General features: G+C 40.3%; 3 protein-coding genes across 20 annotated transcripts; all 3 read right to left on the bottom strand.

The window, feature by feature from the left end:
* Positions 1 to 4,817: 4,817 nt before the first annotated feature.
* SNRPE (small nuclear ribonucleoprotein polypeptide E) lies at positions 4,818 to 11,397 on the bottom strand. Its single transcript, XM_047753711.1, has 5 exons — positions 11,276 to 11,397; positions 10,745 to 10,771; positions 9,619 to 9,681; positions 7,985 to 8,063; positions 4,818 to 5,043 (listed from the first exon to the last, which is right to left on the bottom strand). Exons 1-5 carry the CDS (start codon positions 11,327 to 11,329, stop codon positions 4,988 to 4,990), a joined length of 279 nt encoding a protein of 92 aa, XP_047609667.1. The 5' UTR covers positions 11,330 to 11,397; the 3' UTR covers positions 4,818 to 4,987.
* Positions 11,398 to 17,247: 5,850 nt separating this feature from the next.
* ZC3H11A (zinc finger CCCH-type containing 11A) lies at positions 17,248 to 52,350 on the bottom strand. Of its 18 annotated transcripts, none has more exons than XM_047751791.1 (20): positions 52,211 to 52,336; positions 51,660 to 51,721; positions 46,367 to 46,420; positions 44,946 to 45,005; positions 42,091 to 42,294; positions 40,056 to 40,175; positions 36,279 to 36,402; positions 34,395 to 34,598; positions 34,141 to 34,257; positions 33,791 to 33,871; positions 32,853 to 32,963; positions 31,713 to 31,775; positions 29,486 to 29,584; positions 28,054 to 28,122; positions 23,364 to 23,867; positions 22,957 to 23,036; positions 21,057 to 21,387; positions 20,117 to 20,283; positions 19,657 to 19,724; positions 17,248 to 19,263 (listed from the first exon to the last, which is right to left on the bottom strand). In XM_047751791.1, the coding sequence occupies exons 5-20, from the start codon at positions 42,142 to 42,144 to the stop codon at positions 19,005 to 19,007; spliced, it is 2,451 nt and encodes an 816-aa protein (XP_047607747.1). In that variant the 5' UTR covers positions 42,145 to 42,294; positions 44,946 to 45,005; positions 46,367 to 46,420; positions 51,660 to 51,721; positions 52,211 to 52,336; the 3' UTR covers positions 17,248 to 19,004. The 18 variants fall into 18 exon arrangements, with proteins under 18 accessions (XP_047607747.1, XP_047607746.1, XP_047607748.1 ...); XM_047751790.1 differs by having other exon boundaries at positions 44,946 to 45,422; positions 52,230 to 52,331; XM_047751792.1 differs by having other exon boundaries at positions 52,230 to 52,331.
* On the bottom strand, positions 46,427 to 51,523 carry ZBED6 (zinc finger BED-type containing 6). Its single transcript, XM_047751774.1, has one exon. The coding sequence runs from the start codon at positions 50,484 to 50,486 to the stop codon at positions 47,544 to 47,546; it is 2,943 nt and encodes a 980-aa protein (XP_047607730.1). The 5' UTR covers positions 50,487 to 51,523; the 3' UTR covers positions 46,427 to 47,543.
* Positions 52,351 to 71,764: the final 19,414 nt, after the last annotated feature.

The following is a 71,764-nucleotide window of genomic DNA, read 5'->3' as shown; positions in this document are numbered from 1 at the left end:
CTGTAAAGAGCCCAGAAAGATAAGCACTTAACTCAGTGTTTATATGACATAAATAACAGTGGTTATTTATGGAGAATACTGATGGAGAAAGGAGGGTCTTATTTTCTGTAAACTTTTGGTTTACATTTTGATCATAAACATGTATTAATCTAACACTTTTTATTTATTTTTATTTAAAAAAAATTTTTTTTGGTCTTTTTGCCTTTTCTAGGGCCGTTCCCCGCGGCATGTGTAGATTCCCAGGCTAGGGGTCTAATTGGAGCTGTAGCCACCGGCCTATGCCACAGCCACAGCCACGTGGGACCCGAGCCGTGTCTGCGATCTACAACACAGCTCATGGCAATGCCGGATCCTTAACCCACTGAGTGAGGCCAGGGATGGAACCCACTTCATGGTTCCTAGTTGGATTCGCTAACCACTGGGCCACGATGGGAACTCCAAGCTAATACTTTTTTTTTAATTCAATTAAAAATAAATTCCATTGGATATAACTTTTTATCCTTTTTTGGCCACATCTTTGGCATGCAGCAGTTCCTGGGCCAGGGATCAAACTCAAGCTACAGTAGTGACAAGGCTGAATCCTTAATCCTTGACAAATGAGATACAATAATTGCTGGTGCCTACAAAATACAAAATTCTAGTATTTTTAAACTATTCTTATCCTTCTTTCTCCCTACTAATAGAACACCAGGGGCTGCATCAGCGCTTAATTTTTTCAGAGCCTGAGTGCCCCCCCCACCCCCGGACTTCAAGAATGCTACAAGGAAAAAAAAAAAAAAAAAGGAGTTCCCGTCGTGGCGCAGTGGTTAACGAATCCAACTAGGAACCATGAGGTTTCGGGTTCGGTCCCTGCCCTTGCTCAGCGGGTTAACGATCCGGCGTTGCCGTGAGCTGTGGTGTAGATTGCAGACACGGCTCGGATCCCTCGTTGCTGTGGCTCTGGCGTAGGCCCGTGGCTACAGCTCCGATTCGACCCCTAGCCTGGGAACCTCCATATGCTGCGGGAGCTGCCCAAAGAAAGAGCAAAAAGACAAAAAAAAAAAATTAAAGTAAAATTAAAAAAAAAAAAAAAAGAATGTTATAAGAGTGTTAGTGGGTAGTTAGCAAGACCCCCTTCTGAAACCAAGAACCAATTCCATAAGTATAACCGCTCACATACCAAGGGCTGCCAACAAGAGCGGCTTCCCAGCAGCATGTTTTTGTAACGTTAATGAAGCCAGGAGTAATGCCTCTTATAATACAAACTTTAGTTGGAAGAAAAGATAGATTGTAGAAAAGCAGAACTTAAAAAAGCAAACACACAGGCTCCAGTAGAGCAGGAAAGTAAGCAAAGATTTCAGAGCTCGACTGTAGAGTTCCCTGTACCTTAATTCTCACTACCATCATTTGCTCTGTCAAAAATAGAGCCTTCCATGTCTTGATCCATTCAGAATGAGCCGCAGCAGGCACAGCTTTGCTTACACAGGGCAGCTAGGTTAGAAAGGTTGCACGGGAAATGGAAAAAGCAGCCAGCAGGTTTTCTCAGGGATTATACTGCTCCAGCTTTTATCCTTCTTCCCAGCTATTTTGGTGCCAAGAAAGCTGCAGGGAGGTCTTTGCGCTCAAAAAGCTTCTCACCAGAAAGCCTGAAGCAGTCTCAGGGCTGCAACTCCCTCTGCTGCCTGATGCTGATGTTTACTTTGCATGTCATAGCAGGTTCAACAGAGTTTCAATTGAAAACCAGCCCTCTATTTCAAAATATGACCCCAAAGCACAAGTTCAAATAGAGTAGAAGAGCTAGCATACCAGGTTCCAAGCTGGACTGGTTTCTACACTCACCTTACAAATCTCCTCTCTCACAAAGGATATCTTTCCCTAGGTTTCAAGATCTCAATCTCCCTCACAGGCACTTCAAAAAGCAGGAACTGGACTTCTTGGTTCTTCCTTACCTACCCTGAGTAATACTGCTTATTAGCAGAATTTATGGTAGGCCTCATTCATCTTTCAAGAGCCAATTTATTTTTTTCAATATCCAATTTTAGTAACACTTACCTACAACCAGTATGTTGTATGGACAACAGTAAGAAAGTTTCTCAGAAAACTAAATATAAAACTACCACATGACATACCAATCCCACTCCTGGGCATATACCCAGACAAAAATACAATTCAAAAAGCTACATGCCTTTGCTGTACAGCAGAACATTGTAAATCAACTATAATTAAAAAAAATTAATGGTATATGCACCCTTATGATCATAGCAGCACCGTTCACAATAGCAGAGATGAGGAAAACAACCTAAATGTCTAAAGACAGATGAATGGATTAAGATGTACACATATATAATGGAATACTACTCAGCCATAAAAAGGACAAAATAATGCCATTTGCTGCAACATGGTTGCAACAGAGATTCTCATACTAAGTGAAGTCAAGTCAGAAAGGAAAAGATAAATACCATGTTTCATCTATATACATGGAATCTAAAATATGGCACAAATGATCCTATCTACAAAACAGAAACACCTTATGGACATGGAAAGCAGACTTATAGTTGCTGGGGGGGAAGGAGGAAGGAGTGGGATGGACAGGGAGTTTGGGGTCAGTAGATGCAAACTATTTAGAAAGGATAAGCAATAGGGTCCCACCATACAGCACAGGGAAGAACATGATAGAAAAAGAATGTATATGCATATGAATTACTGAGTCATTATGTTGTACATCACAAATTGACACGACACAGTAAATCAACTATACTCTAATAAAAAAATACTTAGCATGTGGTACTGAAGCTTCGTCTGTCAGTCACTGTGAATATTCAACTAACCGTAGATACTCAATAACGATTTAACAGGTTTTTGTTTTTTTTGTTTTTGTTTTTTTTTTTTTTTTGCTTTTTAGGGCCACACCCATGGCACATAGAAGCTCCCAGGCTAGGGGCTAAATCGGAGCTGTAGCTGCCAGCCTACACCACAGCCGCAACACAGGATCCGAGCCAAGTCTGTGACCTACACCACAGCTCACTGCAATGCTGGATCCTTAACCCACTGAGCAAGGCCAGGGATCAAACCTGAGTCCTTGCGATTACTAGTCAGATTTGTTTGCGCTGTGCCACAATGGTAACTCTTCCATTTAAGAGAATTTTAACTAGAACCCTGAGATATTGGCAGAGGAAAGATCTGTCCATATAATTCAATTAGGAAATAAGCAACTACTGCGGGAGAAACCAAAATCCTTAGAGATAAGAATAAGAGAAGTGTCTCTCCAACTAACATAAAATTATTCTGCCTTAACAAAACTTACCAGCACTGCTTGTGGGTCTTTTTCAGCTTACCAATCGCAGTCTTCCTATTAACTCTTAACAGAGCTCTTTTTAAATAAACTTCAGGCATTTCATTCTCTGCCTATGTCCAAATACTTTTCACATTCTGATCTTAGCAATTAAAGAATTTTTTTTTAGGGCTACACTCATGGCATATGGAAGTTTCCAGGCTAGGGGTTAGACCAGAGCTCTAGCTGCAGGCCACAGCCACAGCCACAGCCACTAGGGATCCAAACCACATCTGTGACCTACACCACAGCTCATAGCAACACTGGATCCCTGACCCACTGAGCGAGGCCAGGGATTAAACCCACATCTTCATGGATATTAGTCAGATTCATTTCCACTGCACCATGATGGAAACTTGAGTGATTAAAGAATTAACAAAGAATTGGAGTTGCCGTCGTGGCTCAGTGGTTAACGAATCTAACTAGGAAGCATGAGGTTGCGGGTTTGATCTCTGGCCTTGCTCAATGGGTTAAGGATCCGGTGTTGCCGTGAGCTGTGGTGTAGGTTGCAGATGAGGCTCCAATCTCATGTTGCTGTGGCTCTGGTGGAAGTTGGCAGCTACAGCTCCAATTGGACTCCTAGCCTAGGAACCTCCATATGCTGTGGGATTGGCCCTAGAAAAGGCAAAAAGACCAAAAAAAAAAAAAAAGAATTAACAAAGAACTCACACAGTAACTTTAAGGGAGTGCTAAGCAAATACTGAAGCTATTATAATGTCCCCAACTTACTGCGGTTGGGAACCCTCGTGTCCCAGCAACCAGAATTAGAATTAATGATGAAGACATATTAGCACCTAACCCTTACTTCTGTGAACATTCCCCTTCACCACTACCCACTATCAGAAGCTCATCTGTCAGGTAGAATTCCTACTCTAAGAACCTACAGATCGGAGTTCCCGTCATGGAGCAGTGGCTAGCGAATTCAACTAGGAACCATGAGGTTGCAGGTTTGATCTCTGGCCTTGCTCAGTGGGTTAAGGATCCGGCGTTGCTGTGAGCTGTGGTGTAGGTTGCAGATACGGCTCAGATCCCGCATGGCTGTGGGTGTGGCGTAGGCCGGCAGTTACCGCTCTGATTCGACCCCTAGCCCAACCTCCATATGCCGCGAGTGCGGCCCTAGGAAAGGCAAAAAAACGAGGAAAAAAACCCAAAAAAACAAAAAACCCTACAGATCATGGCTCTGTGAAAAGTAAATATCCAGGGTGAGTGAAATCCTTCAAAAAACTTTAAATAGCAATGGAGTTCCCGTTGTGGCTCAACAGAAATGAATCTGACTAGTATCCATGTGGACGCAGGTTTGATTCCTGGCCTCGATCAGTGGGTTAAGGATCTGGCGTTGCTGTGAGCTGCTGTGTAGGTTGGCAGCTGTAGCTCCGATTTGACCCCTAGCTTGGGAACCTCCATATACTGTTGGTGCGGCCCTAAAAGACAAATAAATAAATAAATACCCACAGCTAATGGTGCCAGTGTATAAGCTCTACGGCTGGGCAGAAGAAAACAATGTAAATTTTTTAATAAAAACACCACGAAAGCATTTATTTTTATCTCATAATAACAAAGGACCATCAAAACAATATGAATATGTTTCAGAACTGCACTCTCAACAAAGGACACCTGTTGAGCAAAGGACACCTTTTGAGCAAAAACCCCATACTGCCTTCTCAACAACTTCTCACTTCAGTTGGAGACACTTTGGAGCAGAGTAATGTTATCTCCTTTTAGCATGATCCGACCTGTAATATTAAAAAAAAAAAAAAAAAAAAACTATTAACCACCCAGACAACTGTGTAACCAATCACATTTTAACCTCAGAATTTCAGATGTTCTTGAGTGACTGAAAATGCTTTCTTTCTCTCTTGGGAAGGTGTTCGACATTTTCCAATATCCACATAATCCACATATTGAAAGGCTGTGCATATAAGAGCATGTATACTTTTTCAACAATAACCTAATGAAGGTAGAGAGATGTTACTTTATGAAGAGTACAGTTTCTGTAGACTAAGTCAACTGAATAGGTCGAGCCCAACATTTCCTAATGCTCTGAGTTTGCAGAAGTTAAGAAATGAGTTTTAGGAAATGTAACATACTATACCCCCACTCTAAACTCTTAATAATAAAGATTTCATCCTGTAATTAAAAAGGTATATAAGTTTAACCTAACATTTTCTAAACTTATTTTGAGTAGAGAATACTTTTTTCCTGAGAAATTTCTATAAAATATTCAGAAACACTGGTGTTCAGGAAAACAGTTTGAGAAATGCTAATCAACAACAATAGCAATTGTTTCACTTTCCTAGGCTTCTACAACAGATAATATTAATCTGTTCTTACCAAGGAAAATCAACACTTTGCAAACAATTTATAAAAATGTCAATAAGGGTAGCTTGCCCTTCCTGGTAAGACATATTTAAATTTGAAAAATTCAGGCTTACCAAAAATAGCCCAAGCAGGAAAAAGTATAGCAAAACATTTACAACTTCTCAGAATCTACTTTCTTTTTTTCTTTTTAGGGTTACACCTGAGGAATATAGGTGTTCCTGGGCTAGGGGTTAAATAGGAGCTGTAGCTGCTGGCCCATACCAGATCCGAGCTGCATCTGCAACCTATGCCAAAATTTGCAGCAACCCCAGATCCTTAACCCACTGAGTGGGGCCAGGGATCGAACCCACACCTTCATGGAGCTACACTGGGTTCTTAACCGGCTGAGCCACAATAGGAACTCCCAGAATCTATTTTCCACATAGCCAGTATAGGCTCAAGAAAATCTTCAGGGTCTGGAAAAGAAAGACATCTGAAATCCACCATTGATAAAAATACCAGGAGCTGTGAATTAGGGCACTGGACAATTAAAGATAAAATGCCTAAATAAAGCTCAAGTTAATGGAATTTTAACAGAAATGATTTGGTTTGTCTTGATGAAGGCATGCATGAACCCTAAAGAACCACTGTTAACTGGGTTGAGAAACTGCCTTCACTGTTTCAAATATTTAAAAAAATTTCTACTATGTGGCGAGACACTGAGTATATTAGAGCGAAAAAAAGGGCAGGACCCAGGCACTTATGGAGCATGTAGTTCTGTGGGAGAGACATTAATAATCCCACCAATGAGTGTTTTACTACAGATTCAGCATGGCACACACTCCCTCAATCCCCAACTCAAAGCAAAGCAAAATCAAATCCTGGCAGGAAGGGATATTTGATCTGAGTCTTAAAGACATAAGGAACAACATACACAAAGATTTATGGTGGGACAAATGCACAGATTTCAAGAATTGAAAGAACTGTGGATAAGGCTCAGAAAATGAAGCAGAGAGTGATACGAAACTAGGAGAGGGAGATAAGGTCAGATCATGAAAGACCTTGAAAACTACATTAAAGATTTTTTTAGCCTATGAGCAACAGGAAGCCACTGAAGGATTTCAAGCAAATGAATGACAAGTTCAGACTGATGTTTTAAGTAGAGTTTCCATTGTGGCTCAGTGGAAACAAATCTAACTAGTATCCATAAGGACACAGGTTCAATCCCTGGCCTTGCTTAGCAGGTTAAGGATCCCATGTTGCCATGAACTGTGGTGTAGGTAGCAAAAGCACCTTGGATCCCGTGTTGCTGTGGCTGCGGTATAGGCCAGCAGCTGTAGCTGCGATTCAACCCCTAGCCTGGGAACCTCCATATGCAGCAGGTGTGGCCCTAAAAAGACAAAAAAATTAAAAAATAAATAAGTAAAAAGATGACTAGAGTCTGCACAGCAAACTGGAGATGACTGAGGAAGCTGTGATGAGTTAATCAGTAAGCTGAATAGAAACTGGTGCCATTCAGTACGGCAGGGAACACTAAAATAGAATTGAGTCTGATTTCTGATATGCTAACTTTGAGGAGCGCGTAAGACATCCAAGTAGAAATGCTGAGTAGTCTCAGAGAGGCCTAGAAGTATACAGATAAATTTGGAAGTCAACATATAATTGAAGGTGTGGTCTTGAGTGCTTAGGAAAATAATGAGTGACAGAGGAACCTAGAACCAAGCCTAGAGCAACTCAAACATTTAATGGCTGAGTCCCAAAGAATGAGTATACAAAAGTCTGAAAAAGGAATAACTAGCAAGAAAAAATGAAAACCTGACTAGTATCACAGAGCCAAATACTATGTGGAGCTCCATAAAATGAGGACCATTATATTTAATACCATTAGTCTTTGGTGACCTTGGTGAGAGCTGAGTGGAGAGACAGAAGCAGAAATGGAGTGGGGTAAGGAACAAGTGACAAAGGATGATTTCAAGAGTGTACTAATCCTGGGAGTTTCTGTCATGGCTCAAGAGTTAACGAATCTGACTAGCAGCCATGAGGACGCAGCTTCGTTCCCTGGCCTCGCTCAGTCGGCTGGGGATCCAGTGTTGTCTTGAGCTGTGGTGCGGGTTGCAGACTGGCTCGGATCCTGCGTTGCTGTGGCTGGAGAGTAGGCCAGCAGTCACAGCTCCAATTCGACCCCTAGCCTGGGAATCTCCATAGGCTGTGGGTGAGGCCCTAAAAAAAAAAAAGGAAGAAAAGAGTGTACTAATCTCACAAATAATAACGTCTCAAATGCCAACTATATCTAAACATGAAATGGGTCAAAACCTACTCAATTCTGCAAGTAAATACAAACTTCTACAATTCTTTTACGGCCATCTATATTCTTACCCAGTTGTTTTCTTGACTTTGTTTTAGAATGAATCTCTTCTGCATCATCTAATACGAGGTTCATATACTCATCAAAACCCTGGAAAAATAAGCCAATTGTCATCTCATGAGATCGTAACCAAACCATTCTAAATGAATATGCCAATATACGATCAGAAATGAAACTTCAGGAGTTCCCATCGTGGCTCAGTGGTTAACAAACCCAACTAAGAACCATGAGGTTGCGGGTTCGATCCCTGGCCTTGCTCAGTGGGTTAGGGATCCGGCGTTGCCGTGGGCTGTGGTGTGGGTCGCAGACGCAGCTAGGATCCCAAGTTGCTGGGGCTCTGGCGTAGGCCGGCGGCTACAGCTCTGATTTGACCCCTAGCCTGGGACCCTCCATATGCTGCGGAAGCGGTCCAAAAAATGGCAAAAAAAAAAAAAAGAAAAAAAAAGAAATGAAACTTCAGAAATTCACCTTTCCACTGATCTTTCAGTTGAAACACCACCTCCTCATCCTAAGCCTCTTTTTAGATAACAACGAAAGACAAAATGTACTTCAAGTTTAGTAACCTTTTGGACTTAAGATTTCATGAATTATGCCAAAGAGCCATTTTATCTATCTTTTATAACCTGATCAAGAGTGTGTGTACATGTATGAATTACCTTCTACTGCCACCACTCTTCCCATGTTCCCTCAGGACGCCATCACCACTAACCACCATGCTTGTTTCTCAACTAATAAACATGGAAGGGAGAGATTACTGATGGATCTACACTGTCTAAAGGAAAGACCAGAGTCCTCATGTAATACCTACAACCATATTTTATCTTTCTTTAAAACACCATTTAGGGAAAACAAAACAAAATGTTATTTAGATCGTTATACCATCCTGAATGTCTTACTTAACAAACCCCATCTAACTTGATTCAGGTAACACCTAACCCAGTACTAATACTCCATTAATCCTCACCCCCTCAAATTTTATTTCTCTTGAGCACTCCTTTAAAGACTATTATTGTTGTTTAAATAACTTTTAAAAGTTAATTTTCCCTGTTTTACGAATTACTCAATCCCTATCAAGCAGAAAAATGAGGCAAGGATGGTGGGCCCTGAAGAACTTTCCTTGGGTTGGGTCTTTGACTTTTTGTACATTGCTCTGCAGGCCATCTTTTGTAAAATCTTTTTCTAAGAGATACCGCTCTGAGATAAAAAAATCCTGGGTACTTATACATATATGTGTAACTGGGTCACCATGCTGTACAGTAGGAAAAAAATATGTATTAGGGAAATAACAATTGATTACAATTAAAATTAATAATAAAATGAACTAAGATAAAAAAAACACTAGGGGTTCCAGTCCTGGCGCAGTGGTTAATGAATCCGACTAGGAACCATGAGTTGCAGGTTCAATCCCTGGCCTCGCTTAGTGGGTTAAGGATCTGGCATTGCTGTGAGCTGTGGTGTAGGTCGCAGATGTGGCTCGGATCTGGCATTGCTGTGGTTCTGGCGTAGGCCAACGGCTACAGCTCCAATTAGACCCATAGCTGCCTGGGAACCTCCATATGCCTCGGGTGCGGCCTTAGAAAAGACAAAAATAAATAAATAAATAAATAAAGTTAAATTAAAAAATTAAAATATCCTGGATACTCACAATGATACAGCCCTCTATCCGCATATTCACTTGCTCATAAAGCCACACCTGAATCCGTGATCTCTGAAATAATCATAAAAATCCTAATGTTAAGAAACAAGTAAACAAAATCCACCACTTTGGACAAACAATAGACAAATACAGCTCCCAGAAAAACGGTAACATAGCGAAGCCAAGACTAGTTACTTAACAAGAAACATTCTTACTTAATAAATGCTATATTGGGACAGAGTTGTTAATAACTGTCCTGTTTTGGTACTCAATCATATTTCTACTGCCTCTGGGCTCTACACATTTAGAGTGAAAACTTGCGGTAGGACTGCAAAAAGATGTTTCTTATCTGCTATAGCAAAATCCAGTTCCAAGGCAGCTTTCTGTAAGTTCTTGGTTTTCCACCTCTCATACCTAATCACCAGGAGAGGGACCCTTGATTCTGGTGATTAAAAATTACAATGGCTTGAAAGTAATCTATTTTTCCATTGTGTTGCCACACGAAAATTTGTCAACAGCAACCACATTTCTTTGAGATAATTTAAACACTCTGCAGTGCCAAGTCAAATTCCAAGTACTAAAAATAACCCCAAACGAAAAGAGGTTTCCACTGAATCCTCTGAACTTATCCCTCCCATCTTTCTTTTTTAGTGTCTTTTCAATATATAAGGGTGTGTCCCTCCATCCCCCTTCCCCACCCCTCACCCAGTACAAAACACACCATTTGGTTTAAAGCTGACTCAATTTTCTTCCAGTGTTTCATCCTAGTGGGAAGGGTTAAAGGTCCCAATGTTCTGGCCATGATCACTAAAAACAAAAGTAGTAATACCAGGATACCACTGTCATCCGAGCCAATAATTACTGGCTGTGCCTACAACTTTTTGAAATAAGTAATTCTGGTCTTGCAAAGTAAAGACAACACAACTCTTTGCATGCTTGGACTTGGCATGGCTACACACAATTTTATCACATTAGAGCTTTCCCTGCACTCCTTCCCCTCAAATACCCTTCCAATCTCCAGTTTCATCTACTTTTAACTTTAGAACAGTGAACAGACAAGATAACACAAAGAGCCAAATAAATTCACCCTTAACTTAAAAAGTAATTATGAAACAATTAACAATAAACAACTTACATTTTGCAAGTATCTGAAGATGAGGTTCTGCACCAGTGGTTAAGGAAAAATTTCATACACTCAGACTCTACCCCCTGAAACTGGTCAATTCTACCCCCGCCCCACTTTTGTTTTCTGAACTCGAAGTCTGTGCCTATGCAACGAAAAGTGCCCAATTAGGCACACACTTAGAGCTCCCAGATATTGTAAACGACCCCTTCCACCCCATACTCTCCTGCAGTCTCTTCAGCACCAACATCTTCCTTTTGCCAGACGCCGCTAACTCCCGCCGTCACTCAGTACGTAATTAAGATTGTCTTCCATCCGCACAACCCCACCATTTCTGTCTTTCCCACCGCAGGGGCTCCGCCCAAGCCCACCTCCCACTCATCACCGACTCTTCAACTACCCGCGCTTTCTACCAGTCTCGAGCGCCCCGGAGGCTCATGGGATGAGGTGCTGCACTCCGCTGCCTCTGGCCTGCTCTTTCTGTTCCTTCGCCCCCCATTTCCTGGTCCGAACCTCCTAGTTTTCACATCCCGAGTAGGATACGATGGGCTGTACCATCACCTTCTGCACTTTCTGGCCCTGGCCACGGTACGCCATGGTGGAAGCTCACAAAGGCCACACTACTTCGAAATGCAACTTCCGGAATAAGGAGCCGGAAGCGGAAATGCTCGGTGCTCGCGCGGTGACCTGGGAGGCTCCAGGCAAATACCTCTCTAGCCACGCGGTTCCCACTTATCTCTGTGCTCTATAGCATCCGGGGGAGGCCAAACTGAGTCGATGGCGTTTTGGAACATGGGTTGGTCCAACAGCGCCACCTGGAGTGTGGTGGGAGGAGGCGCAGAGCGGCTTCGGTTGCGCGTTGGCGGCTTCGGGGAGGGGCGGCTGATAAAGTGGCGGCACCGCGTCTTCATTTTCTGACTCTGCTTTAAGAGCCCAAACGTCCTGTTTGGCACCTTTGTCTGTGAAGTGAGTTAATTTAGTGCCTTTTTCTAAGGCCTATTTCCCTGGAAATTAGGCTTGATGGCACTGTTATGGTGGACAGGGTAGGGCAGCAAGAAGCCCAAACTCAGAGCTCTCATATCTGACACTTTGAGCCACGATCTGAATTCAAAAGCCAGATGCTATGGGGAGTTCCCATTGTAATAAACCGGACTAGTATCCATGAGGACGCAGGTTTGATTCCTGGCCTTGCTCAGTGGGTTAAGGATCCCGCGTTGTGGTAATCTGCCGTGTAGGCCCCCATTTTTTTTTTTTTTTTTTGCTTTTTTAGGGCCACGCCCGCGGCATATGGAAATTCCCAGACTAGGGGTGGAATCAGAGCCACAGCTGCCGGCGTACACCACAGCTGCTGGATCAGAGCCTTGTCTGTGACCTACACCACAGTTCCTGGTAACGCTCGATCCTTAACCCACTGAGTGAGGCCAGGGATCGAACCTGTGTCCTCATGGATACCAGTAGGATTTGTTTCCGCTGAGCCATGAGGGGAACTCCCATGCAGCCACTTTTATTTATTTATTTATTTATTTTTGCAGCCACTTTTAATCTAACACAAAGACCCAAGTAAAAATTGGCAATGGATGGATGTGAACAATCAGTATAGCAAAGGAAATGTAAATGATCTTCAAACAGATGAAAACATGTTCGACTTCACTTGTTATAAGAGAAATGGAAACTAAATTACAATAAGAAATTGTTTTCCCTCATTGGGTTGGCAAAGATCAAAAAGGGTTGGTAATGTGGATTATTAAACTCCACTTCTAGGTATTTAATCCTACAGATGAAGGTAATCATTACAGCACTGTTTAAAATACCAAGATGGTAAAAACAACCTAAATATCTATCAACAGAAACCAGCTCAATTATGGCATGTTCACATAGTGTAATACTATGCAACTAGAATAAAAGTTGAAGAAGTTCATTGTGTCTTGATATGAAATGATATCCAATATACAGTAAGAGAAAAATCAAGCTATGATATCCCTGAGATTTACTTCAAAATAATTTAGTGGAGCCAGCAGAGCTGGATCTCAGGGCAAGTCTAAGGAGCAAAATCTAACGAGTCACACTCAAATATGCAACTATAACCCCAAGAGTGAGGACTTCCTTAAATTATGCCCAGGCACTTTGCTTGCCTCACCCTAGCTCCAGTCCTGGGCCAGAATAGGGGATGGATTGTTGGTATGGGTATAGGTGAAACAGGATTTGTTACAAAATTTTAATTCATAATTTAAAATTGTGATAATAAATATAATAAAAAAGCAAGGTGCAGGATATCATATGTATTACACCTGATAGCATATAAAAGTGTATTTGTGCTTATATATGCCTAAAATATCACTAGAATACCTGAGAAACTGATAAGATTGGCTTTGGAGGAGAGCTGGGACAGGAGTATGAAGGAGGATTTTTTTACTGTATACCCTTATATACATTTTGAATTTTGAAACTTGTGAATGAATGTATCACCAATTCAATGAATTTATTAGATAGTGGAAAGTCCTGACACACTTGTTTTCCCTTTTCTTGTTCCAACTAACCATAATGTTCTTGTAAAATTTGAGATTTTCATGATATTTCCAAGGTACCTGCAATCTCTGGTTCAAAGAAACACACACTGAGAAAAGGGAGTCGGCTCCAGGCCTTCTGAATATTGAAGAACATCCTTCCTCTCAGCTTTTAAGTTTCTTCCATCTCAACCAGAAGCCTCATGACTTTTTGGATGGCTGTGATTATTTAGAAGCACACCAGGAGTTCCCACTGTGGTGCAACAGGATTGGCAACATCTCTGGAGTGCTGGGACACAGGTTTGATCCCTGACCTGGCACAGTGGGTTAAGGACCCACTGTAACTGTGGCAATTGCATCACTGCATCTTGGATCTGATCCCTGGCCTAGGAGCTCCATATATCACAAGAGGGCCAAAAAAGAAAAGAAAGAAGCAGCATGCCAAAGAATGGGGCGAGGGGTGGAGCGAGGGAGAATAGCGTTAGGAAGAGACAGGGGCAGTCTAGGAAAGATTAAACTTTTTTTTTTTTGTCTTTTTTAGAGCCGTGGCATATGGAGGTTCCCAGGCTAGGAGTCTAATCGGAGCTACAGCTGCCGGCCTACACCACAGCCACAGCAATGTCAGATTGGAGCCGAATCTGTGACCTACACCACAGCTCACGGCAACGTGGGATCCTTATCCCACTGCGTGAGGCCAGGGATCAAACCCGCAACTTCATGGTTCCTAGTCGGATTCGTTTCCACTGCGCCATGATGGGAACTCCCCAGGTAAACAACTTTATAACAATGAGGGTAAACAAAGAGTATTTGTCTAGCAGACAGGCACTGAGCCCCAGTTTGGGAAGAGGGTATTAGGAGAGGTAACCTGGAAGTCATAGAACATGTAGGAGTTAGCCAAAGAAAAGAGGAGAAAAGAGACCTAGGTAGAAGACAGCATTAACAAAGGCAAAGGGATTAATTAAAGAGAGATTAATGATAAAATTATGTCGCTAGTAGTTTTGCTAGTGTAGAGCATGAAGGGTCAGTGGTGGAAGAGGCAGATACAACTGATTGATGGTCAAAGCTCACTAAGAACAAAACTTACCTGCTCATTTTGGCTGTTTGCAAGCTCCCAGGCTAAGGTTTGAATCTGAGCCACAGCTGTGACCTATGCCACAGCTGTGGAAACCCCAGATTCTTTTAACCCACCGCACTGGGCCAGGGATTGAACCCTAGTCTCCACAGCAACCCATGCCACTGTAGTTGGATTAAGCCACTGCGCCAGAGCAGGAACTCCTTGAATCATCTCTTTTGCTAAGCTACACAAAATTCCAGATCAAATACCTCAAGGAAATCTTCCCTGACCAGTCTTGAATTTATTGATTTCTCATCTGTTCCCTCAATGGATAGCATCATCCATTAATACTTGCACTGCTTCACTCCTGTTACTTTTCCCTTAAAATTACTATTATTATTTTTTGTTTTTTAGGGCCACACCCACAGCATATGGAAGTTCCCAGGCCAGGGGTCCAATCAGAGGTAACAGCTGCAGGCCTACACCACAGCCACTGCAACACAAGATCCAAGCTGCCTCTGCAACCTACACCACAGCTCATGGCAATGCCTGATCCTTAACCCACTGATCGAGGGCAGGGATCAAAGCTGCAATCTCATGGATACTAACTAGTTAGATTCCTTTCCACTGTGCCACAATGGGAACTCCACAGCTTTCTTGACTACTCTCCTTGACGTCTCAACCCATGTAAGTGACCTTATTAACCACATATACCTACCAGGAAAGGGCTCCTTCCATTTTGCTTCTCCTTTCCCTTAAAGTTTCTTCTCTTCCTCCTTTCCAATTCTCTCTTCAATGTTATCTATTCAACAAACAATAGTCTTTTTTTAGTCTTTTATTTGAGCATCTTTCCTCCTCTGCATTCTCATCTGAATCTTAGGTAACAAGCTGTTGCTTTACTCCTATCTGAAGACAAACCAGTCACAGAACCTAAAGACCAAAAAGCCCAGAAACAGGCAATACCAAATTTTAATCCACTGCTTTTTGCTCATCACCATAGACTTGGACTCTGCAACATCTTCACAGTTAAATCCAAACAAACCTAAGTAATTTAGGCACACTCAGTAAATTTTGTGACTTTTATAAATTCTGGAGTGCTGCTTATTTAGGGCCATTGCTTATGTTCTGTCCATTTTATTGTACAATGTTAAGAAAATGGTCAAGTATTTTGTGTTCATGCCCTTAACATCATTTTGAAAATTCAAATTGCAGAAGCAGAGTTTGGAAAATAAATTATTAATGCAGAGAGTTGTGTAGGTTGTGTAAACGTCCAGATTTAATGAGCAGCTTTCAAAGCTCAGATTTAAGAAAAAAGAGCTCTTGAAAGGTTCAACAAATCTGTTCAGAAGTGCACAGAAAAATACACTTTGTTATATCTGAACCCACTTATTTTGACACTGCAGTGGAGATAAAAAGCAGTAATCTCCCAATGCAGTGTAGGATTTAGTTAAAAATGGGTGTATGAATTAAGGGGCACCTAGTAAATATTCCACGTTAGCTGGTTTAAAATAATGTTACGCAGCAACTGGAGACCGCCTAATTCCTGTTGTTCAACTAAGAAATTCAAAGCAAATTTTAAAGAATTGCAGAAATATTCTGGCAAAATGAAACCATGATTTTTTTTTTGTCTTTTTGCTATTTCTTTGGGCAGCTCCCGTGGCATATGGAGGTTCCCAGGCTAGAGGTCAAATCAGAGCTGTAGCCACTGGCCTACGCCAGAGCCACAGCAACGCTGGATCCGAGCCGCGTCTGCAACCTACACCACAGCTCACGGCAACGCCAGATCCTTAACCCACTGAGCAAGGGCAGGGACCGAACCCGCAACCTCATGGTTCCTAGTCGGGATTCGTTAACCACTGCGCCACGACGGGACTCCAGAAACCATGATTTTAGAAAAGGATCACAGAACTTTGACAGAGAACAAGCTTTATTTCTGAATCTGTCAATTATCAAACAGCAATGTTATATCTATGGTGGTTTCAAAGATCAGCTGAGATGAAAATATGTTCTGGCCACATGAGAGAGAATCCACTGGAGTTTGAGGTTAATGTCAGAATTTTAAAGGATCATTTATTTTGAAAAAAATGTAGTTGCAAATTATCTTGAAATTTCTAGCTATGGCCAAGATCTGCAACATTTGTGCCCTCTTCCTGTTAAAACTGAAAAACATAATCATTCAAAACAATGCATAATGTTTTGCTTTTTGTGAAAAATTGATTCAATTTATTGGGGACTTTCAGACTATTTGGAAAAATCTATGTTCTTTGGTAGCTAACAAACTTACATGTATTCGCATAACCAAAAATTGGCACACTACTGAAAAAAAAAAGGACTTTGCTGATTTAAGTTTTAAAAGCTTTCATGCTTGAAAATTCTAAACTGTTCGAGCCATTTAAGATCACTTCTGAAACTTCTGTTTTAGAAAAAAGTAATAAGGAATGAGGAGTTCCCGTCGTGGCTCAGCGGTTAACGAACCTAGCATCCATGAGGATACTGGTTCGATCCCTGGCCTCGCTCAGTGGGTTAAGGATCCGATACTGCCGTGAGCCGTGGTGTAGGTTGCAGATGCGGCTCAGATCCTGCATTGCTGTGGCCGTGGTGCAGGCTGGCAACCCGCAGCTCCAACTGGACCCCTAGCCTGGGAACCTCCATATGCTGTGGGTGTGGCCTTAAAAAGACAGAAAAAAGTAATGAGTTACAGTAATAGCCAACTTGAGTTATAGTGATAATGGCTAAGTACCAGTGTTAGAAAAAAAAAATTTCATATATATTTATTTTTACCTAAAGCATATGCAGCTAAAACAGCATACTTGTGGGTTATGGCAATATGTCCCTCTATATAGTCTCTAACGCCATATAGTATCTGTGAAATTGGATCGGCTACACAAAAGGCCAACAATATTCTACTTGGGCCTCTACTGAGGCTGAAGTGACATACAACTCTTTAACTCACAACATCAAGACTTTGCTATATCGGTTTTTATTTAAAACACAAATAAGCATTTCTCTTTCTGTAATGGCAAATGGTTCAAATAATGCTGAACATGAATCATTGACTAATACAGGACTTTAAATATGAAACAAAATTATTTTTAAAAAAGCAAAAGAATAAAGGTTATATACAAAAGGGACCAGGAATCTACAAGCTGATTCCAAAAATGAAATGAGTAGAAAATCTGCGGTGAAACCAAAACATTCCACCCTGCTTTGGAGAAGGGCTATTAGACAACATTCAGATGGATTGATAGAGAAGTGTCTATACATAAATTTCAAGTCAATTTTGCTTGTGTAGAATCATCCAGATCCTCCCAAGACTGAATGGGCAGTCCTGTGGCTTTCTTCCTTTTCCATATTCCCAACAAGGCTACATGAAGTTCAACTCTTGATGAGCCGCTTACAACAGCAGTTCCTTAGGAGCCAACATGACAGGTGGGTCAGATTTCCCCATGAGAAATAAAACTGGCCACCTAACAGCAAAATACCAAAATCGACAAGTCCTTCTTTCCTCTTCCTTTTGATTATATACAATATTATCTCCTTTCAAGACTATTATCCCCATCAAACTTGTTCCTTCACAAATCTAAACCTTGAGGTGATATGAAGGAGACCAACATCAAGAAAAGAAAATTCAATTAGGAAATAAAGAAAGCTGGAAGGTATACAATACACCCCCAGAGAATCTCAATAATCCCTGCTGCAGTACAATTCAGTGTACTGCTGCAGTCCATAGATAAATAATGGCAGCTTGAATGAGTTCATTCCCCCCTCCCCTCTGGTAGTTAAAGGGAACCAAATAAATACTGGGCAAGAGGAGCCTGCTGGGAGTTAGAAATAAAAAATTAACCAATTTTTATCCCTGTGACAATTCAATGCTAGTAAGAGGCAAGTACTGAAGAAGGGACAACTTTCTTCCTAAAAAAAAAAAAATTCCTATAATCATTATGTCACCATCTCTTATTAAGAATCCAGGGAATCCCAGAAATAGAAAATTAGTTTCAGAGGACCCCTGAGGCACTTTAAAGCCTTAAAAAGTTACAGTAATAATAAATTAGCTATTGCTCTTCAGAGGCTTGCAGAGCAGCAGAAGCATGAAAATCAGGTCCAAAAAGTTATGTCCAGATTACAGGTTTCCTGAGCTGCTCAGCTGTCTCTAAAAGCTTAGTGGAATCTCCAAATACCTTTAAAAAGACATACAATTTAACACAGACTGAGTGGATTTTGTTGTTGTTGTTGTTCAGTGGTAGCATGAAATTTGGTCCTTAATGGTAGCAGCTGTCTTCATCCTTTTCAAACTCAGGTAACAACAGGTTCATTAAGACAATACATAAAAGAAATAATACAACAAAAGGGAAAAAAGCCAAAACTGACAAACACCTCAAGGAGTCACTAAGTTCTCTTGTACCCTTTTGCTTGGGTCTCCCACTCAGTCTTTCTGTGGAGAGAGGGTAAGACAGAACTTCTTTCTCAAAGATGCTAAACAATGGCATCAAATGGACAAAATGATTATCAAGGGACTTTAAAAAATCTGACCCCAAGGAATCCAGGACACACATGGATAATTCAGAGGTATACTTCTGATTTGGGGCAAATTCTAGACTAAGGAAATGATCATTTTGGATAAATGTTACAAGAGATGAAACTATTTTTGAAACAGTTTTTTGGCGAGTTTTTTTGTTTTGTTTTTCTGTTTGCTTTAAATGTTCTACTACCACCCTCAGCTATCAATCATTTCTGATAGCTCAAGCAGAAGGTCATCTTCATCCTTCCCAGGATCCAGGTCAATCTCAGCTTCTAGTTTGCCTCCTGAAATCTCCCATATTAGTTTCTCAAAATCATCCTCCATAGAGAGTGGGGGCTTTCCTGTTGAAGTAGAGCTGAGTCGGCGAGTTTTTGTGGTCATCTGGGATGAGGATGGGCCAGATGCTTCTGGTGGGGAGAGATCTGAAGAGGAGTGAGTTGGAGGCAGCACAAAACTGTAAAGGAAAAAACCCAAAAGATTATTAGATAACTGCCCCTTGCCAATGACTGGCTGGACCACCTAGTCTCAGGTACACAGAATTTTAACCAAGAGTTGTTTCTAAGGACACACATAAAGAATTGTTTTACTGTTCTGGGACAACGCACTTTCATCCTTTAAAAGATAATTCAGACAAATGTTTAAAAACTTTAATACAAGCGAAATATAAACAACAGCATAAGAAGAGAACAGCAACCCCAAATACGTTTTCTTGGAATTAATTTGAAGTTTAGCAGATTTATTTAGATGGGGCTAAACTGTAAATGTTTCAAATTGTTTAGCACTGCTATTCCCTAGAGAACATCAATAATGGTGGCCTGAGTTTGGTATAAGAATTTCAAGGTATTACCTGTCTCTAGGTTTTTCTGTCTCAGGCACAGGGACTGATTTGTCCTCAGAGAGAAGTGGGACAACAGCCTACAAAAGAAAGAGTAAGATAACTCAGTGGAAGAGTCAGACTTTTTAATTTGAGCATATTCATTTTCTTTTGCTGCCTTCTCAGAATCCTGGCTATCATTCTTTAAGCCTTGGAATCTAAGAATAAACAATTCAAAGGTTGAGTATATAAATAAGCAAAATATTTTTAAAATAAGCAAAATATAGCCTTAATTAGCCTTTAAAAAAAGAAAATCTCATCCTTCCAACTCTACAAATGTCTAAGCTTGTAAATACACAGTAACAATCTAAGCAAGTAAAATGCTTAGAAAACGACAAAAAAATATTACACATAATAATGAGCTAACAAGAGAATTTTCCCTGTTTTCCTACTACATAGACTAAAGCACCACTGAAGTGGATCAACTTCTTACCACTGCTGCTTTTTTGGCTGGGCTTTCCTGCAGGACAGTGCTGGAACTGAGTGGCTTCACAGCTGCAATGACAGCAGGGTGGACCTCTGCTGCCTTGCGTTTGGGGGCCAATTTGGGTGATGAGACAACTTTAACTACAGATGGTTTCACATTCACTTTAGGTTTAGCTACAAGGGACAGAAAATATCTGATGAATGGCTAGAATAATCCTTTTTTACATGGAGAATATTACTCAGATATCGAAATTCCCTCACATCAATAGAAATAACCACAAATAATTAAAAAACCAAACAAGAAAACCAGACTGAAAATGATCCACCAGCAATTTATACTACATGTGGCTAAGTACACATACATACACATAGACACACACTCAAATCCTTTCAGTGGCTCTCAAATTTGCTACTTTGCTTCCCTGGTGTTCTTCAAAACCAGAGGAAAATGCACCATGGAAAATGTTAGACAAAGCATTATAAACAGCAATTTTAAATTTTCTTTTTTTGGGGGGTCTATTTCCAGGGCTGCACCCGTGGCATATGGAGATTCCCAGGCTAGGGGTCTAATCGGAGCTGCAGCCACCAGCCTACGCCAGAGCCACAGCAAAACCAAATCTGAGCCACATCTGCGATCTACACCACAGCTCACGGCAATGCTGGATCCTTAACCCACTGAGCAAAGCCAGGGATCAAACCCGCAACCTCATGGCAACCTCATGGTTCCTGGTCGGATTCGCTAACCACTGAGCCATGGAGGGAACTCCCAATTTCAATTCTGAGAAACGAATTCATCCAGTCCATTTTTAAAAATAGAATTATCAGAAATATTATTATCTACCAGCATGACCAGTATTACAAGGCAAATGATATTCAACCCAATTACTGCCAGTCACTGAAACTTGTTAATTTTGAAATTCTAGCAAGATGCACTAGAAAACACTCACCTTTACCCCTTTTATCCAAGGCCTGTGCTGCATATTTCACATTCAACACTGAGTCCCCAATCCCTGAGGTTTCTACCTCTGCCTTCTGAGATGACTTTGTGGGAAGCCGCTTAGTCAGGTGCCGTGTGGTGCCTGGCACAGTAGCGAGCACTGGTTTCTCTGCTAATTGGGTGTTGCCAGAGTCTAAATCTCCCCGAAGGGGTGTTAAAACTGATTTTTCCTTCTGTAAGGTGCTTCGGTCTGGCAGTTTCTGCACATGCTTTTCTCTCCCTGTCTCACACCTCTTGACTTGAATTTTAGTGATGCCAACTCCTGTGGTCTCATCTGAAGCCTATGGATAAATTTAAGCGACAAAATTGAAATCTCGTACCTTTCAAAACCTGTATGATAATAATTTTTTATAAGTTACCAGGCTAACAGCTAAGTTGAACAGAGTTTCACATGATCTAGAACACAAGAGCTTTTGCTTTTTACTTGAATTAAATAGAAAACACCAAGCTTAAGATGAAAACATTAAAGGTGCATAGAACAACAAAAACCCAAATTCTAAGTCTAATACAAATACTTCCTAATCAGACGTTTGCACGAAGATTTATGTGCAAGGTGTGCATTATCTTAATTGCGTAAAACAAAACAAAACAAAAAAAATGTCCAGAACATTATGTGCCCAGTAAAAGCAACCGTCTTTAAGAATTTAATTAATGTTGTAAAGTTAAAGGCTGAAAAATGGCACATTGTGGAGTTCTCAATTATGTTCAAAACATGAGCTAAACAATGAACAAGTTCATATACACATATAAAAAGACTTGAAAGAAATGCATGAACAACTACTAATGGTAGTTACATTTAGGTGGTGGAATTATAGGGTTCCCTTTTTTTTTTTTTTTGTCTTTTGTCTTTCTAGGGCTGCACCCACAGCATATGGAGGTTCCCAGGCTAGGGGTCGAATGGGAGCTGTAGCTTCTGGCCCATACCACAGCCCCAGCAATGCGGAAGCCGCGTCTGCCAACTACATCACAGCTAAAGGCAACGCTGGATCCTTACAGTGAGGCCAGGGATCGAACCCGAAACCTCATGGTTACTGGTCAGGTTCATTAACCACTGAGCCATGATGGGAATTCCTCATTCTTCTTAAGGAATGGAAATTCCCAGAGTTCCCATCATGGCTCAGTGGAAATGAATCTGACGAGTATCCATGAGGACACAGGTTTGATCCCTGGCCTTGCTCAGTGGGTTAAGGATCCGGCATTACCATGAGCTGTGGTGTAGGTTGCAGATGCAGCTCAGATTCGACGTTGTTGTGGCTGTGGTGTAGGCCAGCAGCTACAGTTCCAATTCGACCCCTAGCCTGGGAACCTCCATATGCCTCAGGTGCAGCCCTAAAAAAAGACAAAAAAAAAGACAAAAAAAAAAGAAAAAAAGAAATTCCCAACTTTTAAACAATGAGTGGCATTACTCTCAAAGGCAGAAAAAAACTTAGTTTAAAAAATATTAGTGGCAGGAATTCCTGCTGGGTGCAATGGGATCGGTGGCATCTCTGCAGTCCCAGGACACAGGTTCCATCCCCAGCCTGGCACAGTGCATTAAAGATCCAGTATTACTGCATAGGTCACACTGCAGCTTGGATCTGATCCCGGGAAGTCCACATGCCATGGGGTGGCCAAAAAAGAAAAAAAAATTAATGACCAATTAAGAACAACTGCAAAAGGGCAGAAAACACTGACATACATTAACACTCTAAGAGAAAATTGTAAGCATAGTAAGAGACTGTTTACCTGCTATATTAGTGACATGATAAATAGAAACTTATAAACTAAAACTAAAAAGCATATTTACTATTTATCTAGCTTTTGCTTGCCACAGGCAAGACTAACTTTAAAATGATTCTAAAGAAACTCACTTCTTTAGCCTCTGTTCTTGTCACACCACTCTGAGAAGCAACTTCATTTTCTTCTTGAAGTTTCTTCTCTTCTTGTATACCTAGATTCACATTAAACATATCATTAGGGAAGTAATTTCATTCACGCTGAAACTTCATGACAGATGAAGATAAAATTTTCTTAATAAAAGTAATGAGGGACAAATAAAATTGCAGATAAAGTGTTTTACAGTCCTCATACAAATTCAAAACGTGCCTTAAAACATCAAAGATCTATATAGTGCTGCTGTAAGGAGGGCAGCTTAACTTCTTTTAATCTAGTGGTTTTCAAAGTTACGTGAGTAAAGATAATTTCTCAGAGAATTCCTATGAATTGCCCTGTGGAATACAGTCCTTCAAGTGGTACTGAGATCAAGTTCTTTTGTTACCTGTTTTTTTAGTGATCCGGAGAAACCGTCTTGCCCCTGGGGTGGCCTCAGGCTGAGGCTGGGAGCTGGTGCTGCTCTCAGAGCTCTGCTGCACCCTCAGTGCCTTCTCCATTTTAATTTCCTCCAGGGTCTTGATATGCACCTCCTGCATAGACTTTGCTCTACCTGCAGGTTCCTCTGATTGTCCTCTGCTGGCTACTACAGGTGGCAAAACCACTGTTTTTTTAGTGTCATTATCAGTCTTTAGCTTGATGCACGTTACATCCTTTTTGCTTTTTTGTCTCTCTGCTTCCTGCTGTCGGTGTTTCTTTTCAGCCAGGACCTCAGAGAATGTTTTGATTCGGATAGTGGAAGAGGTTCTTGTTCCTGAAGTAGAATCGTCAACTTTTGAAGGTCCTTCTGTCTTGAGTTTAGTTTGCAATTCTCCACGTTTTTGACTGGCTCTCTCAAGAAGAATTTCTTCTAACGTCTTCACACGGATCTCACCAACTTTAGTAACTCTCTCTGTTTTTAAGGGGGGAAAAACAAATGACTGTACTTGGAGTTCATCTCTTAATGATCTACGCCCTCTCTATTCTTGGATCAAGACAGTCCATAAGAGTGGTATCATTTGGGCAGACAATTAAAATGATCAATAGTACATTAGTTTCAACCTCAATCTTAGATAGTGGACCTCATGGGAAAACCTAATCTTAGGATGCAAAAATTACTGATTTGGCTATTTATTCAGAAGCTACTTCTTGAGGAACCTGAAAGCCATTTACCAGCTGGAGAAGCTTGTCATCATAAATCTTAACCAGTAAGAGTAATAAATTAATTCTTCTATTTGCTCATAGATATAAACATGTGCTAGACACTATGCTAGAAATATAGCAGTAAGCAAAATGCAAACTCTACCCACAAGTAGTCTGCAGTCTAACACAGAGAAACCAATTAAGCAACAACAAAGTATAGTAATGATAACACCTTTGATAAAGCAATCACAGCTGACTTCTGAACAATTTGTGTGCGTGCGTGCCTGCAGGTGTGTGTGTGTGAGATGAGACACCAACCTCCCCATGCAGTTGAAAATCTGCATATATAACTTTACAAGCTGGGCTCCATATCCATGGTACTGCATCTGCAGATTCAACCAATCATGGACTGCGTAGTACTATAGTATGTACTTACTGAAAAAAATCCATGTGTGAGTGGATCTACACAGTTCAAACCCATGTTATTCATATAGGAGCATACAGTGAGAACATCAATCTTTGTCTAGAATTGGTTAAGGGAAGCTTTTCAGATTAAGTAACATTTAAGTGATATTTGAAGGATGAAAAGGAGCTATCAGGTGACAAGACAGAAGAAAAGTGGGAAAGGCCCAGAGATGGGCATGCCACTGAAGAGTAATATTTAATGATACATTAATCATTCTGTATTTGTTTAAACTACAGCAAATTCCACACTTGACAGACTTGCCTATCCTTGTTACTGAAGGGCCCAAAGAAAGAAATGATGAAGTGATGTGAGAAAAATAATACTTGGAGATTATACATAAACATATTTAATCACTACATAACTTTTTAATAACTATCAAAAACAAAAGAAAAATATCCTTTTACAACCTTAACCACATCACATTCTGTTGCCCCTTCTGAATCTTTGAATATGCTGTCCCTTCTACAGGTTCCTACCAGGCTCATTTCTCCTACCTAATTAGTTGAAAATGAGTTCAGTTTAGAAGCTGACACTCTCCAGTCTAGTCTTTTTCTTTGATCACAGCACTGATTACACAGTACTGTAACTGCCTGCATTTTCAATCACACTAGATAGATTCGCCACCAGAACAGTGACTATATTTAGTTATTTTAGTAGAGTACCTGTTACACAGGAAGTACTTACTTACTGATTTTCTTAGGTTTTTAAAATAAAATTCTTTCATTTCAAGATGGCAGTCTGACCTCAAAATTACCGCCTTAAGGAAAGTATGTGAATGGTGACAGGGTCCCTGTTTCCCTATACTACAAAATGTTATCAAAACAATAGAGAAGACATTAAAAGTAGAATAAATCCACAACAGCAATGGAAAACAAAGATGCCACTGGCAGAATATAAATCTTGATATATTTCTGAGATAGAAAGCCGATGTCTGGAATTATAAAAACATAGAAAAAGAATAGGTGTAACTATAGGAGTGAGATCTGTTCTTCTCAAAACAAAGAAAAACTGCCAAGCAAGTATAAAAATCAACAGTGGGAAGAACACTTGGGCCAGTCATGACCTTCTCTTGAAAAATGATCCCTACAAAGAGGAGAATCTTCCAGGGAAAGGAGCACATTATATGAGTATGCTCGGCTGGAGAGAATTAGAGCATGAAAATTTCAGGCTTTCACAAATGCCAAGTAGAAAAATGAGTGGTGAGGAAGAGAAGTAAAAAAGCAAAGCTACAAAATGAAGCTGGTTACACTCTTAAGAGTAAATACAATAAATAAGGTCTTTCCTACTATAGCAGTCACATGAGCCCTCAGTCTTCCAGCCTGCAACCAACACAAGCTGCCTTTTAGTGCACTCTCTCTATTTAGGCAGACAGGTCTCTCAGCCAGGAGAGAGGACTACTTGGGAAAAAGACCTTTAGAATCACAGAAGAAACTTACGCCAGGTACTTACAGCTATGAAAAAGCAACATCAAAATGAAGAGAAGCAATGAAGAAGACAAAATAATGGGAGTTCCTTGGTGGCTCAGTAGGTTAAGGATCCAGCACTGCCGCAGCTATGGAGCAGGTCACAGCTATGGTTTGGATTTGATCCCTGGCCCAGGAACTTCCACATGCCACAGGTGTGGCCAAAGTAAGTAAATACATAAATAAAAGACTCAAATTAGAAACTCCAGAGATGCCTGAAATTAGGCTGTACAAAAGGAAAAATGAGGACTTTCCTTGTGGCTCAGTTGATTAAGGATCTGGCACTGTCACTGCTACAGCACACATTGCTGTTGTGGTGCAGGTTTGATCCCTGGCTTAGGAACTCCTGCATGCTGCGGCCAAAAAAAGAAATAAATATTAAAGTAAATAAAACTGGAGTTCCTGTCGTGGCGCAGTGGTTAACGAATCCGACTAGGAATCACGAGGTTGCGGGTTTGATCCCTGCCCTTGCTCAGTGGGTTAACGATCTGGCGTTGCCGTGAGCTGTGGTGTAGGTTGCAGATGCAGCTCGGATCCCGCGTTGTTGTGGCTCTGGTATAGGCTGGCAGCTGCAGCTCCGATTAGACCCCTAGCCTGGGAACCTCCATATGCCACGGGAGCGGCCCAAGAAATGGCAAAAAGACAAATAAATAAATAAATAAATACAGTAAATAAAACTATATTTTATTATTGTTATTTTTTTTGTCTTTTTGTCTTTTTAGGGTCACACCCGAGGCACGTGCAGGTTCCCAGGCTAGGGGTATAGTCAGAGCTGTAGTCTCTGGCCTACACCAGAGCCACAGCAACACCAGATGCAAGCCGTACCTGCGACCTATACCACAGCTCATGGCAACACCAGATCCTTAACCCACTGAGCAAGGTCAGGGATTGCACCCGCAACCTCATGGTTCCTAGTCGGATTTGTTTCCACTGCACCATGATGGGAACTCCCAATAAAACCATCTTAAAAAAAAAAAAAAAAAAGCATTGGAGTTCCCATCGTTGCGCAGTGGTTAATGAATCCAACTAGGAACCATGAGGTTTCGAGTTTGATCCCTGGCCTTGCTTAGTGGGTTAAGGATCCTGCGTTGCCATGAGCTGTGGTGTAGGCTGCAGACGCAACTTGGAACTGGCATTGCTGGGGCTCCACATAGCCACAGCTCTGATTTGATCCCTAGCATGGGAACCTCCACGTGCCATGGGAGTAGCCCTTAAAAAAAAAAAAAAAAAAAAGCACAGGCTATGGAGTTCCAGTTTCAGTTGTGGAACCTGACTAGTATCCATGATGATGTAGGTTCAACCCCTGGCCTCATTCAGTAAGTTAAGGACCCAGCATTGCCACAAGCTGCAGTGTAGGTCGCAGATGGAACTTGAATCTGGCCTGGCTATGCACAGACCAGCAGCTGCAGCTCCAATGGGACCCCTAGAGCCCAGAAACTTCCATATGCTGCAGGTGCGGCCATAAAAAGAAAAAAGAAAAAAAAAAATCCTATGTTGCCCTAAGTCAAAAGGAATGTCTGTTCCTTTATAACTTTTCTTCATTCAATACAATGGGAGAAGTTTCCCATACCATCATTGTTCAGAGCATGACTTTTCATGACGGGAATTTAGTACATACTATGTTAATTTTATTCCTTTTTGTTGGATATTTAGGTCATTTCTGATTTCCTGTTACTAATGCTACGATAAACAATTCATTTACGTAGTTCTCTTGTGGCACAGCAGGTTAAAGATACAGCTCTGTCACTGCTACGGTTCAGGTCGCTGCTGTGGCTTGAGTTTGATCCTGGCCCAGGAACTTCCACACGTTGTGGGTGCAACCAACCAACCAATCAACCAAAACCACTCATTGTGCCATTTTTAACTACAAAAAGAATTCATACCAGCAGGAAATCAATTACTTAAAAAACAAACCAACCCACAAAAAAGAAAAAACACAGGCCCCAACCTAACACAAAAGGTAAATCGGAAAAAACAGATTCTTTCCCCAAGAAATGCCATCAGCAACCAGCATTAGGGTTTCCTACCTGTCGCCCCCTCACTGTCTGGACCAGCTGACACACCTAATCTCTCCTTCAGAGACTTGGAAACTTGAACTGTTTAAAAGGAAAAAAAAAAAAGATTTCAAAAACCAAAAGTTGAACAGAGGCTTTTTATAGGTCAAAAATCTTTTTCAAAGCTCACAAATTAGGCTTATGCTTGTTTTCCAATGCAGAAGCTTTTTTCAAATCTCTTCAGGTCTTATAATTTTTCTTCACAATACAGATAGGTCTATGAGAATCATGGATTCTCTAGTGCACTCTGGAAAGCTTAAAAAAAAAATTCTCCTCTTTACATCTGAAAAGCAAAAACTACTGAATTTAGGGAAATAATTTGTTATTGTCCAACATTCTAAAATCTTATTGGCATCAAAGTGTTTTTTTCCCCCTAAATCCATTTGAAATATGCTCTTTAGTTATGAGAGTCTTCAATATGATTGATAGGCAAAGAGAAAGAAAATTTAGTTGCAAAGAAAAAAAGTAACTTCTGTTTGTTCTGAGAATATAAAAAAAAAAACCCAAAAGAGAATGTCTACTCATCTAAGCCTCTTAGGCTAGAAGAAAGGTAGAAAGAAATTTCTTATCTTCAAAAGAAGTTAAAACTAAAAACAAAAAGGAAAATAACAGTGGTAATTAATACCACTGCAAGTCGTGCAAGGAAAAAAAAAATCACCCCTTTTCTTCTTTCTATAAATAAAAGTTCAATTACAAAGTCATTCTAACTCCCAAATATCTCTCAAATTAGTCTACCTCTCTTCATATCGACTTCTAGAACACTAAATCTATGCCACTAACTCTTCTTTCCTTGATTTAACTCATTTTTGCATAGTACACTTGTTCCCTCCATATTTTAGGTGGGGTGATGGTTCCAAAATGCAAATCTTTGAGTACCTTTGATCCTTGTTGGTAACCTTCAATGGTTTGCTACTATTTTAGCATAAGCCCAAAGTAACATGGCTCTAAATAATCAATCCCTTCTTCCACTCCAGGCACTATGCTCTTCATCCCAATTCTACGTTTTAACCACAGTGAATCCCTTGAGCTCTCGGCCTTTGCATGTGCTATTTTCTCTGCCTAGTACACAGCCTCTGGCCCTTCAACCTTTACCTGGCTAATACCTAAATCACGTTTCATGTCTAAGCTTTAATATCATTTCCTCTGGGAACCTTCCCCTGACAGATGCTAAGATTAGGTGCCCTTCCACTGTGCTCCCACAATATTGTGTACTTTCTCTGTCACAGAATTCATCACAATGTATGTTAGGTATTCCTATCTGCCATTATACCATAAGCTCCTGAGGACTGTGATGGCATTTATTTTATCCAACAATGTCTACCTAAAATCCAGCAGAGTAAACATTCAAATGTTTGTTGAATGAATAATAAAATAGATACAAAAAGATGTATTAGAACACAAGTACCTTTCTTTGGTGTTTTGTCAGTGTTAATTTCTGGAGCTTCAACTTTCTTCCCTAGCCTTTGCGCAAGGCTACGCTTCAATGGAGGATCACTGTCACCACCTACAAACAGAAGGAATACACTTTAAGAGGTCAGTTCAATCTTTAGTAAGGTCAAGAAATACAAGCAAAAACAGATTACATAGGAGTGCCTGTCGTGGCTCTGCAGAAACGAATCTGACTAGCATCCATGAGGACGAAGGTTCGATCCCTGGCCTGGCTCAGTGGGTTAAGGATCTGGTGTTACAGTGGCTGTGGCTGTGGCGTAGGCCAGTGGCTGCAGCTCCGATTTGACCCTTAGCCTGGGAACCTCCATAGGCTGAGGGTGTGGCCCTTAAAAAAAAAAAACAAAAAAAAACCATGTAGAATAATTCTGTAAGTTTTCTGCATTTATATGATATGTTCATTCACTAACTATAACTTGATGTTAGAGAAGGAATAAAAATGTCCCAGAAAAAAGAGGTTAAGAAAGGGGGAAAAAAAAATTCGAATGCCCAAATTAACATTTACCAAATAACTAAAACTACAAACAGAGGGTTATAACCCTGATCAAAGCTGAGATTCAGAATTAGAAATAATGTGGAAATAAAAATCTTCATGCACACAAAAAAACTTAACTGGCCAACTGCTGAATTCCAGGTAGATCTGTGGTTAAATGCAACTGGGATGATTAGGAGGACCAAAAAAACCATTAAAATTTAAAATTTTCCTGTGACATGAAAACTCCAAAGGCCAAAGAGCCCCTTTCTTCAATTCCAGATAAGAAATCTAAGGTTGTGAAAGATGCTATATCTTACTTATTTAAGTCACCGATTAGTGATAGAGACAGGACCTGAACCAAGTTTCCTGATTCGTGGTTCATTACATTACACTGGTCAATGTAAGTTGTTTAAATGTCACAAGTTTTTAAAAATTATTGTTTGGATAGTTTGACTGAAGATGTAATCTTAGCAGGGTCCCATTAAAAATTTGCAAGACCAGACACAGAATATCTTTTTCTCTCTCTTATTTACAATATACCCCAAATCACAAAGTTTACACATATGCTGTTTTAAAATAGATTTCTACCTTTTTTTAACCTAAAATTTCTTAGGCAGTGATAATGCTACAAAAGAAAACACAAAACAGGTTAAGATTTCACATTTGTAACCACATTTTAAAAGAGTATGAAGGAACCTCTGAAGTCAGATAAGATTTTCAAAATAATTCTTTTGAAACAAACACCCTAGAGTAGGAGTTCCCATCATGGCTCAGTGGAAGCGAATCTGACTAGTATCCACGAGGATGCAGGTTCCATCCCTGGCATCGCTTGGTGGGCTAAGGATCTGGCGTTGGCGTTGAAATGTGGTGTAGATAACAGACTCGGCTCAGATTTGGCGGTGTTGTGGCTGTGGTGTAGGCCAGTGGCTACAGCTTTGATCTCACCCCTAGACTGGGAACTTCCATTTGCTGTGAGTGCAGCCCTAAAAAGACAAACAAACAACAACAACAAAAAACACACGAGGAGCTCCCATCGTGGCGCAGTGGTTAACGAATCTGACTAGGAACCATGAGGTTGCAGGTTGGGCCCCTGCCCTTGCTCAGTGGGTTGATGAACCAGCGTTGCCGTGCGCTGTAGTGTAGGTTGCAGACGCGGCTCGGATCCTGCGTTGCTGTGGCTCTGTCGTAGGCCGGGGGCTACAGCTCCGATTGGGTCCCTAGCCTGGGAACTTTCATATGCCCCGGGAGCGGCCCAAAGAAATAGCAAAAAGACCAAAAAACAAAACAAAACCAAACCAAAAAACAACCACACACACGAGTAGGTATACAACAATTCAGTTACATGGTAAAATACTTCCTTACATATAAAATAGCTTAATAAATTCAAGGACTGAATTTATATTAACTGGATACTTTTTTCCCCTCTAAACACTGAAATTCAATTTAGCAATAGAAACTGAGATATTATTTACTCTTTTTTAAAATGTAGTACTTTTAAAGTTACACATAATCTAATTAAATCATTACACTATAAATTTGTACGACTTCAATAAGAATATAATGCACATGTGAAAAACAAATTTTATACATACTTTCAGCCAGGGAGTCAATATCAATATTGATAGGGCATTTGAATAAAGAGAATTTTGGAGGAGATATCATAACGTACAAACAAGCAGAAAACAAAGTATAGGCATAAAACTTGTCTCACCTACTGAAAATTTTCGTTTCCCCAGTCTCTCGGTTAGACTCAATCTTACTAAAGGTTCTTCTCCTAAAATGACAAAAACAGAATTTCTCTACCATTAGCCAATTTTTCTGTATTCAGTAACTACTAATGAGTACAAATTATGCTCTAATATTAACATGAGTCCACTGGAGTTTCCGTTGTGGCTCTGCAGGTTAAGAACCCAACTAGCATCCATGAAGACGTGGGTCTGATCCCTGGCCTCAATCAGTGGGTTAAGGATCAGGCATTGCCGTGAGCTGTGGTATAGGTCACATATGTGACTCAGATCCTGCAGCTCCGCTTCAACCCCTAGCCTGGGAACTTCCATATCCCTTGAGTGCGGCCCTAAAAAGACAAAAGTCCACCCAGAAAGTCTCCTGGGAATCAGGTATCAGTCTTAAAGAAGACTACCCACGTTAAAAGCAAAACAAACACACACAAACCACCTCCCCCCCGCCAAAAAACCAACCTATTAAATAATTTAAATAGCCAAACGCAGAGCCCAAAGGGAAGAAAGAGCACAGTACTAGTTATTAATAGTAGACAAGTATATGAAGACAAGTTGTGTCTAATTGGTTATACAACCCAAACTATACCTTTGCTTGTGCACTTCCATAATTTAAATGAAATCATGTACTACTCCACTGCTAACTCTCCCATACAGCTTTCCCTGATAATCCCAGCAAGAAGGGAGCTCTCTTTTCTCTGACTCTTTGCTGTCTGAATGACATTAATATTTACATGTATCTGCATACTACAATTACGTGTGTCATGTTCCTTACTAGATTTAAAACTATTAAGGGAAAAGAATTTTACATTTTTCTCTAAAGGGTTTATTATAGTTTTTTTTTTACCTTCAATGGGCAGTCAATAAATTTGCTGGATTCAAATAAACAGTAAATGTAAAAAGTAAACATAATACATAAATGAGAGAGCTGCCTGGTTAAGAATTTCAACCTTTGAAATAGCAGAGTCAAATGCACTAAGTTTTCATCCTATCCAGTCAACATACTGAAGTTTCCCTGCAAATCCATTAAGAGCAAAATACATGCAAGGATTCTGCTCCTCCAAGTCATTTAAAAGCAGTAGGCTGACAATACTTACAACCTACCTATACCTCACCTTGTTTGTTGGACAGAGTTACTGTCCTCACCACAGTCCGGACATTTTCTTTTTCAGGACCTGGAACAGGCTGTGGCTGGAGTAAAAGACTGGAAACTCCTGAAGAACCTTCTGAATAAATCAAGCCAAAGAAGAGTAAGTAATTTATGGAAAGTAAAGCTTTCACAAATCAAGAAATTTCGTCTCTGTGACCAGGTAAGTCCAACACGGACTACTGGACTACAAAAGCCAATCGGTCTTCATTTTGTCTGCCTACAGGGAAATGGGGCAGGGGAAGGGGAGATAATCTTATTTCTTACCTGCCCTTGGCACAAGGTGAATATAAAACATGAAACTGTTTTGACTGACTTAGGCATTCAATCTACTTTTATACACTAATAAGGCTAACATTATTCTAAAGGTAACCTCAGAAGCACAAGAGCTACATTAGGTGTATCAATTCAACCTTTTCTATCTATAATTAATCATCTGGAAAACACAACTCCAAGGTTCCTAAAGAACAAGCTTCAGCAAGAAGGTACTTAGACCCAATCATCTGATTATCTCTAAAATATTACATTTTACACTTTATCTTTAACTTTTAAGGTCAGAAATACAGATTAAGCTAAGGCAAGCACCAGAAGAAAAGCCTAGCTGTTCTTAAGGAAGAGCTCACCTACTATAAAATAAATTTTTCTCTTTTTAATAATAGTTTATATGCTGTTCTTTAGAGTTATTTCTCAAAATAAGTTCTTTCAGTTTATTCTAAATGTCTAGAATATTTAGGGACTGAAACACAGCTGTAATGAGTTAAAAAAGCAACCATCATTAAAATAAATCCAAGTTTAATTTATAAACCACAAAAATCAAAAACTATTTGCCAAGTGTCCTTATTATCAGAAGTATCCTTGTTCTCTAACAACATTCAACCCTCCAGGTCAAAACTCCTGATAACTCACCACCTTGCTTCTTGGATTTCTCCTTCATTTTCTTTGATTTAATTTCCTCAAGAGTTTTTATTCCGAAATTCAAACATTCACCTAGAAATGCAAACAGCAACTGTGTGAGGAACTAGCACCATTTCATGTTTGCATTTTATCTGTACATGGCTGGCATGCAAATGTTTTCTGAACGAATAAGAGAAAGTATGTGTAAGTAGGTGTGTGAGTATAATGGGAGCAGGGAAGAGGAAGGGGGTGGTAATTATGAACTAAAGTTCAGAGGTATTTAAAAAACAGGTATTTAAACACATTCAACAGCACTGTAGGATTTATGAGCAGGAACTAGCATCAATACAGCCTTTTCTTACCTTGTTTTAAATTGACCCCAGGTTTTCGAGCAGAAGCCACTCGTAATCCGTTATGAACTTCAGGAGTTGGCTGCAGGGTAGGTGTTTTGGTTTCATCACCTTCCTCAGAAAACTGATCTACATTATCAAAATTTAAGGCAAATTTTCAATTAAGAATAGGCCTAATTCAGTAAGTTACCTTCAAGTTGAATTCTGTCTAATTCAGTAAGTTACCTTGATCATTTACTTGCTTTAAAGAAAGAACTAAAACTTACCATCATCATCTTCATCATCATCTGCAGCATTGATTACCACTGGCGGATGTGTAGGGCTAGGAACATTTTCTGAACTTTCTACTTTCATAACACTTCGCAGCTGAGGAGAGGGATTAGACTGGACAGACAATTTGTTCTGTTGAACTGTGAGCTGGCTAGCTTTCACTTCCTCTTCTGGTGACTCAGGCACAGTGGGCAACACAGCTACACATACAAAGACAGTCATAAATTAAAAGTAGAAGACACAGGAGTTCCCTTCATGGCTCAGTGGCTAACAAACCCAGCTAGGATCCATGAGGAGGCAGGTCTGACCTCTCTCTGGCCTCACTCAGTGGGTTAAGGATCCAGCTTTGTCATGAGCTGTGGTGTAGGTTGCAGACATGACTTGGATCCCCTGTTGCTGTGGGTGTGGTATTGGCTAGCGGTTGTAGCTCCGATCTGACCCCTAGCCTGGGAACTTCCATGTGCTGTGGCTATGGCTGTGAAAAATAAAAAAAAAACAAAAAAACCCCCCCAAAAAAACAGTAGAACATACAGGAAGATACAGTCCCAATTCATCAAAAATCCCTGACCACCTATGATAGGTTTGAGGATTTTCCTTAGGAGCATTGTCTTTTTATTTTAATTTATATCTTTTAATTAAAAACTTACTTTCAAATTTCCACATTTTCCCAATTAGGTTCTAAACTTCCAGGGAGGTTTGAAAATGTGGCTTTCCTGGCTAACAACCATTCACTATATGTAAACATACACAAAGTCGGCATTCAATATAGAGAATAAACAGGAAGCTAGATGCATAGTAACTATTCACAAATTCTAAACATTTAATATTGAAATTCTAGGCTTTCTGATCAAGAAGTAGCTTTTAAGAGAGATAGTAGGTAATACTTTTTTTTTTTTTTGCTTTTTAGGGCCACACGTGTGGCATATGGAGGTTCCCAGGTTAGGGATGGAATCAGAGCTATAGCTGCTGAACTACACCACAGCCACAGCAATACAGGATTTGAGCCTCATCTGCAACCTACACCACAGCTCACAGCAATGCCAGATCCTTAACCCACTGAGCGAGGCCAGGGATGGAACCTGCTTTCGTGGATTCTAGTCAGATTTGTTAACTGCTGAGCCATGGCGGGAACTCTAACACTTTTGAACCAAACCAAAAAGGCTTTGTGAGCCTACTTTTTTTTCTTAATGATAGATGAAAATATACAGCTATGGAATTTTAATCATAAAGCAAACACAGCTTTTAAACAACCCATCGTTCCACTATGAAATTACTTCAAAAGGAACTTTAGAAATAAATACGAGCTTTTGGTGGAAAGTGAGTTATGTTTTAGATTACACCACAGGGAAGGGCTAGTAAATATTTTTTTGTAAAAAAGTATATAGTAAATATTTTAGGCCTTGTAGAACTCTGTCTCAACTACTCAACTTTGCAATAGTAGCAGAAAATCTGACCACAGAAAATACATAAACAAATGGGCATGGCTTCATTACAATAAAACTTTATTTTATAGAACAAGTGGAAGATCAGATTTGCCAAACCCTAGCCTGGAGAATAAAAAAAATTTTTTTTTTTAAAATCTGTATGGGTCTGACAAGAAAACAGGAAATGAGGTATGCTGTCGTAATCTAAACTGTCTTGCCAAGAAACACTTGTGAGACAGCACGACTTTTGGCAACAAAGTTTTAATTGTTACTCTCCTATTTGTTGGCTTATGATTGTGTACAAGACATTTAACCTTAATAAAGTTCAATTCCCTCATCTGTGAAGTGGAAATAATGCTGCTGTCTCACAAGACTAAAAGAAGGCTACATCTATGAAGTATTTTGTACTGTGTGCATACTAAGTGTTATTAAAATTCAATTAAAAACTAATCTCACTTTTGCTTGGAGGTAGGAAAAGGCCATCGACGTAACGCCCTCTGTTGTGATGGAAAGCACAGTTTAGTTTCTGACATCCCATCGGCTGATTTTCCCAATAACAAGGAATCTCACTGCGTTTTTTCTGTAAGAGGAAAACACATTGTTTTCAAATTTAAAAAAACACTTTTTCTGGACAAAGTTCATATAGAGTTGAAAAACCTGTGGCATGAAATGATTCTGAGTAGTAGGAAGCAAGATGCTGAAAGTGACATCCTCTTGAATGACGCAGAGATTAAAGGAGCAGGGTCTGCTATTCTTTCTTTTTTTTTGTCTTTTCTAGGGCCAGACCGAAGGCATATGGAGGTTCCCAGGCTAGGGGTCTAATCAGAGCTGTAGCCACCGGCCCACACCAGTCACAGAAACTCGGGATCTGAGCTGCATCTGCAACCTACACCATAGCTCACGGCATCGCTGGATCCTTATCCCACTGAGCAAGGCCAGGGATCGAACCTGCAACCTGTTTGTTCCTAGTTGGATTCCTTAACCACTGAGCCACGATGGGAACTCCTTTTCTTTCATCTTTGCCCTCATCCATGAACCCCTAAATGCCTACACTTAATTTAGAAAAGCAGGGCAATATAGTAGTTAAGATTATAGAATCAAAGATAACAGGGTTTTAATCTCTATCATGCTAATTAGTGGCCATGTGATGTTAGACAAATGATTTAATGCCTCCTGGCCTCACTTTCCTCAGCTAAAATGGGAGTAACAATAGCTATTTGTTTCTTAAGAAAAGTAAATGAAATGCATATGAAGCACTGAGCAAATAGATGAGACTCAGTAAACTGCAGTTATGATTTGAAGCTGAGAGTTCAAGAGTTAAGGAAAAAAATCCTTCCCATTTGTGACTTCTCAAAGGCTTATTTAACACGATAGTATCTCTGTCCTTCCCAAGCTCTTAAAAAGGGGAAGAAAAACAAGAATACCTGCACATCTAGAATGATCTGCTAGATCACAAGATATAATCCAAAAGAAATACATACATTAGTTCTACTTACACATTAGATGTGTTAAAGAATGTTCAAAGCAACACTACTTACAACAGCTCCACAACAGAAACCACCCAAATGTACATGAACACATTTAAAATGGATAAATACACTCTAGTATATTGACGTGATACAATACTATCTAGTAATGAGAAGGAATAAATACCAAAAGTTACAGAGTAATTCTTTTTCTTTTTTGTCTTTTTTGTTTGTTTGTTTGTTTTTTGCTATTTCTTGGGCCACTCCCGTGGCATATGGAGGTTCCCAGGCTAGGGGTCGAATCGGAGCTGTAGCCGCCAGCCTATGCCAGAGCCACAGCAACGAGGGATCCGAGCCGCGTCTGCAACCTACACCACAGCTCACGGCAACGCCGGACACTTAACCCACTGAGCAAGGGCAGGGGCCGAACCCGAAACCTCATGGTTCCTAGTCAGATTCGTTAACCACTGCGCCACGACGGGAACTCCATAATTCTTTTTCTGAAACTTATCTAGTGAATCTCTTATTTGGAAGACAGTCAGCATAGAGAGTAGTTGAGAGACCATAAATCTGCAACTAGAATGGAGTAGTTGTATATAACCCCAGGCATACAAATTACATACTCAGTCTCTTTCTTCTTTGCCCACCCCCCCTCTCAAACAATTCAGTCCAAAGGCATCAATCAGGTAGGTCTTCATGCTGGGAGAGGGAAGAGCAAAGGGGCCCAGAGCAGGGTGTTGGAGGCTGACTGAGATGAGGAAGGTGTCCATATGACAAGGTGGAACTGGCACAGGGTGTCAGGGTTAGCAAGACATTTGTGTACCAGGATGGCCTGGCACAATATTGGAGCCTGAGAAGAATGAGCAAGGCTTTTATGCAATAGGATTCCAACGTAGGGTGAGGAGAGGGGTACTCATAAACAGTCACCATAGAATTCGAATCAAAGACCAAGCAAGGTGAGGAAGGCTGGGTTTTCCTGAGTGGGGACCTGGTGCAGACTTGGAGAATGAGCAGGGTGAGGAAAACAAGCATCTCACATGGGAGGGCTGCCCAACAGAGGACTAAAAACTCAAGGATTTGAAAAAGGAATCCACGGTGGGAGAGACAGGTCCACAGTAGGACACTGGGGTACAAGCAAGGTGAGAAAGACTCCTCACAGAAGAGCAAGCCAGGAGGGCTTCCCTGTATAGTAGAGGATGTTGGAATCGAAACGAAGTGAGTCCTGTGGAGGAAAAGTCTTACATGTTATCAGAGCCGAGAGGAAGAAAGAGGCTATGACAGATTATTGGTTTACATAAGTAGGGTACTGATCAAATAAGACTAAGGACAAAAGGAATCAAGTTTTGGAGAACTGAGTTTCAAATATGGAAGAAGTCTAGATGAAACCTTGTAGTGTTGATAAATTGGAGGCATCTATGTGAACTCATCTACTATGATTTTCAATACACAAACATTTTCAATACACAAATAAGTAATGATGTAAATACGTATATACATTTATACATTCCACCATTCTGCCCACTGCAGGCATGGGAGCAGTGACACTCCAGGAGCAGCTACACTAGAAGGAACCAAGGCTCTCTGGAAAAATGGCTGATTCCAGGGCTGGAGGAAGGAAAGAACCAGATGAGCCTGGATAATCTTGTTAGGCCAGCAAGTGAAGAGGTGTTAACAGAATGATGGAAACATCAAAAAGAAACAAAAATCAGCTTTAAGTGTTCTTAGGGGTCAAATGTGAGTCAATCTGAGGATAAAAAATGATAGTAATGGGATGTAACATATGAAAAAAATAGGAAACCATGAGTTCACATATTTTATATACAGAAAAAACTTGAAAAAAGGTGGGAAAAAATCTTGGAAGTTTGATGAGAAATGGAATGATTACAGGGCTTCCAAGTACCTCTCCATAAAATACTAATTACAAAAAGAAAAAGCTTACAGTGAAGCAATCTGGTGTACACCACCTTAGTGAAGTGATCAAAGCTAACGTCACCAGCTATGGGATAATTAAGATTGTATGCCACCCAATGGTAAGCAATGAGAAGATCACCTCTGTGAGAGTCCTACCAAAGATATATGACCTGAATTTAGTAATGAGAAAATACCAGATAAACCCAAACTGAGAAACATTCCTCTAACTAACCAAAGTGTCAAGGCCAATGAAAAGCAAGGAAAGCCTTAGTGACGGTGCTAGATGTAAGGAGACTGAAAAGTTATGTCATCTACATGGACCACTTGATTCTGGACACACTCGTACTGCAATAAAGACATCACCAGTACAACGGCAAATGTGAACGGGATCTGAGAATTCAATGAAGGTAATACATAAATCTTAATTCTTTAATTTTGACTGTTGGATCATGATTATGTAAGAGAATGTCTTTCTTGTTTGTAGAAAACAGTCATGAGAAGTATTTGGAAGTGAAAGGGAAGTCAGTTTACCCCTAAATGGCTTAGAAGTCTTATACTGTATTTGCAACATTTCTCTAAGTTTTAGACTGTTTAAAAATAAACAGAGAAGTATAAATACTCCCTAAATATACATATGTAATTTTTACATTGTAGACTACAAACTGCTTTTAAAAAAATGGTACCAATTCACACCATATAACATCTAGATATTAAGTTAGCATTTTAATGACAGAATTTTTACTAGATCATTAAGAAATTTAATTCACCCGTTGCATGAAATGTTATTTTCCCCTCTATTTTTTATTGGCCCATCATGATACTAGACTACTTACTGTAACACAAACTGAAAACTTACATCAATCTCCATATGCCGAAACCTGCACACCTGTCGAAAACAGCGCCCTTCTTGCCATAATGTGCAAACAGTTTCATTTCCTAGTGCAGCTTCACAGTGACGGAATGGACAGCTGTCACCCTGTAAACAAAGAGAATAAAACTGGTACCAAACTAGATCCCAGGCAAAATGTTCACTAAGTTTCTTGGCATCTAGACAAACATAAAGGAATAAGGAGGGATAGGCAAAGTAGAAAACTGAGATGGGAGGACAAGAACAATCTGAGGTCAACAAATTTATAATCTCCTAAAACCTATTTCTTCACAACATGAAGATATGAATGACGTAAGCAGAGACGGGGTTGAAAAAGACAAGTGGGAGTATTAAGTACTCTTTAAAAATGTATTTTATAGTTACTCTTCAAAACCATTTCATACATCCTGATTTGCATAACTAGGTTTTTTTTTTGTTTGCTTTTTAGGGCCACACCTGAGGCATGTGAAGTTCTAGGCTAAGGGTGGAATCAGAGCAAAGGTTGCCAGCCTACGCTTCAGTTACAGCAACATGGGATCCAAGCCATGTCTGCGACCTATACCACAGCTCACCTATACCACAGCTCACCGAGCCACGAAGGGAACTTCCTGATTTGCCTAATTAGAAAGTAAGTTAAGGAGTTCCCATTGTGGCTTAGTGTTACAAACCCAACTAATATCCATAAGAATGTGGGTTAGAATCCTGACCTTGCTCAGTGGGTTAAGGACCTGACATTGCTGTGGCTGTGGTGCAGGTCAGCAGCTGCAGCTCTGATTCAACCCCTAGCCTGGGAACTTCCATATGCTGCAGGTGTGGCCCGAAAAAAAGAAAAAAATAGATGAGAATTTAAGTAGAGTTCTGTGATTCACTATATATTTTTTAATAGTTGATTTATAATGTTCTATCAAATTTTGTTGTACAGCAAAGTGACCCAAGTCATTCATACATACATACATATATATTTCTTTTCTCACATTATCCTCCATCATGCTCCATCACAAGTGACTACAGTTCCCTGTGTCTCCTTGCTTATCCACTCCAAACGCAATAGTTTGCATCTACTAACCCCAAACTCCCAGTCCATATTTCATACAACATTAATATCTGAAATAAAATGCTACTGTTGTGCAAACTGCTAATAAAAATCAAAGCTGCTCCAAACTGATAATTTATTTTTCTTTTTATAGCCACACCTGCAGCATATAGAAGTTCCCAGGCTAGAGGTGGAATCAGAGCTGCAGATGCAGGCCTGCACTACAGCCACAGCAACACCAGATCTGAGCTACATCTGCGACCTATGCTGCAACTTGCCGGATCCAACCCACATCTTCACAGACACTGTAGGGTTCATAACCTGCTGAACCATAACAGGAGGAACTCCAAAACTGACAATTTTAAGCACAGCACCAAGATGATTTAAGAAGAGTTTTCTTTTTTGTTTTTTAGGGCTACATTCGTGGCGTATGGAAGTTCCTAGGCTAGGGGTCTAATCGGAACTACAGCTGCTGGCCCACGCCAGAGCCACGGCAATGCAGGATCCAAGCCTCGTCTGCGACCTATACCACAGCTCACGGCAATGCCGGATCCATAACCCACTGAGCAAGGCCAGGGATCGAACCTGCAACCTCATGGTTCCTAGTTGGATTTGTTAACCACTACACCACGATGGGAACTCCCAAGAAAAGTTTTTCTCGGGAGTTCCCTTCATGGCTCAGTGGTTAATGAACCGAGCTAGGATGTGAGGATGCAGGTTTGATCCCTGACCTTGCTCAGTGGGTTATGGACCCGGCATTGCTGTGAGCTGTCGTGTAGGTTGCAGACTTGGATCCTGCATTGCTGTGGCTGTGGTACAGGCCAGCAGCTATAGCTCCGATTCAACCCCTAGCCTGGAACTTCCAAGTGTCAAAGGTGTAGGCCTAAAAAGCAATTAAAAGAAAAAAAAAAAAGAAAGAAAAAAGAAAACCTTATCTAATTTTCTTGGGGAGAGCATAGCTAGAACTGATTTAGAGATGCTAATTCTTACTTTGGTACATGTAGAATAGAAAAAAAAATAGCAGTCTTCTCCTTGATTAGGCATGCTGAGTAGCGTAGATCCTTAGATCAGAAGTGGCTTCTTGAAAACAAGCCACTCCTTCTTCAAGGCAAGGACAAGCTCCAAGTCCTCTTGAAATTGGTTTAATCTTCCAAAAGACAACTCAATCACAGAAATGGTCTTTTAAACGTAATCCTAAAGTGAGAAGACAAGGAATTAAAGTGTTTCAGGTAAATCCTTCCAACTTTCTCCTCGAAATCACCTTGACCAATGAGATCACACTGTTAAAACCAAATTTTAATTAATATGTATTCACCTATTACAGATTATGAACACTCTGATTATTATGTGAATGCTGTACATTCTCATCTACAATGTAAGATTTTTGTTAAGAATAGCCATGATTCTTTCTTTTGCATTCTCTATGGTGCTTCAGCATCAGTTAGGTAAGCATTGCAAACTCAACAAATGATCTGCATTTTAGATTAAGAATGGGACTATTAGATTAATTGGGTTATTTTACACAAGATATCTGCTAAATTTCTGGGAATTTTAATGGAGAAAGGATAATCTTTTCAATATACGATGCTGGAAGAAGTCCATACCTATATGAGAAAAAAATATATCTGGACAGAGACCTAATAACTTTCACAAAAATTAAAATGGACCATAAATGTGAATCCATAAAACTTCTAGAAATAACACATGAGAAAATCCAAGAAACCGTGGATGTGCCAGTAATTTTTAAGACATAACACCATGAAAGAAAACACTAAGTTGGACTTAATTAAAATTTTCCACTCTGTGAAAGTACCCTTAAAAGAATGAAAAGACAAATTACAGAATGGGAGAAAATCTGTGCAAAGTACATTAGTGATAAAGGACTGGTTTCCAAAATATACAAAGAACACTTGAAACCTAACAATAAGAAAAATAAAACGAATTAAAAAATGGCCATAAGATCTAAACAGACACCTCACCAAAGGAAATTTAAGTATGACAAACAAGCATATGAGAAGATACTTGTGGCTCAGGGGGTTACGAACCTGACTAGTACCCATGAGGATGCAGGTTCAATCCCTAGCCTCACTCAGTGGGTTAAGGATCAGGCACTGCTGTGAGCTATAGTATAGGTCAAAGATGTGGCTCGGATCCTGCATTGCTGTGGTATATATAGGCCAGCAGCTCTCATTTGACCTCTAGCCCAGGAACTTCCATATGCCAACAGGTGTGGTCCTAAAAAAAAAGATACTCAACATCACGGGGAACTGCAAATTCCTTTTAGAATGGCTAAAATCCTAAACTGAATCAATGCTCGCGTGGATATAAAATAGCAGGAAGAAGTCTAGAACACAGACCAAAATGCTACCAGTAGTTACGGCCATGGTAATAGAACTGTATGTGGCTAGCTCTTATTTTGTTTTATGCTGAGAACAGTATTAAATTTTCTAATATAACACAACACAGACTTAATAAAAAATGTAAGTCTTCTTTAACTGACCTGACCATCACTGATTCACTATAGAATGAAATAAGAGATGGACTTTTTTTTTTTTTTTTTGTCTTTTTGCTATTTCTTTGGGCCGCTCCCACGGCATATGGAGGTTCCCAGGCTAGGGGTCCAATCAGAGCTGTAGCCACTGGCCTACGCCAGAGCCACAGCAACTCGGGATCCAAGCCGCGTCTGTAACCTACACCACAGCTCAGGGCAACGCCGGATCGTTAACCCACTGACCAAGGGCAGGGACCGAACCCGCAACCTCACAGTTCCTAGTCAGATTCGTTAACCACTGCGCCACGACGGGAACTCCGAGTTGGACCTTTTTAACAGCACTTCACTGATCCACTACCAGGACTCCTATGACCACAAACACAGGAAATGCATTACGCATCTACGGCACACCACAAGTAACTTTAAAAATTGCCTCAAATGGGATCAAGTCTACAAGGAACATTCAAATAATTACAATGACACATATGCAATAAGGAAAAGTATTAATCAGGAAAACAAAGGTTTTTTGTTTTTTTTTCTTTTTAGAGCTACTTCCAAGGCATATGGAAGTTCCCAGGCTAGGGGCCAAATCTGAGCTACAGTCCTACACCACAGCCACAGCAACTTGGGATCTGAGCCGTGTCTGCGAACTACACCACAGTTCACAGCAAGGTCAGGGATTGAACCCAAATCCTCATGGATACTAGTCAGATTCTTTTCCACTGTGCCACAATGGGAATGCCCAAGAAAAAGGTTTTTTTGTCTTTTGTCTTTTTAGGGCTGCTCCCATGGCATATAGAGGTTCCCAGGCTAGGGGTCTAATCGGAATTATAGCTGCCAGCCTACACTACAGCCACAGCAATGCCAGATCCAAGCTGCGTCTGCGACCTACACCACAGCTCATGCCAACGCCGGATGCTTAACCCACTGAGAGAGGCCAGGGACTGAACCACCCACCATGCAACCTCATGGCTCCTGGTCAGATTTGTTTCTGTTGCGCCATGACGGGAAAGCCCAAGAAAAAGTTTTATAATAAAGTTTTTTCAAAGGAAAAAAAAAAGGTTTAGCAGTCAATTTCACTCCTGAAATCAACATCCCAAAGAACATACATGAAACTGTTGCTGGTTTTAAGACTTCGACATGCTAATCAAACAACAAAATGGAATTTATGAAATAGCAACACAATAGGGTAGGGATAGTTCCATCAAAAAACCCAAAACTTGTAAACAATTACAAGAAAAAAAAAAGTCTTGACAATATCTTTTTAATTTCTTATTGATACAAGAAAATCATGCCTTAAATTACAAAAATGTTCACTTCTTTAATGAGAAAAAAAATTCATTTCCATACTTACATTAGCTGGTTGCTCTCAACAGGAATGTCTGTGTCTTCACTGAGTTCCAATCTATTACGCCTGTAGGTCGAACCAACACTCAATCCATGAATTAATAATAATGGGGCAGAAAGAATTTTCCTCCTCACATTGCCAAGGAAACCTCTCAGCCACAATTCAAACACAGGATGTGTTTTTAAAACATCTCCCAACTACCGGGAGATTAAGTCCATTCGAATAACCTTTGTCAAACTGGAGACAGCTAGGGTTAGTTATCTCCTCAAAAAAAAACAAAAACAAAAACAAAACCAAAAAACCAAAAAAAAAAAAAAAGAGTTCATATAAAGATGAACTTGGGAGTCAAAGGATTATTAAAAAAAAAAAAAAAGATCCATCTTCCACAGCCGAACAATATTAATTTAGGAAGGAAAAAGAAAAAAAGAAAAAGAACACCAAAATTCAATAAGATCCAATCTCTGGTCTTCAAGATTTCTTCACCTATTAAGAAAAAAACAGAAACCTTCCCCCATCTTTATTATCTGTATAATAAAAACGCAGTTGTATGTAAAAATATGTGTTTTATGTTTAATATACATATATACTAACTGCCTTATACACACACACACACACACACACACACAAATGTGTAGAAATAAAACATTTGGGTAAGTTTTCCCTTTTAAAATATACTACAAAAGCCTTTAAATTTGGGTTCATTATAAAAATAGTGAATTTATTCTTATACCAAAGTATCATGAAGTATATTAATATGTTACACTAAATTTTGCCCAGCCCACAAACAAAGACGAAGAGAAATCCTTACGTATATATTGACATGTATAATATGGATGTATGTATATCATCACATCATCTTTTATCACCTTCACGGAGTGTTTAACCAAAAAAGATAGAAATGTATAGTTACAGAGTAACTACAGAGTGGTGCAGCGAGCTGTAGAAGGCAGAGCAGTGTTATGGCCATCCTGAACTGGCACTGTCAAGATACAGCAAGCTTCTATCTAAGGGAAGATTTTTTTCTTCTTTTATAGCAACACCAGGGTCACTGGCATGACATTCGATACCGGCCCTGCAAAGGCTTGCTTATGTAGCCTAGTTCCAAATTCTTTACTAATGATGGCTATAACTAAAGACCTTATAATCATCCATTTACTCCACTTAGTAAAAGGGTAAACTTTTGGAGTTGAAATTTCATTTCACGATGGTACATTTACCATTTAAGAATTTCAAAAAACAAAAAACAAAAACAAAAAACAATTTTGATACATAGAAATGAGTTCTAAATTTTGAAACAGCCCAGTAACAAAGCAATTTTGATTCTCACGTAATAAATACTACATAATTTCTAGGCTAAATCTTGCCAAATACTATCCAAGACAAAACTAAAATCAAAACTTAAAAAAAAGTGGACACCTTTTACTCACACTTAATACTAGTCAATTTTCCAGGAAATTTTTGGGCAGGGAATATCCCCAAATCTAAAATGAAAAAAAGGAAAAATTGGGATCTTACATTAGTAATTCAGTCTGAAACTTTTAATAGACTTTTACTAAAAGTCATTATTTTCTGGCCTCTCAGTCACAGAAACATACTCTCAGAGTGGAAAGTGATAAGATCATTTGAGATCATTTCTCTCATTCTACCAGTGAGGCAATGATTCCTAACACAAGAAAATACTGTTTATTTTTAAATAAGAATAGAGGCCAAAATAATCTCATAGTTAAGAATACAATACTATGGATCATTCAGTATAATTTTTAAAAGACATTTAAGATCACTAAAATTCAGCAAAACATTCCTTGGGAAATGGATACTGGGTTTGTCAGTGTGCTCACAGGGCTTTCATTCCAATTCCCACTTAATCTTTTAAAATTTTGTAAACTTTTTGTCATTTACCCATAAGTTATATAAAAGTACCTATATAATCTTGGTTTTTACACTATTTTATAAAAGTTTAAAAAGGCAATTTAAAGACTAAAAGTAATTTTTTTCCTAAATTTCTTCTAATGTTTCCTTTTTATATAAAGCCAATCCTAAACATAAAGGGTAACTATCACATTAAGCTGAAATTGTAAAGTTGACCAGTATGAGGAGGCAATTAGAATTTTCCAAATATGAAAAAAAATCTGTGAACTTTAGTTTTTGCCAAGCTGTAAATATGAATCAGGGTTTTTAAAGAAATAGGAAAATGGTGGTGGGGGAAGCACATAACAGTTTAGTATGCTTTTTCCTCAATTTGTTTCAGAGCAATCAAACTTCCCATGTTAAAAGATATTTTTATTTAAAGCCAATTACTAGTTCAATCTAATAGCCTAAGGCCTTTCAATGCTGCACTATATTTTTTATTTAAAAAATATCTTTCTTTTCTCAATATAAACAAAATTTCAAGTGACAGCTACATTGAGTTACTACTGTGAAATCTTGTAATATTCACTTTTTCAACACTATAGTACCTCTGAGGAATTTTCAGCCCTTTCTGTGTTTTCAGGTTTCCCCAGATGTGCATGAAGAATTAGTATAACTATATATAAAAATAATAGGAAATAGGATACAGTAACATAGCAAAAGTTGCCCAATTTAAATGGAGAAAGGAAAAAGAAATTAAGACAATATTTCTTTTTCACTGCTTTGAGTAACTTCATTTTCAGGATCCCAGCTCAGAACCAATGCAGAATAATCATAGTTAACATTTTTCAAATTCATTTTCAGAAACATTAGCTGTTCTATATTGTCAAAGTCCAGGTTCATGATCTGCTTTGGATGAAAGTGGCCATTTGCAGTAAAGATACATTCAGATTGCCAGCTACACAAGGGGCAGCTCAGATACTGAACAGCAACTTGGGTCAAAGCTGGCCATATGCTCACCTTCTTCTGCCAGTAAATCAAAGGGTCATCACCTCCTGAAATCTCTGAATACTTCTCTTTGAAGTATTCATCCACTACTGCCATAGCAGAAGGAAACATGAAGCTTTTGCCTCCAATGGCAACATTATCTGCAGCTGAACTATCAATAGACCCCAAACTGGAGGTGCTTTCTCTTATAGATGAGGTAAATGAATCAGCTCCTACTATAGCTGAGGGACCAGAAGCTTCTGAAGTTGCAACATGGCAGACCTCTGGTGAAGATTCCATATAATTACAAACTTCTTCTGCAAGCATCTGCTTATAAGTTTCTAAATCAGCACCTTGAGGGTTAAAGTCTTCCAAACTGTTTTTAAAGCAAGGATCTAACAAAGCAGCCAGGATACAAGGCTTAGATTTGAGCATGGCACTTAGTAGAGTGTCAGTTTCCAGTTTCAGAGATAAACTGTCTACCAGATTGAGGGCCTGAGTAATACCTCTAACCTGAAAATCCTCTCTGAGTTTCTGCAGGGAAAGGAGTAGATGATGGATTAGGGGTAGCACCTGATTCAACCCTGTGGTCTTCACACTCACTTTCCGGATGACCTCCTCAAATGGTTTAAGAATATCACAAACATATGTCATTAGAGTCCACTGAAGGGAGGTGAGCACAACTCCACTGGCTCTACCAAGACTATGATGAACTGAGTAACAATGTTCCAAGAGCCATTTTAACATATAAAAGGTAGAAATCCAATGGCCAGCTTCATCCTGCTTCAAATTTTTCCATGGAAGTCGGTGATCATTTTGGAACTCCTGCAGTATCTGACGGGCCTTGACTGAATGACTAAAGTGATGACATGTTTTCCGAGCAGCCACTAACATGTTCTCAATGCTTTTGTGTTCACAGAAAAAGTCTTGAATGACTATATTTAAACAATGCAGTAAGCATGGCACATGGGTAAAACCACCATCTTTGATTGCATGTACTACATTAGAAGAATTGTCAGAAACAATGAAACTAGGGATGAGGAAATTAGGAGAAAGCCACAGACCAATCTGGTCATTTAATTCTTGTAAAATGTTGGTTATCAAACAGTCTTTGGCCAGACCTGTTACACAAAGAACTGCCCACTTTCTAAAATTGGGGATCCTGTCACTATTCGAAGAAGATGGCATTTCCAAAGAGACCCAGTGTACAGTCACAGTGAAATAGTCAGTGGATGGGTCATGGGTCCATATGTCCACAGTCAAGTGAATCTTTTGGCTTTGAACATTCTCCAAAGTCAAGAAAATTTTTTCTCTAACCCAATCATATAATTGAGGGACAGCCTTAGTGAAAAAGTAAGTTTCAGATGGTAACCTATAGTCAGGGGCCACAATCTGCATGAATCTCTGAAAGGCTGGGGTTGAGAAGTAGTTGTAAGGATGCATATCTTCCACAATCATCTGAATTATTGCTTGACTTATTTGACTTGAGGTTGAATTTTCACAGTATGTTGTTTCTCGTTCCTGTGCATGCATAAGAGTGTCCTGCTCTGCATCAGGAATGGGACTCTCAGATCTATTTTCAACCTCTAATACAGGAGGTTCATCTGAATCAGAGTCAGTAAGGTCCTCAGCTGTTACACTTTGGCTGCCTGCAGACTTTTCTCCATGCAAAGTATTGCTCAAGAGATCATTTCCCTCAGTCTCAGCCTCATCTAATCCATTTCCAACTGCACCACTGTCCTTGTTGGCAACAGCCCAATGGATGGGATGTGTGGCTTGCAGGTGTCGTTGAAGTGTTGAGGTTCCTAAGTGAGAACCTGGCCTACCCCTGCTCACACTTCTTTTACATATATTACACACAGCTCTTGAGATGTGCTGAGGATCTGTGTAGAAAAAATTCCAAACTGCAGATGTCTTGGCTCTTGTTCCAGGAATTAAGGCATGCTTGACAATGTTACTTTTGATGAGAAATCTTCCTCTTTCTGCCCTCAAGGCATCAGATACTGATTTATCACGCTTCTTACCCATTCCACTATCATCTAATGGATCAGTAGAGAGATATTCAAAGCTTCCATTGCTTCCAGCAGAAGAGGGAGATAAAGGTACATCCAAAGTAAAATCCTCCTCCCCACTAGTAACTCCAAATTTGTTGGCCCTAGTCCAGTGAGGTGAGTGCCTTGCCTGTAGATGTCGTTGGAGAGTAGATGTCCCAAGATGGCTACCTGGTTTACCTCTGCTAACACTTTTTTCACAGAGGTTACAAATTGCCCGCCAGGTGTACTCGGGGTCAACATGAAAGAAGTGCCACACAATGGAAGTCTTTGCTCTAGTACTAGGTAAATAGATCTGTTTTTCTATATTACTCTCAAAAAGACTTTCTTCATCATGCTCAGGGGCATCAGACGCTAACAAAGCAGTAGTGCTTGCAACAGGCCTCCCAGATCCCAAATCCTTACTAAACTTTTTTGCAAGGATCAGTTTCTTTCGTCGTCTTTTCCCCTTAATTCGCAAACCCTTCTTTCTTTTCTTTTTGGCAGGCAATTTTGCCTCTTTATCCATTCCTTCTGCAACCATCTTTCCCTCTATCACATCTTCTTCATCTGTATTAGAATTAATAGGAACACAGCCCAGAATCCCAGCACCACTAAAAGTGCTACATCTTCTGCCAGGAGAGAGTGAGGACACTGGTACACTTAAGGTACATATACTCATTCTTTTTATGTCTCCAAAATTCGTAGCAGAATCTGTTAGTGGGTTTATTCCTCAAACAGATATACAGCTGTTCCTCTCTACTTGCATTACCTTTTCTCCAGTTTCTATGGGGAGTCAAATTCCCACTGGACCAATGACTTCCATGCCAGGTTATTTTTGGAGGAAAAGTAACAGCAATGGAGCTCATTCCCAAACTCTTTTACAGAGGGCTTTAAGATCCCTTCCAACTTTCTGAGTTCTGAATTCAAATAGTCCAATTTCCTCATGTTACAGAAAAGAAAACTGAGGTCTACTTTTCCAGCGTCAGAGTTAGTCAGTAGCAGCTAAAAACCAAGTCTTCCAAATCTATGGTCCATATTCTTTATGATTCATCAAGAACTGTATCTGCTTGAAATGTTTTAGCTTTTAAAATACGTATCTTTTATGTTGCCTCACGACAGCAACATCAAATCCCCTTAATTCTGGAATTATTTTCAGTAAATTTCATTTAAACAAAAACATAGTGCATCATTTAATATTCATTATTTAAGACTGTGATTTGCCAATACAACCCCAAAAGTCAATTCTGGAAAGCTAAATCAGACTCCACATACTGGTCATTAACAGCAAATGCCTGTTGACCCTTTCAGCTCTAGCTAAAAGTAACACAATTTTTTAAAAATGTAGGTAGCTTTAAAAAAAAAATGCTTTGAGAGTAAAATTTTAAAGTAAGATTACAAGCTGAATTTCCAATTTACTATCTGTATCAAGAGTTAATCCATGCTTGGTTTTCAGACATTTTTAGACCAGAGAAGCCTTACAGCCTGCAAATGAGTAACTCCTAAGTTGGACTCTATAAGAGCAGCAGAAAATGAAATATGAGTTTTAAATCAGTGTCATGCCTTCTTGGTTGATCCCTCCCCTTCCCCCAATACCTACATACAATTACCCTAAAAAGCATCGCTATCACTAGTTCAGCCTCCTTCTCAAGGTCCAGAACCAAGGCCTGGAAGATGTCAACAATATGGGCCTTCCCCATAGGAATCCGCACCGATTATGGGAGTTTAGGGGGCGTTCTTCATTACGGTTTCATCAATCCTACAAGGAGAACGGAAGTGTCCCTGTTGCTCTTGACTCCGATGCTGAGGGCTGGGGGTGGGAGTGTAATTAAGGTAGGAAAGGGGTGTAGGATACCGGAATAAGATCGGTGGCTTTCTGTATGTGGAGTTTGAGAAAATCTCCCAAGTAGTGGGACCCTGGAGAGGAATGAGAGTAGGTAAAATCAGCTCCTGGCATTCAATTTGATTTAGGCAGTGGGGTTCGCTAAAACTAAGGAAACTGCTGCCCCGGAGAAAGCAACGTAGTTGTCAGTTCTCCTCCGGGAGTAGGGGAACAAGTCGGTTTCCCGGGGCTGCTCCCGGCTCCTACAGTTTCACCAACACCGGATGTGGGGGAAGGGAGGAAGACTGGTTGGGAAAAGGAGCAGGCCCCGTGGGGGTGGGGTAAAGGAGGGTGGGGGTAGATGGGCCTGGGAGCTGGAGCCTGGACTCCCAGGCCGCCCTGGCGACGGCAGCGGCCCGGAGGTGGGGGAGCCGGTCTTTACCACCGGGCCGAAGGACCCGCTCTGACTTCCCGGGCTAGGCCGCGACCCAGGGGCGAGGGGAGGCCGCGGCCACTCCCCTCGCCCTCTCCCCCACCTCCCCGGCCCCGAGCCACCCGGGAAGCAAAAAAACGGGTCTAGTTACCGGAGAACAGAAACTTTACCGAACCGACGACACTATCCACGACTCCCGCTGCTGCCACGTCTTTCTTCTTTCTTAGCCGCTGCCGTCCGCCGTCCTCTCAGCAGCAACACCAGCAGAAATCCAAGACTGCCAGAGTCAAAGATGGCGCCTGGCTACAGGTTCAGTTCTAAGATCCGGCCAGTAAAAGTGCCAGCACGACGCAAAGCGCAAGGATTCTGGGAGATGTAGTTTTCCTCTATGAGGCGATGCTTAAGATGGCTTCCTCGGGTGACAGGGTCACGTGAGAGGGGAGGTGCTAAACCGTGGAGGCCTTGCCTTTCCAAGGAACGCGCTTTAGAAGGTCACGGGTTCCTTGAAACTGTCTTTGATTTTTTAAAAAAAATTGTGTAATGAAATTGACGTAATAAGCGGGAAAGCGCGAGAATTGTATCCACGAGACTGTAAGCGTTCAGTTTATTCTTACCAAAAAGTTGAATTTAAATAAGTTGATTATGAATAATGAGTAAATTATTCAAATCATGTATAAATCTGATTTAGAAATAAACTGTTTTTCCCATGCGATGTTGAAAGATTTGTGCATTTATTATTTTTAAAATTTTGTTGAACAGTTATTTTTATTTGAAGTAGTGAATGGGTTTCAGTTTTTTTTTTCCCTTAAAAAAAATTTTCATATTAGAAAAATAATTCGTGGTCATTTAAAAAGTTCATGAGGGTTGAGACATGAAAAGGAAAAACATTAGTCGCCTACCCACTTCATTATTAATATTAGCCTGTATTTTCCATTTAAATTACTTTTTTCCTCCTATTATAAAATACATGTAAGTGGGTTCTTAAAATTTAAGTAGAGTACAAAATTTAAGTCTCCATAAATCTCATTCCTGAGAAATAACCTATCATTAATTTAGCATGTATTCTTTATAACTTTTTAATATGCAAATACACTTAAATATATATAGTGTACCCTGGCATATAGGCTCAACAGAACTTACTTGGGTGGCAGCATTTTACTGAACTTGGATAAAGGATATAGTTCTGCTATTAAGAAAGGATACACTTAATGGGAAAGCACATAGGACTCCAGGCACCTTTTACTTCCTCTTGGGTTTGTTTTGCCAACTACCAGCTTCGTGAGGGAGTCACAGCCAGTCCAGGACTGGGTAAGTATCAGGTCAGAGAGGTGTTGAGTCTCTTGGCACTTGGGCTTTTATCTCCCTTCAAAGTGAGAAGCCACAACATTAGAATCCTAGCCCCAATCATCCCTGCCTTACATGACAATACTCTGTGATTGCCATGTCAACCAGCCCTAACAAGCAGGTTCCTGGTAACCAATTTCTATCTGTGCCACAACACCTAAGGTTTTTCAATTTAATAGAAGCCTTTCCAAATAGCTGACGGGTTCTCCAGACTAGGGCTTGCAGGATGCATCTGCTTGGTCTACTATATAAAGTGTAAAAAGAGGGAGTTCCAGTTGTGTCTCAGCAGTAACGAATCCGACTAGTATCCACGAAGATGTGGGTTCAATGCCTGGCCACAGTCAGTGGGTTAAAGATCTGGTGTTGTCATGAGCTGCAGTGTAGGCTGCAGTCGAGGCTCAGATCTGGTGTTGCTGTGGCCAGCAGCTACAGTTCCAATTCAACCCCTAGCCTGGGAACTTCCATATGCCACAGGTGTGGCCCTAAAAAGAAAAATGTTTTAAAAGACCGCATTAGGTCCCCAAATGGCATCTGCTTATGTTTATCACCACCAAGACCTAATACCTAAACTAACTGCAGTTTCAGCTTCTCCCAGAGTGAAATTTCTTAACAGCACTAGTGAGGCAATCTGTCTGATCAGATTCCCCCCATCTTTCTACCTTTCTCCAAATAATAATCCATTCTTTTTTTTTTTTTTTTTTGGCTTAACCATGGCATGTGGAAATTCGCCTTCACTGGCCAGGGATTGAACCCGAGCCACAGCAGTGATAATGCTGAGTCTTTATCCTCTAGCCCACCAGGGAACTCCAAATAATCCACTCCTTTAACTTCCTTATTCCATCCTCTTTCTGCCTATAAAAACCTGTTTTGTACAACTCCTCAGAGTATCCTTATATTTGTTATATGGGATGGGTGCTGCCTGATTCATGAATCATTGAATAAAACCAATTTCATCTTTAAAATTACTCAGTCGAATTTTTCTTTTTCTTTTTAGGGCTGCACCTGCAGCATATGGAAGTTCCCAGGCCAGGGGTCAGATCAGAGCTGCAGCTGCTGGCCACAGCCACAGCAATGAAGACCCCAGCTGTGTCTGTGACCTACACCACAGCTCACAGCAGTGCTGGATCCTTAACCTTCTAAGCAACATCAGGAATCAAACCTGCATCCTCATGGATACTAGTCAGATTCATAACCTGCTGAGCTGCAACAGGAACTCCCAAATTTTGTCCTTTAACAATCATATATTTCATCAAATCTAAGGTATCATCGACTGTAAATTGCATCTTATTTTAGAGACCTCTAAGAGTAAAAAATGGCCAGTTAAACTGACAGGGCATTAATTAGAGATGTTAAAATTTGATAGAAGAGTTCCTGTTGTGGCTTCCTGGTTTAAGAACACAGCATAGTCTCTGTGAGTATGAGGATTGGATCCCTGGCCTTGCTCAGTGGGTTAAGGATCTGGCATCGCTGCAAGCTGCAGCATAGGTGGCTGTGGCATAGACGGGCAGCTGCAGGTCCAATCTGACCTCTAGCCTGGGAACTTCCATATGCCCAGGGTGTGGTGGTAAAAAGAAAAAAAAGGTTTTTTTTTTTGATAGGATGTGCATCTTAGAATGCATGAAATACTGTAATCTTTTATAATGATTTTTATTTTTTCCATTATAGCTGATTTACAGTGTTCTGTCAATTTTCTACTGTATAGCAAGGTGACCCAGTTACACATACATGTATACATTCTTTTTTCTCACATTATAATGCTCCGTCATAAGTGACTAGATATAGTTCCCAGTGCTATAGAGCAGGATCTCATTGCTTATCCATTCCAAAGGCAATAGTTTGCATATATTAACACCAAATTCCCAGTCCATCCCACTCCCTCCCCCTCCCCCTTGGCAACCACATGTCTATTCTCTATGTCCATGATTTTCTTTTCTGTGGAAAGGTTCATTTGTGCCATATATTAGATTCCAGATATGATGATATCAAATGGTATTTGTCTTTCTCTTTCTGACTTACTTCACTTAGCATGAGAGTCTCCAGTTCCATCCATTTTGCTGCAAATGGCATTATTTTGTTCTTTTTTTATGGCTGGGTAGTATTCCACTGTGGATATATACCACATCTTCTTAATCCAATCATCTGTGGATGGACATTTAGGTTGTTTTCATGTCTTGGCTATTGTGAATAGCGCTACAATAAACATGCGGGTGCATGTGTCTTTTTTTTTTTTTGTCTTTTTGCTATTTCTTGGGCTGCTCCCGCGGCATATGGAGGTTCCCAGGCTAGGGGTCGAATCGGAGCAGTAGCCACCAGCCTACACCAGACTCACAGCAACGTGGGATCCGAGCCGCGTCTGCGACCTACACCACAGCTCACGGCAACGCCGGACACTTAACCCACTGAGCAAGGGCAGGGACCGAACCCGCAACCTCATGGTTCCTCGTCGGATTCGTTAACCACTGCGCCACGATGGGAACTCCGCATGTGTCTTTTTTAAGGAAAGTTTTTTCCGGATATATGCCTAAGAGTGGGATTGCTGGGTCGTATGGTAGTTCTATATTTAGTTTTCTGAGGTACCTCCATACTGTTTTCCATAGTGCTTGTACCAATTTACATTCCCACCAACAGTGCAGCAGGGTTCCCTTTTCTCCACAACCTCTCCAGCATTTGTTATTTACGGACTTATTGATGATGGCCATTCTGACTGGTGTGAGGTGGTACCTCATAGTAGTTTGGATTTGCATTTCTCTAATAATCAGTGACGTGAGAATTTTTTCATGTGCTTATTGGCCATCTGAAAATACTATAATTTTAGGATAAGAACGTGCTAAAACTATGCACATTGTTTTGCAACTTCCTTTTTTTCTCCACTTTATAATGTGTCTTGAATTTTTTTTTTTTCTCTTTTTAGGGCTGCACCTGCAGCAGCATATGGAAGTTCCCAGACTAGGGATCAAATCGGAGCTGTAGCTGCTGTCATATGCCAGAGCCCACAGCAATGTGAGATCTGAGCCTCATCTGTGACCTACACCACAGTTCAAGGCAACACCAGATCCCTAACCCACTGATCAAGGCCAGGATCGAACCTGAGTCCTCATGGATACTAGTTGGATTAATTTACTGATGAGCCTCAACGGGAACTCCTTGGCTGTCTTTTAATGGTTATCAGTGCTTAGAGGCCTATCCTTTTTTTTTTTTTTTTTTTTTTTTAGAGCCACACCTGTGGCATATGGAAGTTCCCAGATCAGGTTAGGGATTGAATCAGAGCTATAGCTGCTGGCCTACACCACAGGCACAGCAAGGCCAGATCCAAGCCACATCTCTGACCTACACCACAGCTCAGGTCAATGCTAGATCCTCAATCCACTGAGTGAAGCCAGGGATGGAAACCACATCCTCATGGATACTAGTCAGGTTCTTAACATGCTGACCTACAATAGGAACTCCTACCCTATTCTTTTTAATAGCTCTCATACCACCATAAGGCTGTTTTGCAGTCAACTTCATCAGTTCTTTTTTCTTTCTTTTTTGGTGGAAATAATCATGTTTCAGTCTCCATTAGTCTCTCCCAAGGGAGAAAAGAAAAATAATGGAAGAGTTCCCATTGTGGCCCAACTAGTATCCATGAAAATGCAGGTTTGATCCCTGGCCTGGTTAAGGATATGGCATTGCCATGAGCTGCAGTTGTATGATCCTGAGGTGCTGTGGCCATGGCATAGGCTGGCAGCTGCGGCTCTGATTCAACCCCAAGCCTGGAAGCTTCTATATGCCATGGTATGGCCCTTAAAAAGGGGGGGGGGCAGGAAGAAAAATAATGGAGTAATAGGGGCATTGAAGAGGGCAGAAGTTAAAAGCCTGGGGCTATTAAAAAGAGGGAGAACTGGATTTCCAAGGTGGCTCAGCAGGTTAAGGATCTGGCATTGTCACTGCTTCAGCTCAAGTTGCTGCTGTGTGTAGGTACCATCCCTGGCCTGGAATCTCTGCATGCCATGGGCATAGCAAAGAAAAAGAAAAAAAAAGAGGGAGAACCAATCAGGCAATCTCCATATGGGTCATGTGAGAGACCACAAGAGGATTCCCCACTCCCATACAAACAGAATTCTCAAGGGTGGATGTAGACTTGCCCCTTGTATGTTATCAGGGGATAAATTATCTAGACCAAGGGCGCAATACCAGATTTTCCCTACTCACAACCCACCTTGATTCTAAATGAGTTTCGAACAATCTTTAGACCTCTTCAGTAAATAATTGGCAAAACATTTTGTGATATCCAATGTGAGAACAAAAGTTTTGCAGAGCCCTCTAGAAAAAGAAGGCAAAATTATTGAGACAAAATTAGATTAAGAAGTGAATATCTACATAGACTACAAAAGGAAAGCACCATAAATTACACATTAAACAAAAAAACAACAGCCTTGTACCATAATACATTACAAACTCCAAAAAAGTCATAATTTTAACCAATAAACTCTATAATCCTCTAATATAGATTTTTCTATATATATTTAGCTGCGTACTCTTTAATTGCTTTTCATATGCCAATTTCATTTTTTAAATTTTTTAGTTTTGTTTGAGGGCAGCAGAAATTTTATTCCAAGATCTATTGAAAATCAAGTTAACAGAATAGATAAGCATTGGTGCTCTCCAATGCATTAACCTTCCTCTTTTTTTTTTTTTTTTTTTTGTCTTTTGAGGGCTGAACCTGCTGTATATGGAAGTTCCCAGGCTAGGGATCAAATCAGAGCTATAGCCGCTGGCCGACCCCACAGTCACGGCAACACCAAATCTGAGCCACATTTGTGACCGCACACCACAGCTCATGTCAATGCCAGATCCTTGACCCACTGAGCGAGGCCAGGGACCGAACCTGTGTCCTCATGGTACCTAGTCAGATTCCTTTCTGCTGAGCCATAATGGGAACTCCTGCATTAACATTCTTATGTGAAAAATGTGGGGATATTGTTCTTCATCATAATGTATGACAATTTTATATTTTCTATAAAGAGATCAAGTCTTTCCCCTGGCATTTTTACTAAAAATTTTTTATTAATAAGTTTAGAAAAATCTCTTATTTCACAACTTATTGGTAAAATTGGCAAAAATTATAGGATTGTTGTCAAATTTAGGGAAACTTCTATCAAGTTTCTTATGTATATAGACACTAAGACTTTGTAGAATTAATATTGAATTGTTTAATATAATTTTGACCAAGAGAGAACAATGTGCTAGATATATTAGTTATCTAATGTTACATAATAAATTTTCTTTAAGTTTACTGGTTTAAACAACAAATATCTATTACCCCACAGTTTCTGTGAGTTAGGAATTCAGGAGCAGTTTAGCTGGGTGGTTCTGTCTCGGGTTCTCTCAAGAGGTTGTAACCAAGTTATTGGCCATAAAGTCATCTGAAGGCTTGCCTGGGGCTAAAGGATCCATTTCCAAGCTTACTCATATAGCTATGAACAGGAGACCTCAGTTTCTTACCATGTGGATCTTTCCACAGGGCTGCTCAGGATATGGGCCACTGACTTCCTTCGTCCAGAGGGAGAGAAAAGAAGGTGAGAAAGAGGGAGACTGAGACAGAAAGTATAAGCTGCAATGGGTTTCATGATCTTGCCTTGGAAGAGACATACCCCCCTCCCCTTTTGTATTCTATTGACCACACAGACCAACACTGACATAATGGGGGAGAGGGGCCAACTAAACTAAGGCGTGAATAACAGGAGGCAGAGATCACTGGGGTCTATCTTGGATGCTTACTATCATATCAGGTGTTAGTAATAATTGAGTCCTCTTTATTTTTACTTTTATTTTTTTCGTCTTTTTCTCTTTCGAGGGCCATACCTGTGGCATATGGAAGTTCCCAGGCTAGGGATCTAATCAGAGCTATAGCTGCCAGCCTACGCCAGAGCCACAGCAACACCAGATCTGAGCCTTGCCTGCGACCTATACCACAGCTCACGGCAACGCTGGATCTTTAACCTACTGAGCAAGGCAAGGGATCGAACCCACAACCTCATGGTTCCTCGTCGGATTCATTTCCACTGCGCCACGGTGGAAACTCCGATTGAGTCCTCCATTTAAAATTTTACATATATGATGATTGGAAGATTTTTCCGCAGATTCTCTTCTGGTTCCATAAATTTCAAATCCTGTCTCTCCTCCACAACTACATGAAACTTATATCAAGATTCAACCTCTGGTCCTTCAACTCTGGGTCATAATGCCAAATGAGTCATTTTTTGAGACCATATTATTTGGTCATAATACCAAATAGCAGGAAATAGGGATATTCTTTTTTTTTTTTTTTTTGTCTTTTGTCTTTTGTCTTTCTAGGGCCGCACCCATGGTACATGGAATTTCCCAGGCTAGGGGTCCATTCGTACTGTAGCTGCCGGTCTATGCCAAAGCCACAAGCCATAGCAATGCCACATCCTAGCTGTGTCTGCAACCTACTCCATAGCTCATGGCAACGCCGGATCCTTAACCCACTGATCAAGGCCAGGGATCCAACCTGCGTCCTCAGAGATGCTAGTCAGATTTGTTAACCTCTGAGCCATGATGGGAACTCCAATAGGGATATTCTTTTTTCTTGTTTGTTTGTCTTTTGTCTTTTTTTAGGGCCACACCCGAGGCACAGGGGTTGAACGGAAGCTATAGCTGCCGGCCTACACCACAGCCACAGCAACGTGGGATCCGAGCCACATCTGTGACCTACACCACAGCTCATGGCAACGCCAGATCCTTAACTCACTTAGCGAGACCAGGGATCGAACCCACAACCTGAAGTTTCCTAGTCGGATTTGTTTCTGTTGCGCCATGATGGGAACTCCTAGAAATTCAGATTTAGATGTAAAAATTTATGATTGTAAACTTGGATGCTAATTCAATTGAAACAAACAAACAAAAAAAATCATTTCATGGCCTGGTCTGCAACTCTACTTTAGTTCTAGGAGAGTTAGAAAAAAAGAGGTGGTCATTAAAAAAAGCAGCGTTTCAGGAAATACTCTCTGGAGGGAGTGAAACTTAAGGTGACCTTAAAGTAGAACAGAGTGAGAAGTAAGTGAAGACTACCTTAGGGAGATCCCTGAAGGAGCAAGGAGAAAAATCCAGCTGGGGGAGAGTCCACAGGTTATAGGAAGAGGAAATTTTGTAAAAGTAGGTTGGAGCTGGAGTTCCCTTTGTGGTTCAGCAGTTAACAATCCTGACTAGGATCCATGAGGATACGGGATTGATCCCTAACCTCACTCAGTGGGTTAAGGATCCAGTGTTGCTGTGAGTTGTGGTGTAGGTCACAGATGTGGCTCAGATCCTGCATTGCTGTGACTGTGCCTGTGGCTGACAGCTGTAGCTCTGATTGGACCACTAGTCTGGGAACCTCCATATGCCACAGGTACAGCCCTAAAAAGCAAAAAAAAAAAAAAAAAAAAAAAAAAAAAAGTAGGTTGGGGCAAGATTATGGAGGGCCTTCAATGTTGGGAAGGCATTTGAATATCATTCCTTGGAAATGAAATGAAATTACTGTTGTAGGGTCACTAGTTTTGAATTGAATGGATCCAGGAGTTCCCATCGTGGCTCAGCAGTAACAAACCCAACTAGTATACATGAGGACATGGGTTTGATCCCTGGCCTTGCTCAGCGTGTTAAGGATCCAGAGTTGCTACAGCTCTGATTTGACCCCTAGCCTGGGGACTTCCACATGCTGCAGGTGTGGCCCTAAAAAGGCAATAAACAAAGAAATTAATTGAGGAGTTCCTGTCGTGGCGCAGGGAAACTAATCCAACTAGGAAACATGAGGTTGTAGGTTCGAGCCCTGGCCTCACTCAGTGGGTTAAGGATCTGGTGTTGCCGTGAGCTGTGGTGTAGGTCACAGATGTGGCTCGGATCTGGCATTGCTGTGGCTGTGGCATAGGCCAGCAGCTACAGCTCCAATATGACCCCTAGCCTGGAAAACTCCATATGCCGCGGGTGCAGCCCTCAAAAGACAGTTGTAGAAAGTTCAGAATTATATGCTTATGTATTTTTTATCATAATATTTAATTGTATATTAAAATGCATTACCTTTGACAGAAACAAAGGGAACTCTGGGGAATAAACACACAAGTCTATTTCAGTTCCCTTAAAAAAAATAAAATTAATTGAATGGATCCTTTTCAGTGCTTATTTTTCTTCTTCTTCTTAGTCAGCATTTATCGATAGTTTATTATGTGCCAGATTCTGTGCTTACAGCTTTATACATTATTCAATTTCAGGCTCACACTAATTCTATTAGATAAGTAATATTATTGATCTCTTTATGCAAATGCTTATAAGGTTCTGGTGATGTGTCTAGGGTATCATTGCTGGTAAGTATCAGAGCCAGAATTTATACCCAGGTCTGTCCAACTCCAGATCATTTTGCAATCATTTGACTTCACTCTTTTCTCTCTCTCTTTTTTAACTCCCTCTCCCACGTTTTAAAGGACAAAATTCTATTTCAGTTTCCTTCCAAATTCTCTGGCTATCTGTTCTCTAGTTCCTTTGTAGATTTCTCCTTCTCTGCCCCTCACTTAGTTTTTGCTCTTCCTCGGAATTCAGTCCTGAGCCCTAATCTTTTTTCAGTCTGCATTCTCTCCATGGGTTATTTTATCCATTACCTTGGTTTTGACTATGAATTAATACCTGTTGATTCTCAGATCTGCATCTCTGACCCAGATCTCTCCCCAACTGGTTATAGGAATCTTCAGTCAGATGTTTCAGCAGAAAAAAAAAAAAAAAAAAAAAGGGAGTTCCTGTCGTGGCTCAGTGGTTAACGAATCCGACTGGGAACCATGAGGTTGCAGGTTTGATCCCTGGCCTCGGTCAGTGGGTCAAGGATCTAGAGTTGCTGTGAGCTGTGATGTGTAGGTTGCAGACGCGGCCCTGATCCCGCGTTGCTGTGGCTGTGGCGTAGGCACTGATTAGACCCCTTGCCTGGGAACCTCCCTATGCTGTGGGTGTAGCCCTAGAAAAAACAAAAAGAAAAAAAAGATGTTTCAGCAGCACTTTAAATTCCAAATGAAAAACAAAGTCATCACCTGTTCCCCAACATCTACTCTTCCCTCCCAGTCTTTGTCTTAGTGGACAGGTTCACAGGTTCACTTCAACCATCCACCCACTTATTAAGGTCAGAAATCTGAGACTTCTCTCTTTTTCTTACCTCCCATGTCCAAATACTTAGGAAGTACTATTGACATTACTTCCTAAAAATCTCTCGAATCTTCCTTTTTCTTGTCCATTCCCATTGCTTCTGCTGAGTTTAGGCTTTTATCACTTGTTGCTCGTTTTCCAGATTGCTGGCACAGCCTTTTCACTGCTTCTGCTGCCTCGCCATCTTGCCCTCTCTTTAGTGTCTCTTCCAAACTGCCACAGAATTTCTCTTTCTAAGATGCATGTATAATCTAAACACCACACATACACACAAACACACATACACTTGATTTTGCATAGAAAATTTCTGTAAGAATCTAGTCATGGTGGTTAATTGAAGAGAGAGGAGCTGAATATCTGAGGTTGAAAGAAAACTTTGATTGCATTTTTTGTATTGATTAAAATTTTATTTTTACTATATATGTGTTACTTTTTGGGGGGCATGCCCAAAACATGTGGAAGTTCTGGGACCAGGGATCAAACATGTACCATAGCAATGACCCCAGCCACAACAGTGACAATGCTGGATCTTTAACCCACTAAGCCACCAGGGAACTCCTATGTGTTACTTTTAACACATAAAAACTAATTTTTAAAAAAGACTTCTTGGAGTTCCCATTGTGGCCCAGTGGAAACAAATCCAACTAGTATTCATGAGGATGCAAGTTCAATCCCTGGCTTCGCTCAGTGAGTCAAGGATCTGGTGATGCCGTGAGCTGTGGTGTAGGTCACAGATTCAGCTCAGATCTAGTGTTGCTGTGGCTGTGGCATAGGCTGGCAGCTACAGTTCCGATTAGACCCCTAGCCTGGGAACCTCCATATGCCATGGGTGTGGCCCTAGAAAAGACAAAAAAATAAAAATAAAAATAAAAAATGAAAAACTAAAATTCTTCTTGGAATTCCAGCTGTGGTGCAATGGGATTGGCAGTGTCTTGGGAGTGCTGGAATGCTCATTCAATCCTTGGCCCAGCACAGATCCTTAGATCTGGTGTTGCTGTGAACTGTGGTGTGGGTTTCAGATGGGGCTCAGATCCCGAGTGGTGTGGCTGTGGCACAGGCCAGCAACTGCAGCTCCAACTGACCCCTAGTCTGGGAACCTCCATATGCCACAAAAAAACCGAAAAAAACAAACCTTCTTGGTATTCCCACTGTGGCGCAGTGAGCTAAGAATCCAACTGCAGGGAGTTCTGGTTGTGTCTCAGTGGTAAGGAACCCACCTAGTATCCATGAAGACACAGGTTCAATCCCTGGCCCCACTTAGTAGGTTAAGGACCCGGTGTTGCCCTGAGCTGTGGTGTAGGCCATAGACGAGGCTTGGATCCCACGTTGCTGTAGCTGTGGTGTAGGCTGGTAGCTGTAGCTCCAATTCAACCCCTAGACTGGAAACTTTCATGTGCTGCACATGTAGCCCCAAAAAGAAAAAAAAAAAAAAAAAGGGTATTCCAACTGCAGGGCTCTATCATAGCTGTGACTCAGATTCAATCCCTGGCCTGGGAACTTCCGTGTACTGCAGGTGTGGCCGCAAAAAAAAAAAAAAAAAAATTGACTTCTCTACACTTTGACCCAGCAAATTCACATCTAGAAGTTTAACCTGTGCCTGTATATACACATAAGCAAACATGACATATGTATATGGATAAGATATAAACCAAATGCCTATAAATACTATTATGGCTAAATGCAAATTAGTATAACCATACAATGAAGTTCTATGCTGTCATGAAGAATGATAGATTTGTACTATGTGCTTCTGTATATTCATATGTATGAACATGCAAAAGAGCATTGTAAATGTTATCATTTGTACATCACAGAACATCTCTGAAAGTATAAGAGACCTAAACAGTAGTTGCCTCTAGGGAGAGATAAGAAACCTGTTACGGGGAGTTCCCGTCGTGGTGCAGTGGTTAACGAATCCGACTAGGAACCATGAGGTTGCGGGTTCGGTCCCTGCCCTTGCTCAGTGGGTTAACGATCCGGCGTTGCCATGACCTGTGGTGTAGGTTGCAGACTCGGCTCAGATCCCACGTTGCTGTGGCTCTGGCGTAGGCTGGTGGCTACAGCTCCGATTGGACCCCTAGTCTGGGAACCTCCATATGCCGCGGGAGCGGCCCAAGAAATAGCAAAAAGACAAAAAAAAAAAAAGAAAGAAACCTGTTAGTATCATGGGAAGAAGCTTACTTTCACTGGCTTATTGTGTTTGACTTTTATAGCATGTTTATGTATTAATCTACTCAAAATTTTTCCAATGCATATAATTTAATAGGTAGTACAATCCATTTCATGAGAAGAGGCAGAATTCACTTGGATTGTCCTATACTGACTGGAAGCTATCTTGCTTCTCCAAGCTTCTTTGGCATTCTTTGCAGATATACAGTTTTACAAAGGAAGGTTATACCAGTAATGGTTTTAGTTTTGCATTCCCTGATAGGCTGCCTAATATTGTTTTATATAGGATAGTCCTTGATATACATGATGTAACTGAATCTGTACTGGTTACTCCTCTTTTTTTTTTTTAGCTTTTAAAAAAATTGTTCAATGAATTTATTACATTTATACTTGTACAATGATCATCACAATCCAGTTTTATAGGATTTCCATCCCATGACCCCAGTGCACCTCTCCCGCCCTCCAAACCATCTCCTTTGGAAAATATAAGTTTTTCAAAGTCTGTGAGTCACTATCTGTTCTGTCCTTTTTAAAAATTCCACATCAGTGAAAGCATTTGACGTTGGTGTTTCACTGGCTGGCTGACTTCACTTAGCATGATAATTTCTAGGTCCATGTTCCTACAAATGCCGGTATTTCGTTCCTTTTAATGGCTGAGTAATATTACATTGGGTATATGTACCACTTCTTCTTGATCCACTCCTCTGTTGATGGACATTTAGGTTGTTTCCATGTCTTGGCTATTGCAAATAGTGCTGCAATGAACACTGGAGTACATGTGTCTTTTCGAGTCCTGGTTTTCTCTGGATAGATGCCCAGGAGTGGGATTGCTGGATCAAATGGGAGTTCTATGTTTAGTTTTCTGAGGAATCTCCATACTGTTTTCCACAGTGGTTGCACCAACTTACATTCCCACCAGCGGTGTAATAGTGTTCCTTTTTCTCCACACCCTCTCCAGCATTTATTGTTTGTAGACTTTTGGATGAAGGCCATTCTGGCTGATGTAAGGTGGTACTTCATAGTGGTTTTGATTTGCATTTCTCTAATAATGAGTGATGTTGAACATCTTTTCATGTGTTTTTTGTCCAGCTGTATGTCTTCCTTGGAGAATTGTCTGTTTAGCCCTTCTGCCCATTTTTTGATGGGGTTGTTTGTTTTTTTGGTATTGAGCTCTAGGAGGTGTTTGTAATTTTGGAGATTAATTCCTTGTCAGTTGCTTCATTTGCAAATATTTTCTCCCATTCTGTGGGTTGTCTTTTCATTTTGTTTAGGGTTTCCTTTGCTGTGCATAAACTTTTAAGTTTAATTAAGTTCCACTATTTATTTTTGTTTTTACTGTCATTACTCTAAGAGGTGGATCTGAGAAGATGTTGCTGTCTTTTATGTTGGAGAATGGCCTATGTTTTCCTCTAAGAGTTTTATGGTATCTTGTCTTATGTCTAGGTCTTTAATCCATTTGGAGTTTATTTTTGTGTATGATGTTAGAGAGTGTTCTCATTTCATTCTTTTCCATGTGGCTGTCCAGTTTTCCCAGCACCACTTATTGAACAGGCTTTCTTTTCTCCATTGTATGTTCTTGTCTCCTTTGTCATAGATTAGTTGGCTGTAGGTGTGTGGGTATAATTCTGGGCTTTCTATCCTGTTCCACTGATCTATATTTCTGTCTTTGTTCCAGTACCATATGGTTTTAATAACTGTTGTTTGTAGTATAGTCTGAAGTCAGGGAGCCTGATTTCTCCAGCTCCATTTTTCTTTTTCAGGGTATCTTTGGCTATTCTGGGTCTTTTGTGCTTCCAAACTTTAAAATATTGTGTTTGGGTTCTGTGAAAAATGTCCTTGGTAATTTGATAGGGATTGTATTGAATCTGTAGATTGCCTTGGGTTATATAGTCATTTTGATCATATTGACTCCTCCAATCCAAGAGTATGGTATGTCTTTCCATCTAGTTGTGTCATCTTTGATTTCTTTCATCAGTGTCTTATAGTTTTCAGAGTACAGGTCTTTTGTCTCTTTAGGTGGGTTTACGCCTAGGTATTTTATTATTTTGGATGTGATGGTAAACGGGATTGCTTCCCTAATTTCTCTTTCTGACCTTTCATTGTTAGTATATAGAAATGCGATTTCTGTGCATTAATTTTGCATCCTGTGACTTTGCCAAATTCATAGATGAGCTCTAACAATTTTCTGGCAGAGTCTTTAGGATTCTCTAGGTATATTATCATGTCATCTGCAAATAGTGATAGTTTCACTTCCTTTCCAATTTGGATTCCTTTTATCTCTTTTATTTCTCTGATTGCTGTGGCTAGGACTTCCAAAAATATGTTGAATAGTAACGGCGAGAGCGGACATCCTTGTCTTGTTCCTGATCTCAGCGGGAATTCTTTCAGCTTTTCACCATTGAGAATGATGTTTGCTGTGGGTTTGTCATATACGGCCTTTATTATTTTGAGGTAGGTTCCCTCTATGCCCACTTTTAGAAGGGTTTTTTTTTTTTTTTTAATCAGAAATGGGTGTTGGATTTTGTCAAAGGCTTTTTCTGCATCTATTGAGAGGATCATATAGTTTTTATTCTTCAGTTTGTTAATGTGGTGTATCGCACTGATGGATTTGCAGATATTGAAGAACCCTTGCATCCCTGGGATAAATCCCACTTGATCATGATGTATAATCCTTTTAATGTATTGTTGGATGCAGTTTGCTAGTATTTTGTTGAGGATTTTTGCACTGATGTTTATCAGTGAAATTGGCCTGTAGTTTTCTTTTTTTGTGGTATCTTTGTCTGGTTTTGGTATCAGGGTGATGGTGTCCTCATAGAATGAGTTTGGGAGTGTCCCTTCCTCTGCGATCTTCTGGAATAGTTTCAGAAGGATAGATGTTCGCTCTTCTCTAAATGTTTGATAGAATTCACCTGTGAAGCCATCTGGTCCTGGATTTTTTTTGTTGGAAGTTTTTAAATCACAATTTCAGTACTTGTGATGGGCCCATTCATCTTTTCTATTAAATCTTGGTTTAGTCTTGGAAGATTGCACCTTTCTAAGAATTTGTCCATTTTTTCTAGGTTTTCTGTTTTATTGGCATATAGTTGCAATAGTAGTCTCTTATGATCCTTTGTATTTCTGTGATGTCCGTTGTTACTTCTTTTTCATTTCTAATTTTACTGATTTGAGTCCTCTCTCTTTTTTTCTTGGTAAGTCTGATAGGTCAATTTTATTGATCTTTTTAAAGAGCCAGCTTTTAGTTTCATTGATATTTTCTATGGTTTTCTTCATTTCTATTTCATTGATTTCTGCTCTGATCTTTATGATTTCTTTCCTTCTGCTAACTTTAGGTCTTGTCTGTTCTTCTCTTTCTAGCTGCTTTAGATATAAAGTTAACTTGTTTATTTGAGCTTTTTCTTGTTTTCTGAGGTAGGCTTGTATTGCTATAAACTTAGAACGGCTTTTGCTGTATCCCATAGGTTTTGGAATATTGTATCTTTGTTGTCATTTGCTTCTAGGCATTTTTAAATTTCCTCTTTGATTTCTTCAGTGATCCATTGGTTGTTTAGTAGCTTGTTGTTTGTGTTTTTTCCAGTTTTTCCTTGTTGTTGAATTCCAGTCATATAGCGTTGTGTTAGGAAAAGATGCTTGACATAATTTCAATTTTCTTAAAGTTACTGAGGTTTGATTTGTAGCCCAGGATGTGATCAATCTTAGAGAGTATTCCATGTGCACTTGAGAAGAATGTGTTTTCTGCTGCTTTTGGATGGAATGTCTACAAATATCTATTAAGTCCATCTGGTCTAATGCTTTATTCAGGGCCTGTGTTTCCTTATTGATTTTCTGTCTGGATGATCTGTCCATTGCTGTAAGTGGGGTGTTAAAGTCCGTCACTGTCATTATGTTATTTTCGATTTGTCCTTTTAAGGTTGTTAGCAGTTGCCTTCTGTATTGTGGTGAACCTAGGTTGGGTGTGTAGATATTTAAAACTGTTATATCCTCTTCTTGGATTTATCCTTTGATCATTATGTAGTGACTTTCCTTATCCCTTAAAATAGTCTTCATTTTAAAGTTTATTTTGTCTGATATGAGTACTGCTACTCCAGGATTCTTTTGATTTCCATTTGCATGGAATATTTTCTTCCATCCTCTCACTGTCAATTTGTATGTGTCCCTTGAAGTGAAATGGATCTCTTGAAGACAGCATATATGTGGGTCTTGTTTTTGTATCCATTCAGCCACTCCATGTCTTTTGGTTGGGGCATTTAGTCCATTAACATTTAAGGTAATTATTGATATATATGTTATTGCCATTTTATTAATTACTTTGTGTTTGTTTTTGTTGCTCTTTTTTCTTCCCTTCTTCTTTTGTTCTCTCCTCTTCTGGTTTGATGACTATCTTTAGTGTTGTATTAAATTGATTTTTCTTATTCTTTTGTGTATTAATTGCAGATTTTTGGTTTGCAGTTATTCTGAAGTTTTGATATAAGAGTCTATATGTTTACAAAATTGTTTTAAGTTATTGGTCTCTTAATTGCAAGTGCATCTCCAGTGTCCTGCATTTGTGCCCTCCTATTCTCACAATTTCTGATTTTGGTGGCATAATTGAGCATGGATGATTTTGTATCTTTATTGTATATATACCTTTACTGGTGAGCCTTGTTATTTGTGGTATTTTTGTTTCTGGTTTTGGCCTTTTCTTTTCTGTCTGGAGAAGTTCCTTTAGTATTTGTTGTAAGGCTGGTTTAGTGTTGCTAAATTCTCTTAGCTTTTGCTTGTCTGAGAAGCTTTTGATTTCTCCTTCAAATCTGAATGAGAGTCTCGCTGGGTAAAGTAATCTTGGTTGGAGGTTTTTTCCATTTCATCACATTATCATGGCATTCCCTTCTGGCCTGCAGAGTCTCTGCTGAAAAATCTGCCAATAACCTTATTGGGGTTCCCTTGTATGTTACTTGTTTCTTTTCCCTAGCTTCTTTCAAGATTTTCTTTTTGTCTTTAATTTTGGTCAGTTTGATTAATATGTGTCTTGGGGTATTCCTCCTTGTGTTTATTTTATATGGTACTCGTTGTGCTTCCTGGATTTGAGTGAGTGGTTCCTTTCCCATGTTAGGGAAGTTTTCAGCTATAATCTCCTCAAGTATTTTTTCTGTCCCCTTCTCTCTCTCTTCTCCTTCTGGCACCCATATAATAAGGATGTTGGTGAGTTTAACATTGTCCCAGAGTTCTCTGAGACTCTCTTTATTTGTTTTCAATCTTTTTTCTCTTTTCTATTCCACATCCATAATTTCCACTAATCTGTCCTCCACCTCGCTTATTTGTTCTTCTGCCTCCTGTACTCTGCTGTTAGCTGCTTCTAATGAATTTTTTATTTCAGTTATTGCATTTTGCATCTCTTCTTGTTTAAGTTTTTTCTTTTTCTTTCTTTTTTTTTGTCTTTTCTAAGGCTGCACCTGCAGCATATGGAGATTCCCAGGCTAGGGGTCTAATTGGAGCTGTAGCTGCTGGCCTATGCCAGAGCAACAGCAACACAGGATCTGAGCCATGTCTGTGACCTACACCACAGCTCACAGCAATGCCAGATCCTCAACCCACTGAGCAAGGCCAGGGATCAAACCCACAACCAAGGCCAGGGATCGAACCCGCAACCTCATGGTTCCTGGTCGGATTTGTTAACCACTGAGCCACAACAGGAACTCCTTTTTAAAGTTTTATATCTTGTATCTTTTTGCTCAGTGTTTCCTGCAAATTATCCATCTTTGCCTCCAATTTATTTCCAATGTCTTCCATTATCTTCAGCATCAACTGTCTTTTTCCTGGAGGCTGAGAATCTCCTGATCATCTAGCTGTTTTTCTGGGTTTTTTTCCTTTCTCCCTCATCTGAGTTATAGTTCTGTCTTTTCATTTTTATAGGTTTTTGGTGTGGTGACCTTTTTACAGAGTAGAGTTGTAGCCTCTCTTGCTTCTGGTGTCTGCGCCCCCTTGTGGCTAAGGTTGGTATGGGGGCTTGATGTAGGCTTCCTGATGGGAGGGACTGATGCCTGCCCACTGGTAGGTGGTGCTGATTCCTATCCCTCTGGTGGGTGGGACCTTGTCTCTGGGTGAGATTAGAGGCTGGCTATGTGCTTGGGGGTCTTTAGGCAGCTTGTTTACTGATGGGCGGGGGTGCGATCCCACCTGGATTGTTGTTTTGCCTGGGGGTTCTCAGTGCTGATGGATGGGGCCAGATTTTCCCAAAATGGCCACCTCCAGAGAAAGGCACACTGCTGAATATTCCTGAAATCTTTGCTTCCAATGTCCTTCACCTCTGTTTTCCCAGGAGGTCAGGTTTGACCCAGATTCCTATGGAGACTTTGCTTTGCCCTGGGACCCAGTGCACATGAAAGTCTGTGTGCCCCTTGTAAGAATGGGTTCTCTGTTCCCCCGAGTCCCGTGGAGGTCCTGTGCACATGCCCAATGGCCTTCAATGTTAGATGCTCTGTGGGCTCTTTCTCCCAGTGCCAGATCTCCACATGTGGAAGTTTGATGTGGGCCTTAGAACTCTCACTCCTGTAGGTGTCTCTGTGATACAGTTACTTTCCAGTCTGTGGGGCTTCCCACCTAGGAGGTATTGGGTTGTTTATATCACATAATCGCTCCTCTTACCTCTTGTTGTGGCCTCCTTTTTGTCTTCTGGGATAGGATATCTTTTTGAAAGTTTCCGGTCCATTTGCTTGAAGATTGTTCAACATTTGGTTGTAAATTTTTTGTTTTTAGGAGAGAAGTTAAGCTCCAGTCCTTCTATCTGCCATCTTCTACCAGTCAGTCCTCTGAACTTCTCTTTTATGTTCACACATGTTCTCTATGTATTGTAGGACCTTTAAGACACATAAATATGTCCCTTAATTTGGACTTATCTATGAATCAAAACAATTCCAACCTGTATACTACTCTCCTATTGAAAATTCTTCTGGAGTTCCCATCATGGCTTAGCGGAAAAGAATCTGACTAGTATCCATGAGGACACAGGTTTGATCCCTGGCCTCGCTCAGTGGGTTAAGGATCTGGA

The sequence above is a fragment of the Phacochoerus africanus genome, chromosome 11 (genome assembly GCF_016906955.1).
Source record: "Phacochoerus africanus isolate WHEZ1 chromosome 11, ROS_Pafr_v1, whole genome shotgun sequence".
Lineage (NCBI taxonomy): Eukaryota > Metazoa > Chordata > Mammalia > Artiodactyla > Suidae > Phacochoerus > Phacochoerus africanus.
This window is presented reverse-complemented; position numbering and strand designations above follow the sequence as displayed.

Coding starts and splice junctions, on each gene's coding strand:
- SNRPE (XM_047753711.1), bottom strand. CDS start 11,329: ATGGCGTACCGTGGCCAGGGCCAGAAAGTGCAGAAGGTGATGGTACAG. Junction 9,682..10,744: donor TCTTCAGATACTTGCAAAAT/GTAAGTTGTTTA, acceptor TGATTATTTCAG/AGATCACGGATTCAGGTGTG. Junction 5,044..7,984: donor AAAGTCAAGAAAACAACTGG/GTAAGAATATAG, acceptor TTAATATTACAG/GTCGGATCATGCTAAAAGGA.
- ZC3H11A (XM_047751778.1), bottom strand. CDS start 42,144: ATGCCTAATCAAGGAGAAGACTGCTATTTTTTTTTCTATTCTACATGT. Junction 23,037..23,363: donor CCGGATCACTAAAAAAACAG/GTAACAAAAGAA, acceptor ATGTGAATCTAG/GTATACAAGAAGAGAAGAAA. Junction 21,388..22,956: donor CAAGAACAGAGGCTAAAGAA/GTGAGTTTCTTT, acceptor ATTTATCCATAG/GCTTCAGATGAGACCACAGG.
- ZBED6 (XM_047751774.1), bottom strand. CDS start 50,486: ATGAGTATATGTACCTTAAGTGTACCAGTGTCCTCACTCTCTCCTGGC.